This window comes from Sceloporus occidentalis, unplaced genomic scaffold (assembly GCF_023333645.1).
Source record: "Sceloporus occidentalis isolate IW3139 unplaced genomic scaffold, rSceOcc1.0.p SCAF_3, whole genome shotgun sequence".
NCBI lineage: Eukaryota > Metazoa > Chordata > Lepidosauria > Squamata > Phrynosomatidae > Sceloporus > Sceloporus occidentalis.
This window is the reverse complement of record NW_028316983.1, coordinates 19,856,500-19,928,588: the sequence shown is the minus strand read 5'-3', so window position 1 is coordinate 19,928,588 and position 72,089 is coordinate 19,856,500. Positions and strand designations below refer to the sequence as shown.

The window sequence follows — 72,089 nt, the reverse complement described above, 5'->3', positions numbered from 1 at the left end:
AAATATTACCTTGCAAATTGCCTTGAGGAGGCTTTGCTTCAAAAGGTGAAATTATATACAGGAATTGTTAATGAGCCTAGCATATTTAATAAGCCTAAACTCCTTAAAATATACAAGAGCCATAGACAAGTGCATGCCAAAGCCAGGTTCAAGTGACAGCACAGTGGAATTCTTGCTTATTTCTGTTAACAACTGAGACTCCACACCTCTCCACATATGGCAAACAGGTTTTAATTTTTTTCTCTGTTCAAAAACAGTTTACTATATGACTTGGGTTTCTCTCCAGGTGCGTCATCTATGTTTTGCATAAAATAAAGTCCAAAGTGTAGAGTTTTTCTCCATAGTTTTGAGGGGCCCCTGGTACCTCACTCAGTGGGTCTTGGCAGGTGTGCCAAGCTGAGGTGGCAGTTCTTCAAGCAGCACTAGACAGCTAGCTTAATCCTTTATTTAAATTCCCCATGGTGTTCCCACTGGTCAGACATTCTGGAAATATAAAGGGGGGCTTGATCTAGCTTCCTGGCATTCATAGATGGTATGTGTGAGGGTAAGGTCTAGTTCAGGCAGGCCCTGGCAACTGCCCAAGGATAATTGGTGTTCTCTCTTCCTTGAGTTCATGGAATCGGATCTTTTGATGTCAGGCCAACAAAACAAGAAACCCCAGTGAAACAGAGGGGAGCTCTTCAAGATATGAGGTCCCACTATATTTTAAGTGTAAGCCAGTGTGGCGTTCTGGTTTGCATGTTGGACTACAACTCTGGAGATCAGGGTTCGATTCCCAGCTTGGCCATTAAACCTATTTGGGTGACCTTGGGCAAGTCACATGCTCTCAGCTTCAGGAGAAGGCAATGGTAAATTTACTCTGAACAACTCTTGCCAGGATAGGTTTGCCTTATGGTTGCCATAAGTTGGAAATGACTTGAAGGCACACAACATGATCAGGCTTTATGTGGAATACTGTGCTCAGTTCAGAGCACATCATTTTAAGAAAGATATAGAGAAGTAGGAGCATGTTCAGAGAAGTGTGGAAAATAAAACATATGAGTAAAGGTTGAAAGAATTTCAGTTTGTTAAAGAGAAAGCTGAGAAATGACATTATTTTACTCTTTAAAACCTCAAGGGCTATCACAGAGAGGAGGGAGCAAGCCTGTTCTTTGCTTCCTCAGAAGACAGGACTAGCACTTACGATGTGAAGTTACAGCAGGGTAAGTTTTGATTGAACATTAGAAGGAACTTCTTGCCAGTAAGTGGTTTGGCAATGGAACCAATTGCCTAGAGTGGTGGTGGGGGTCTCCTTCTCTGGCCATCTTCAAAAAGAAGCTAGACAGCCAGATGCTGGGGATGCTTTAGCAGGTGATACTACATTGAGTAGGGGGTTGGAGTCAATGGCCGCTGAGGTCCCTTCCAAATTTATGTTTCTGTGATTCTAGAGCCAGCATGGCATAGTGGTTTTAGTGTTGGACTGTGATTCTGGGGAACAGAGTTCCATTCCCAGCTTGGCCATGAAACCAAGGCTGTGGGTGATCTTAGACAAGTCACATACTCTCACCCTCATGGGAAGGCAATGACAAGCCTCCTCTGAGCAAATCTGGCCAAGAAAATCCCATGATAGAGTCACCTTAGGGTCACTATAAGTCAGAAAGGACTTGAAGGCACACACAAAAAAACCCAAGAAGGTGGGAGAGACAGTTAGCAGCTAGCAGCATTTATCCATGTATTAAAAATGCTGAAGGAGGAAAAATAATCTGGAGGGGGGTGGAGTTGGAAACAAATATAAAAATATATTAAAAAGTAAACTGTAAATAACCTTATAATGAAAGCATTTTGAGAATGCTCTATGAAAAATGTTAAGAGACTCCCAAATAACGATGAAAAATAGGGACAGTCCAGACCTTTTCTGGATGACAACTTTCAGAATGCCCCAGCCAGCATGGCTACTGCTCCCAGATCCACTGCAGGTGTCCACCCTGAATTACTGGGTTCAAGGAAACAGCAGCAGCCTTTGTGAGGAAGGATGCACTCCATTATATACTCATCAGAGAACAGGTCCCATTGAACTCACTGAGTACACACATCTAGGAAAGGGTTGCCATAAGTGAGGACCTCCAAACCGGGACAAATGTAGGACAAATGTAGGGCAACATTTTCAAATGTAGGACACATTTTTTATAAAAATGGAGGACGTGCAAAAAATTGAGGTTTTTTTTTAAAAAAATGTTAATATAAATGCATGTTTTTAGGCATGATCAAAATGGAGGACATTTTGGCATTATTCTTAGACAGATGGCAGAAATGGACTTGCCCTCGGGTTCAACTTTACTTCTCAGAAGTGTGTACTTGGTCAAGGGACTGTGGTTTTTCTTCACTGTGCAAGAGTTTGTAAAAATCACAGCAAGTTACATTGGCCGTGCCTCAGAGGCTTGTTGATATCAATATCACCATCATCATCATCATCATCATCATCATCATCATCATCATCATCATCATCATCACCACTATAATCGGCCAAGAAAGGCAGACTTGTTAGCATTCAAAGCACCATAAATACACAAAAAATGCACTTGCATATATTTAATAATAAAAAATAATGAAAAAATAAATAAAAAACAAGGCAGGGGTGTATATATTTGATAATAAAAATTAATGTAATAAAATAAAAAACAAGCAATAATAAAAATTAATGAAATAAAACAAAAACAAGCAATAATAAAATTAATGAAATAAAATAAAAACAAGCAATAATAAAAATTAATGAAATAAAAAATAAAAAGCAATAATAAAAATTAAAAAAAATTAAATAAAATAAGTATTTTATATTTTTAAATATAATTTAAAAACCCCAAAATACCAAGGCAGACCTAATGGCCACTGACTCAGCTTTCCTCCTCCTCCTCCTCTGGCCCAATTCTGCCCTGGCCTTCAGGCACCCTTCCTCCGGCTCCTTCCTCCTTCTCCTCCTCCTCTTCCCCCTCCTCCTCCTTATGATGGCTGGCACACGCGCACGGAGGTAACTGGGGCAGGCGTGCACGCGCGCGAGGAGAAAAGCGGGGCAGGCGCGTGCGCTGCCACTGGCCCCTGCTGAGGCCTGGGCGGCGCGCAAGCCCTCACAGTGGGGGCGCGGTGGCAGCGGCGCTTCTGCCACTGAGGAAGAGGAGGAAGGCGGAGCCGGAGGAGGAGGTGGGTTGGCGCCGCAGCAGCCGCATTAGCGGCAGCGGCAATGGCCGGAGCAGGCCCCCAAACCGGGAACAAGGCACGGGTGGGTCCCAAACCGGACCGGGACCGGGAGGGGCCGCCCGAAACTGTGATTGGCACGGGGGCCGCCGGGTTATGGCAACCCTAATCTAGGATTGCAATGTTATTCTATTTAATTGCAATGCCATGCAATTAGTAATGTTATTCAGAATTTGGAAATCTACATTTCAGGACTACCTGTTCCCAGAATCCCTCAAGCAGCATGGCTACTGTCTGTGTTGTAGACTCCCAAAGTAACCTTTTCAACCTCTGCAATTAAACCCTTGTAATGTCTAGAAGATTAGAATTCTGTGATGTAAACTATTTTCTCCTTTCTTCTCAGGTATTCAACTTGCATGGGCCAATCACACTAGCACTAGTTTATCTTTCCCAGTCTCAGTCCAATCATCCATTGAGAAAATATTTAAATCCTTATTGTGTGTGTTCCTGGAGCATTCTGGGAAAAGAAGTGCCTTTCCCAGGCTTTGAGAGACTCACAGACAAATAAGATAGTTGAAAATGATGATGCCTTGGTGTTCATCTCTTTTATTTAAAAAAATCCCTTCTGCCTTTTGAACTGATGTTTCCCTCAAGCATCTAAAAAATCTAGAAATCCTCCTCTCCATCCCACCTTTCCTCCTTTAATTTTTTCCCTTTCCTTCCATAGGGGAAAAAAACAGCATGAACAGTGAAGCATCATGGTGAGAAATGGGAGACATTTGGCCTCTTGGTCAGCTAACCTCCTGTAATCATGTAATGTGGCCCTGAAACTGATTTAAAAACCTGATGGAGTCATGTGTTTGTTTGCAAACACAATTATGTTATCACCTGCCAGGAAAATGTAGTGAGAAGCAGGCTTCATTTTAAAAAAAAAATTTTTTTAGCAGCTGGCACTTGATATTTTATGACGCTGACAGCACATCACTGGTATCTTATTAGTGTGATTATATACGACAGTAGGAATTAAGTTTATTCTTTTGATGGATGTAAGTTTTGCCAGAGGTGCAAAATCACAATCTCCACTGCCACTCTACTATCTCGAGCCATCTGGCTATCACTGGAGCATGGGAAAGGACACAGAAGAAGAAAGACTTCCCAGAACTAGCCAGAGAGTTCTCCCCCCAGCAGCAATATATATTTAAAACCCTAAATCTCCCAGGAATGGGACTGATTTAGACTTACAATAAAATAAAATAATACAAATAGGCACACTAAGTGAGAGCCAGTGTTATGTAGTGGTTTGAGCACTGAGCGTACAACTCTGGAGACCAAGTTTGGAATCCCTGCTCAGCCATGGAAACCCACTGGGTGACCTTGAGCAAGTCATTCTCTCTCAGCCTCAGAGGAAGGCAAAGCCAACCCCTCTCTGAACAAATTTTGCAAAGAAAATTTCATGATAGAGTCATTTTAGGGTCATCATAAGTCGGAAATGACTTGAAGGCACACACCGCCACAACAAAGCATAAATGCATAAAAATTAAAAGCAGAATGTAAAGACATAAGTAAATGAAAAGGGGAAATATAATTATCTGACCAGTTAAATTCCTGTAGGGTAGCAAGCAAGATCCCAAGTTGGCCTCCCTATTAGGTCAAGAGTTCAGAGCTTGGGAGCTTAACTTCCAAGAAAGATTTCTCCTCAAAAGTCCTGGAAAGTATTTAGGGCATTTAGTCCCATTGAAGGCAACAGGTTGAAATCCACATAATCCAGTTTAACAATTAGATTATGGATTGGTTTGCAGCCATGAGGATATTCTATCCATAATCGAGGATATTCTATCCATAATCTAGCCGGCGGGTCCATTTTGAGGGTGATTGAGGGGCTCTCTTTTATTCCCAATGGCTTTCCTCTTGCTCATTCCCCAATTAATAGGCAACAGGAACAGTAAAAGTAAGGTACTTGTTCAAGACCCAAGGCATTTAAAGGACTGTGTCATTCAGTCTCATACCCTGGGGCAGAATCTGTCTCAGCTCAGTCAATATTTGTAGAGCCTTTTGTTAAACCAATCCAAAACTTAGTATCCACAACCTACCTCCACTTATTTTTAATCAATGGTGGAAGGGTTGGAGATTTTTTTCACATCCCCATTAAAATCCTTGAGGAAGTGGTTTGTGTGAATGATCTAGCAGATGAATTTATCTGAACACCTAGGATCAGCAATAAATTGAGGGATCTGTTCAGTCCGACATATGCATTCCTCATCTGACACCTGCAAGACAGAGCTATGAAATGCATGTGTGAATGGTGGTTGTAGGCCAAATTCCACCAGTCTTGTATATCACATCATGCACAAAGCCTGTGCATAAATTAAATTCAGACATTCACTGGTGGTGGGAGGACTTAGTTCTTGCCAGGATGTCTTTGTTTCTGTTTTTGGGCACAGTTATGCTTGGAGATGGTGTGATGTAGAGGTATGAGACTGGGACTTGGGAGACCCTGTTTTGGCTTCTCACTGAGCCACTGCAGCTCATTTGGGCAGAGAATGATCTCTAGGTCCTTCTGTTATCCAGGGTTGTAGGGAAGGAGAAAAATAGTGTATGTCACCTTGAACTCTTTCAAGGAAAGACAGCATGCAACTAATAAATAACAATAATCTTTATTTATATCCCACTTCCTTCCCTGCCCTCCCCGCCGCCCCCCCCCCCCCCCAAAATTGGGACACAAGACAGCTTACAGTTTGAAGCAAGTACAATACAGCTAAAAACATACCAAAGTCAACATTAAAATAGAATCAGGCATGATACTTCAACCAATTTAAACAAAGAACAAAAAGGGATTTTTTAAAAGGTAGCACAACAGCTGAATAAAAACACAATATGGTATACAACAAGAGATCTTGTAGCACCTTTGAGACTAAGTGAAAGAAAGAAGTTGGCACCATGAACTTTGTAGACCTAAGGCTAGGAAAGAAGCTCATGCTGCCAGCTTCTTTCTTTTTGTTAGTTTTAAAATTGCTACAAGATTTTTCTGCATACTGATTTTACAAACTAGCATGGCTATATCTTTCAATAGTACAATACAGTATCCTCTAAAGCCCTTTCTAAAAGCCTTTTATGATTCTAAAATGGTCCTCTATAAAAGCCTTTTGGAATTAAAAAAAAGTATTTTCTGACAGAAGGCTAAAGAGGAAGAGGCCAATTCTTGTTCCTTTGGGAATGAAGTTTCAGGTCCTGGGGGCAACCATGGAGAAGGCCCTGTCTCTGGACCTCATGCTGTGTTTGTGAAGGTGATGGGCCTGCCACAAAGGCCTCTCCTGGGCTGTTTGCCCATGGCAAGGGAGACAAGGCAAGGCCTGGGTGGTAAAATTGAAACATCTTATGTTTTCTTTATTACCACAACAGAAAAAATATTATAATATAACCCTTGTGTACTATGAAGGTGCTGGAGCCGCTGGGACCATGCCGGTGTGGAAGATGTCTAGCTTAGTAGCATTATGGCAGCAAAAGAAAACTCTCCATACCAAAAAAGTACTGAGTTCCAGGTAAAAAATTTTTTGGTGCAGCCATTGAGCTAAGTGCAAATAATTGGCCCCAATCCAGAGTGACAATGAATCATTTCTCCCACCAAACCAATCTTCAGTTCAGAGATCAATCACCTATTGTAGCAGAAGGGAGAGACACCACTCTGACTTGCCATCAAAACAAATAATGTGTCCTGTATGTAGAGAGATCTTGTAGCAGGTTTCAGACTAACTGAGAGAAAAAAGTAGCAGCATGAGCTTTTGTAGACTTAAGTGTAACAAACCCCATGCTGCCAACTTATTTCTTTCAGTTAGTCTCAAACCTGCTACAAGAGAGCTACATACTGATTTTACAGCCTAACATGGCTATATCTTTGAATCTGTCCTGCAGATCACTAATAGGGAACATGGGACATTTCAGATGTTGAGCAATAGCAACTCCCATCAGCCCTAGCCATAATAGTAATTGGTGAGATAGAATCATAGACTTGGAAGAGAGCACAAGGGCCATCCAGACCAACCCCATGCCATGCAGGAACTCTCAATCTAAGCATGCCCGACAGATGGCCATCCAGCCTCTGTTTAAAGACCTCCAAGGAGGGAGACTCCACTACACTCCGAGAGAGTGTGTTCCACTGTTGAACAGCCCTTACTGTCAGGAAGTTCTTCCTAATGTTGAGGTAGAATCTCTTTTCCTGTAGCTTGCATCCATTTTTCTGAGTCCTGATGATGGAAGTACAATCCATCAACTTCTGGTTATCCACTTTCCTGCTGTATAGATAGCACTGATGATAATCTATCCTGCAGTATTTCTGAACATTTTACACGAATTCAGAATCATAGAACTGGAAGAGACCACAAGGGCCATCCAGTAAGTCTCCCCTCCTCCACTGCATGCACAAACACACACTACCAAAGTCACAATAGTGTTGGGCAGATCTATAAAAGTGAATACTGTGTTCATGTGTTTATTATTTTAGGGAATTGTGACTCAGATCTTATTTGCAGAATTCAAGGAATCGTATTTCAGGTACAATAACATCCAAAATCCACAAAACAGCAATACCTTCATTGGACTGACTAAAATGTGCAAAATATATGCTATAAGCTTTTGAAACTCCACTGACTTCATCAGGCAAACATGTTAAAAATCAAAGAAGAGAAAAAGGGTGAGTGTAATGTAGGGGTTTGAGTGTTGCACTAGGACTCTGGAGACCAGGGTCCAATCCCCTGCTCAGCTATGGAAACTCACAAGGTGACCATGGAAAAGCCATGCTCATCCACACTTTCTCAGCCTCAGGGAAGGCAATAAGAAACCCTCTCTGAATAAATCTTGGCAAGAAAACCCATGACAGGAATCCCTTAGGGTCACCATAAACTGGAAATCACTTGAAGGCACACAGCCACAACATACCCATGTGTGGATTGGCCATTGTGTGGTTTAAAACAACAGGAATTGGAGCATGTTGTATTCCATAAATACACAGATAGTGGTATCTAAGCTATAAATTGAATAACATCAGTGGTAGGCCCATGGGGTTTCTTCAAACGGTTTTAGTGATGGTTTTAGTTCAGTTCACCAGGGCAGCAGACCTGCATTGGCTTTGTAGATATAACTAAGGCAGCAGTTTTTAAATCAATGTCCCCCACTGCAGCAGTCTGGTGGTGTCCTGAAAAGAATAAGCAAACCAGAAGAGTGGTCCTTAGTCTTAGTGTTCAAAGCTGAAAAAATAAGAAACCTTTTAATAGCTTTAGAAGGCAAAGGGATTTAATAGAACGAAAAAGGACAATTAATCCATGGTGGAGCAGATTGAAGTCCTATTTACATCATCAGGATAAGCCTGAATGGCACTAATATTGAAATCCACATTTCTGTTAAATATGGATAGGATCACACAGCCCAAATGCTTGATTTGGAGTGAATGGTGTCCTAAGAACCTAACAGAAAGTCAAACAAATTCTTGTAGAACTTTGACTTGCTATTCCCCCCACTTATTTTATTCTTTATTTTGCACCACTGCACTCTGAAGAAAGTGTTAGACAGTAATGTAATCCAAGACAAATGGCCATAGGCTCACCATCTTGTTTCATGTATTTCTTAAAGCATTTCTACTCCATCTTTCTTCAAACAAAGGAGGCAAACAATGGAAAACTAAAACATATAACAATACACACCCAAACACAAATAGGAAATTCCTCCATGAAACCCTGGGGGATCTGGTTTGAATTGGCCTGTCTTCTCCCCTTCCCCTTTACACAGAGATGGTTTCCCTGAAACAGTGTAAACAAAATGGAGTATTTACATGGCCTTTGAACATCAACTGTCTTCCTCTGTTTTATTTTTATAAATATCCTTGTAAATAACTCCAGAGCACTGTCGCTTGAATGAAAATGGTTTAGTGGTGTTGCACGGCAAATTAAAACTTTGAGGGAAGTGGAGAAAGAAGGGAGTGTTTGATTTTGATTTTCAAAAGAGAAAGAACATGGAAAATACTATTTGATTTAACAGATCAACTATTTTGTGTGTGTGGAATTCTAGAAAACAGAGGAAAGAAACCACAGAGTGCAGTCTAGCCCATTTGTCCCATTAAAAGCAAAGGCACTTAAAATTGCATGGTTAAATCCTATGTAGTTCTACAGTTCCTACAATAAAGTAGGCATGCCTTAGGGTGCAACCTTTGAAAATCAACACACCTGTGAACAAGAGGCTTACTTGACAGTAAATCTGTATAGGACCTAGTGGTAAAGCTACAATCCAGAGCAAGTCACACCAGGGAATGTAAGAACTATGGAACCTAGTAGAGTTACATTTGAGTAAAAATGCTCGTACCCAGAGGTGTAGCTAAGTTCCAGTGTGCCTTCAATTCACTTCTGACCCTAACTTCTTGGCAAGATTTCCGCAGAGGTTTGTCTCTGCCTTCCTCTGAGGCTGAGAGAGTGTGACCTGCCCAAGGTCACCCAGGGAGCTTTCATGGCCCAGTGGGGATTTAAACCCTAGTCTCCACAGTACAGTCCAAAGCTCAAACCACTATACCATGCTGGCTTTCTGGTGTAGGTATGGGGGACACCTTCCCCCCCATAGGAATTTGGCCTCCACAAATGAAATTTTTCTTCATTCCTCAAGTTTCTAGCCTTGCAGAGCGTGAGCCATTCAAAATCACTCACATCCAGAAGTGTCATATTTGTTGTGTTCACATTGCAATTTTATCTGGCCTTTTTCTTTGGATGCCTTAAATTGGATGCCTTAAATGCTAGGCTGCCACTGTTATGGCAATGGTAGAAATTTGGAGAATGAAGGAAAATTTAGTGGGTGGTGGTGGTGCAGAATTCAAACCCACTGAAATTAGTAGGGCATACATTATAAACTCTTCTAGAACATGGCCACATAGCCCAAAAACCCACAAAAATCTACATTTTTGGCTTTAACTTTTGTGGTTTTGGTTGTTTGTGGTTTTGATTAATATGTTGTCTAGAAATTGCTAGGTCCTTCATTGCAACTCTGCTAGAAGTTGACCATAGAGATGTGCTGGAGAACCTAGAGAAAACACTTCTCTAGGCGTGAAGTCGAAGGCTTTCATGACCGGCATCCATAGTTTTTTGTGGGTTTTTCAGGCTATGTGGCCATGTTCTAGAAGAGTTTCTTCCTGATGTTTCGCCAGCATCTGTGATGCCAGCCACAGATGCTGGAGAAACGTCAGGAAGAAACTCTTCTAGAACATGGCCACATAGCCTGAAAAACCCACAAAAAATTACTTCTCTAGGCATTTGTAGGTCCTCCAACATGATTCTGTTATCAGCTTCTGACAGATGTTGATGGTAGAGTTGCACTGGAGGACCTAGAGATTCCTAAAGAGGTGTTCTCTTACATGAAAAGAATAGTGATTTGTTATTGCAGTTTTTCCACATTCACAGGGGTCCTTCATCTCTAACCCCAGCGAATGCGGAGGAACCACTGTATAGCTTTTTGCAGTACCAAGGGCTTAATTAACCAGATAGTTGTACAATTCGTACAAAGGGAAGGAGATCAGTTTTATTCTAATACCTCTAATCCGTTTTAAAAATTTGAGAGAGATTGAGAGTTAGAAGCCTTAATCAGAGATGGAAGAAATTAATCAGGGGATTCCTGACTTTTTAACTCATTTTTTTTGCAGCCCAAATTTATGACAGTTTATGAGGATGTTAAATGCTACAGTGCGCTTTATTTTCTATTGAATGTTCCCTGTAGGAAATAAGCCTCTTTGTCAATCACCACACTCTGGGGCTGCATCCACACTGCAGAAATAATCCAGTCTGAGACCCCTTTAACTGCCACTAAAATGGCAATCCCCTTTTAGCACCCGTTTACAGTCTGACTCTGCAAGACTAAGGTCCAAAACATACTGCAGAAATAATCCAGTTTGAGTCCGCTTTAACTGCCTTGGCTCAGTGCTCAGAAATTCTGGGAACTGTAGTTTGGGAGAGATTTAGCCTTCTCTGTCAGAGAGCTCTGGTGCTACAACAAACTACAAATTCCAGAATTGCATAGCATTGAGCCTATGGCGGTTAAAGTGGTGTCAAACAGGAATATTTCTGTAGTTTGGATGCAGCTGCAAATATGCATCATCTATAAGTCCATTAAAAGCATCCCCCTGCGCTGTTGTGGGATTTTGGTGCACGTGGTTTTCTAGTATTATTCTCATCAATATTATCATTATTGGTTAGAGAAGAGGCATAAATCCTGTTATATGCTTTTAGTGTGTCCACTTGGAGATAAACTGATGATCTCCATTTTAAAAGGACCTGCCTTGTTTAGTATAAGCACTGCCCCTGCTGCCTTCACAGCCCTGAAGCAAGAAGTGAGTCTTGCAGGTAAAGGGAAAAGACTCACACCAAGAGGCCGAAATGGGGCAGGACAAGCTTTTCTTTCTCTTTTCCAGCAGATATGTCTGCCTTCCTGGGGGAAAGACCTTACCTGCAGGACTTCCTCTTGTTATAATCCTGCAAGGAAACAAAAATATACCCCAAAGGCACCAGATCTTAGAAGCTAAGTAGGGTCCACCATAGTTGGTACATGGATGGGAGACCACCAAGGAATAGCAGGTGTTGTAGGCTTTATTTCCGAGGAAGGCTCTGGCCTAATCCCCTCTGAGTATTTCTTGACTTAGGTCCAAAACAGTCTGCAGAAAGAAATCAGTTTGAGACGGGTTTTAACAGCCCTGGTTCAATGCTAGGGGATTCTGGGGGACTGTAGTTTTGTGAGGCATGTAGCCTTTGTCACAGAGCCCTGGCACCAGAATAAACTACAATGCCCAGAATTCCCTGGCACTGAGCCAGGGCAGTTAAAGCGGTCTCAAACTGGATTATTTCTGCAGTGTGTTTGGTACCTAAGAAAACCCTACAAACTTTCATGGGGCTGCCATAAATAATAATAATACTTTCCTGCTGAGAGAGGCAAGAATCTAATATTGGCTGCATCTGCACTGCTGAAAAAATCCGCTTTGACACTCCTTTAACTGCCACGGCTCAATGCTATGGAATTCTAAGAAGCGTAGTTGGTTGTGGGACAAGTTACCATTCCCAGAATTCCATAGCACTGAGCCATGGCAGTTAAAGCAGTGTCAAACCGGATTATTTCTGCAGTGTGGATGTAGCCGGTCGTCTGTCTCCTCAGGTAAAAGTTACTTTTTTGGATTACCATTCCCTGAATCCCTCAAACCCACTGCAGTCGGGAGGAAACCAAGTTTCCAGATTCTACTTTCCCTTACTATCACTGCTGGCGGATACTGTAGGATCTGTGATCCCCAAAAGTAACTATCTGGGATTTGTAATCTAAGCAAGTAACTTTCCCCAGTTCTGCTTTTTCCTAACCTGACTGCTAAGGAGGAAGCGCAGCCCCAAAAGTAACTATAGTAATCTATAAAGTAACTATGTAAACTATGTAAAGACTTGTAATCTAAGGGAACTTTCCCAAATTCTGCGCTTCGAAAGAACAAGTAATAAACGGGGTTGAGAGCTCTGTAATCTAAAAAGTAACTTCCCATAGTCTCCCGAATCAGTTTTCGCGAACTCTGATTTCGCCCTATTAGAATTAGGGGATGCTGGGAGTGTTAGTACAAAAAGTGACTCCCCAAGGCTTATAAGCCAAATGCCTTTTCCAGACTCTGCTTTTCCCTAGCATAATTTGGGGATGCTGGGAGCGTTAATACACAAATTGACTCTCTCAGACCTGGAAACTAATACTTGTCCCGGCTTCTGTTTCCCCCCCCCCCAAACGTAATTTGGGGATGCTAGGAAGGTTAATACACAGAGAGACTCTCGAAGGCTTGTAAGGTCAAGAAATACCCTTTCCAGACTCTGCTTATCCTTAGCATACTTTGTGGATGCTGGGAGCATTAATACACAAAGAAACTCTAGAGTTTGCCAGCTAAAGAAATAAGTTTTTCAGACTCTGCTTTTCCAAAGCATAATTCGGGGATGCTGGGAGTGTTAATGCACAAAGTGACTTTCTCTCAGGACTTGGAAGCTAGAGCAATACGTTTCCTGAATTCTGCTTTTTCCTAGTGACTCTCTTAGATAATTCCATAGCCTTGAGCCAGACAAAGAGTTAAAGCGGTGCTAAAGCGGCTTATTTCTCCAGTGTGGATGCAGCCTGGGAGTTGTCATCCGCCTGGTCCCCAACCTCGCTTGCCCCACCTCCCAGGACAAAAGCCCTTTATCTGTGACCCCTCCCCAAACGATTTAAAAATTGACAAATCAATGAGGTCCCCCCCTCTTTATTTTGGAGAGAGAGTAGAAAAACCCAGCAGCCCAGGTAGATAAGGATCATTGCCAGCCTGATTCGTCTAGGGATCTATATAGGAATCAGAGCCAGCCAGAAAAACGAGGAGAGCCGGAGGGAAGGAAGGACAGGAAAGAAGGGCAGCCAGAAGAGGCAAAGTCAGCCCCTCTTTCTCTGCGCAGCCGCTTTGGCTTCCCTTCTTCGCCCAGGTGGAGCACCTTTTTTAAGACTCCAGATCAAGAACCAGACTTTGGTCCGGAGTTCGAATCCTGACACTTTTTCTCCCGCTTGAAGCCCAGTCCTGCGGCTCATGGCCCTGCTGGGGAGGATCGACTGGCAAGTAAGTCTCTTTTTATGCTTTAAAAAGAAATCGGGGCAGAATAGTGGGGGTGGGGGTGGGGGTGGGGGGAGAAGAAGCAGGTAACGCTGGAAAAGGCAAAACTGACCACTTTCATTTCCGAAAGGTTGGTGGGTTTTTCTTGGAAAGGCAAAGACCGGGAGCCAGTTGGTGGAGTGTGAAGGGGTTTTCCCTCGGCGTCCTCAATGCGAAGGAGGACAACGGTCCACAAAATGGAGGACCTTCCCCCCAAAATGGAGGACGATCCGGACTAAATGCTTTAAAAAACCCCACTTATAGAAAGTTAAGGCTCTTTAAGAGATTGATTTTTAGCTGTAATTGGGTTTAATTCTTTTTAAAGGGGGGTAATGGGGGGTACTATAGATGTACATTTGTTGGATGGGTTTTAGATTATTTGTTAACAAAACACGGGATATAAAAACATTTAATTAGGATTATAATTATGTTTAAAATTCGCGTTTCTTCGTCCCTGCTCAAAATGGAGGAGGTTTGGGGCAAGAAGCTGGAGTGGAGGACACGTCCTGGAAAAGGAGGACGCCTGGCCACCCTGGAAGGTGGGGAGGGAGGGATGGCTTAAGCTGCCTTGCAAATGGATGGGGCTACTCGGGAGTAAACCTGCGAAATATGCTCCCAGGAGAGGGATTTTTGGGACCCCGAAGTACGTTTGTTGGAAATGTGTCTATGGAGGCTTCGGTGCCTTGCAAGGAAAGGGGCAGAGGGTTACTATAGCCCCCCACTTTAGGGCCCTGCGATCCCCGAGTCGGTTAAGCCAGATCTCAAACGATCCAGACCTTAGCATTCAAAGTAAGCGAGGAAAGTTCAAGTCGGCTGCAGACTTGACAGCTCAGCTCGGGCTCGACGGCAAGTCCCTCCGGTTCCAGTTCGTCCTGAGATCGGGGCTTCAGAGGGATTGGGAGGGGAGCAAGGAGCCAAGGGAAGGTACTTGGTGGAACTACAACTCCCAGGATCCCTCCTGGCCCTTGGAAAAGTCCTTTGGAGGCCTTTTTGTAATTCCATTGGAGTTTCGGCTTCGTAACTTTTTGCTGCCTCCACACTGGAGAAATAACCCGGTTTGGCCCCGCTTTAACACTTTTTCTGGCTCAAGGCTATGGAATTCTGGGAGTTGGAGTTTGTTGTGGGGCCCCGAGCGGAGCTCCGCTCGGGGCCCCACAACAAACTCCAACTCCCAGAATTCCATAGCCGTGAGCCAAACAACAAGTTAAAGCGGGGCCAAACCGGGTTATTTCTCCAGTGCGGATGCAGCAAATGTGAGAATCCCTTTGAGAAGAGTATGATTTACCTCTGTGTGACTAGAGGTTGCATTTTGGGTCAGGATGCTGTTAGAAAAGCATAGTGACAGGGTCCCCATAAAAAAGTTGGCAACCCTAAAAATGGGTGTGGAGATAATGTTTCCTATTCCCCCCGAAGGCAATAGTTCAGTGTTAGAGTCGCACAGAACTCTTTGCTTCTTCGTTGGGAAAGGTTCCTATCTGGGATCTCTTCGCAGGCCATGTTGCTTTTGCTGGAAACTTCCCTTTTCCTCGAAGGGAGGGAAGTAGGAAAGGAAAGCAGAGTAGCTGTATTGAACCCATCTCCACCTGCTGTTCCTTTCTTCTTCTCTTTCGACCCTCAACGCCTCAAAACACTTTTGAGGGAGTGTAATAATAATAATAATAATAATAATAATAATAATAATAATAATAATGGAAATAAATAGGATTATTTCCAAGGGTATTATTTAGGGAGAGGAGATCGCCAAGTACCATCTCAATCCCTCCAGTATTTCTAATCACTAAACCACCCACCGACTATTAGAAGCCACGAAATAACTTTTTAAAAGTGTGTGGCGAAAGCACAGTTTCCTTTGAATTTGGTTATTACAATAAGTAATATAAAATAAAATCCTTTTTAAAAAATAGCTGTTGCTGAGACTTTGAAAACCTGCTACGATTTGTATTTATATTTCATTTTATTTCGCAAAGATACAACTCTTCTCCTAGGCTCTGGACTCACTTAGGACTTCTCAATGGGGATTCCTTAGGAATCGACTGTTGTTGTTGTTGTTGTTGTTGTTGTTATTCCCTGCCCAATACAGGCCTTTGATTCCAGTATGTACTGGGAAGGATGGCCTTTACTGGCATCTGGTGGCGACTCTTCCCTGCATTGCAATTGGTAGAGGGAGATTTGCAAAAGGAAGCGGGGTTAGGTGGGATTGCCACATTCTTTCATTTATTCAGAACTGGGGATATTCTGCATTTAGAGATCCCCTTCTGTGTCCCCTTCTTCTCCCTCTCAGTCGTGAAACGTTGAACTCTCTTAAAAATGGAAAGAAGAGAGGATCTCTTGTTAGTCTGTTGCAGCATTTAAAAGAAAAGGCAGTCCTTGGAAGTGATTCCACTGATCTTTCTGGATCTCCTTGCTTTCTTTCCCATTCCCACAATTGTCTAAATAGGCTTCATAAACGGAGGCCTTAACAGTTCTCTGTCGTTGCCAGTTCATGCAACAAATATCAATCAGTGTTATCTTTTTGCCTTTAATCTCTTCTTTATCCCGGTCAACGATGAAGGATATTTAGAGCAGATTTGGAGATCGGCTGTTGGGCTGGAAAGGGACCTGCATAAGGCGGAAAAACAAACAAACCTCCAAGTCCCAGAATTCCATAGCCTTGTTCCATAGATCTTATTCCATAGATTTTTGCAACGTAGGGAAAAGGCACCCCCGGGGTCCAAGGGTTTGAAGACGGAGAAGATGCTGTGCGAATTTTTGTTGTTGTGTGCCTCCAGGTCGTTTCTGGTGTGCGGTGACCCTATCCCTAGGAGGGCCCTTTGCCTTCCTCAGAGGTTGAGAGAGTGTGACTTGGCCAAGGTCACCCAGTGGGTTTCCATGGCTGAGCCAGGACTTGAACCCTGGACTCTATAGAGTCTTATTCCCACGCTCAAACCACTTACTTACCCCAGTGATGTCCAAACTCTGGCCCTCCAGGAGTTTTGGACTTCATCTCCCAGAAGCCCCAGCCACCTTGGCCAATAGTCTGGGATTCTGGGAGCTGAAGTCCAAAACATCTGGAGGGCCAGAGTTTGGACATCACTGACTTACAGCATGGGAGCTCTTGTGTTAACTTAAAGGGAGGGGGTAATTTTTTACTTAAAGAAGTGCTTCTTCAGTTCTGTTTCAAAGAGTGGGTTTGAAAGCGACAGATGTAGGGCCCTACGTTTTTCACACGTTTTTAAAAATCCTGTCGAAAAGCATGTTCCAATTTCTGAGGCTCCCCTTTTCTTTTGGAAAGTTAAAGCGTTTCAGCAAAGTTTGGTTCTTTTTTAGCAGTCCTGTAGCAAACCGGTTTAGAAGGTCGTATTGACCATAAGCATACAGTTGTGGTTGAGGTTGTGGTGTGCCTATAAGCATTGGAAGAAGAATTTAGGCTGCATGCTACACACACACACACACACACACACACGTGCATGTATAAGAACTTGAAGGCGAATTTAGGCTCCATGTATATTATATAGATAGGCCTGAACCCTAATTTCTTCTCCAAATTCTTATATATGCATATATATATTTATATATGCATGCAGTCTAAATTCTTCTCGATTCTTATACAGTATATGCATATATATACACACACACACATGCAGCCTAATTTCTGCTCCAAATTCTTATATATATGCATATATATATATTTATATATGCATGCAGCCTAAATTCTTCCAGTTCTTATATATATATATATGCATGCAGTCTAAATTCTTCTTCAAATTCTTAAATACATCTGCAGATGTAGCCTAAGTTCTTCCATCTGGCAGAATTCAAAGACTAGACTAGAATCAGTATGTAGAGAGATCTTGTAGCACCTTTGAGACTAATTTAACTGAAAGGAAGAAATTGGCAGCATAAATCCCTTGAATTCGTTGGGCCTTACCTCCGAGTAGACCTAAGTAGGATTGCATGGCCAGGTTGCTATATTTACTTAGAAACAGAGACAAATGAAGATGCAGACAGGTAGGTTATAACCTGGATTTTATGGACTAAATCCCACAGAATAAAATTGATTTAAAGGGTTCCGAGGTACTTGGGACTAAGATTGGATGGAACCCTATAAAAAGCAGTTTTCTAAAGTCACTTAATTTTACTGGCAGATCAAATGGTGTGAGTTTACTCCTGCCTTTACGTCAACAAGGCTGAAACCACTCTTAAACTGTATGGAAGAAATTCCCACTCATATACGGGTTTTTAATGTGCAATTAACCAAGAATTAACCAGCGCATTGTATGAGTCTTTCCAGTCTCTCAGACGTTTATTTTATTCACCATTTATTGGGTTTTTAAAAATTTATGTTTTTGAAGGCATGTCATGAAATAACTTTTAGGCCCAGGAAAATGTCTTCCCCAATTGGCTATCACTTTTCAACTTCCCCAGCTTTCTTTAGAAATTTCACAGGAATGGAGGAATGGAGCTGAAGTCACTTTCTCCGAGTTGGGATTAAGTTAGTAAGAGTTACAAAGTCGGACAGATACCTAGAACATTAAAAAAACAACCCACTTTTCCCCAGTTTTAAGATGTCGACAAGGATGAGATCCTCTCTTAGAAATGATTTCCAAAAAATTGCTTTTACGCAGCAACAAAAACAACTGGTCCTGGAGACCTTCTTCCCATTGCAAAAAATGGTGCTGGTTCTTCTTGGGCAAGAATAGCTTAATGCGATCTCAAATGAGTGGCATTTTCAAAAGTGATGCAAAGAGGGAGGGGGGACCTTACCATCTGTCATTCAACCTGCAAGGTTGGTTGTGTTTTCTTCTTCTCCTTGAGATGGCTAGTCCCAATGACGCCAAGTGCTAGAAAAAGGGGGAGAGAAAGATGGAGGGAGGCAAGTTTCACCTTCTTTTTGAGGAGTAAATGCAGATTCCTTCCCTGTTTCAGGGCCCCTTGCAATGCTGGGATTCAGTACCTGCCTGCCAGATTGACAGATAGCAGAGCTCAGGAGAATCGGTCCTGTGATTACCTTTAAAAAAGATAATGATGATGGTGATAATAATAATAATAATAATAATAATAATAATAATAATAATAATATTTTCCCCCTCCTCCATTTACTTGCTTTGGAATCTTCCTCTGGGCTGCATCTGCACTGCAGAAATAACCCTGATTGGCATCACTTTTAACTGCTATGGAATTCTGGGAAGTGGAGTTTGGGAGATTGCAAAGATATCTTTACCTTTTACCATACACTGGGAATTCCCCTCCCCCCCCCATATTTTTAAGGTCCTGTTGCTTTCAGCTTTCTTGTTGACATGAACCCGTACCATTTGATCTACTACTACTAATAAAAAAGATACTTTAGGAAACTTGGTTGTTAGAGGCTTAACTCCATTTTAGGTCCAATCCACACTGCAGAAATAATCCAGTTTGACACCGCTTTAATTGCCCTGGCTCAATGCTAAGGGATTCTGGGAATTTGGTGAGACGTCCAGCTTTCTCTGTCAGAGAGCTCCGGTGCCATAATAAACTACAGTTCCCAGGATTCCCTAGCCAGGGCAATTAAAAGCGGTCTCTGGATGGGTTATTTCGCAGTGTCCCAATTACCTTGAAATCAATAGGATTTAAGTGGTTATTAAGTCTCTTCCTTTGGACGGGTCTCTTCGGTGGGATTTCGCCTATATTAAATTCAACCGATTTTAAACCAATAGCCCACCTTTCTGGATCGTGACTCTGGAAGCACTGAGCCATGGCAGTTGAAGTGGTGTCAAACCGGATTATTTCTGCAGCTTTGGTCAGTTTGAAAGTGGGAAGGACGAGGGAGAGCTACAGGTAACACTGTCAGGTATAAATAACCTTTGTTGCTTAAACAAAACCCCATTAGAGGCTTTTCTGTCATTTCCAAACAGAGGCATTCTCTGAAAAGCGATTTTCTCTCCTGTGGCCTTGGTTTCAATGGGAAGGGCAAGGGCGATCCTATGCATCCTTGCTTTTAGGAGAAGCTCCATTAAAATTAACGTTAGCGAACTCAAACGTCTGCATAGGGATGCAAGGGTTTCCTCTGTAAACCTCTCAAACCCTCTGGCTTGAAAAAGTTTGCCAAAGTAAGACTGCGGATAGAATTCAGTCTGATACCACTTTGAACTGCCATGGGCTCAGTGCTATGGAATTCTGGGAACAGTAGTTTTGTGAGACCCTTCTCTTTGAGTGCCACAACAAACATAAAGTTCCCAGAATTTCATATAACACTGAGCCATAGCAGTTAAAATGGTATCAACCTGGATTATTTCTGCAGTCTAAAACGGTCAATAGGCGGTCAAAGTGTACTCCGAGAAAAACGGGTGTAAATTGGCACCTCCCACTAGGAAACAGTCATCTAGGGTCCTCAAAACACACTGCTGAAATAATCCAGTTGCGAGACCGCTATAACTGCCCTGTTTTAGTGCTAGGCAATCTTGGGAATTGCAGTTTATTGTGGCACCAGAGCTCTCTGACAGAGGTGGCTAAATGTCTTCTACAGTTCCCAGAATTCCCTAGCCTTGAGCCAGGGCAGTTAAACCGGTCTCAAACTGGATTATTCCTGCTGTGTGTTTTGGACTTTGGAAAGTTTTGGGGGTCCGACTCTCTCCCCAGATTCCTTTTTGCAATCTGAAGTCCCATGGATTTCAAGTTTTATTAGAAGTGAGGGTATTGATTGTTATTAGAAGTCATTTTAGGAGAAGTCAGGATCTTGTCGTTGTAGTTGCAAGCCGTTTGCGTGGCGGAGGAGAAGCTTCAAGAGGGTTTAGTAAGGGCGGTGGGAGGCTCAGTTGTCCAATAATCGGAATGCCAAATGCGGGAGGAAGGCCGGGACGTACAATTCAAACAAACGAATTCAAGGTTTGCAAGCCGGTTTCCTAGTAGGAGTCTGGCTGGAATAGTAAGAAGGAGTGGGCTACTCGGAAGTAAAAGTGGCCTCCATCGCGGTGTGTCGATGTGCAGCCTCACTGCCTAGCTCCTTCGGTGTTTTCACGGCTAAGGAGGAAAGAAAAGAAGCAACTGGACAAAAGAGTATGGCAAACTGATCGAAAGGGACTCCCTTCAGTTTTAACGGAACGTAAAACGAGGACCCAGGGAGAGTGTGCAGGGAAATGCAAGTGTGGAAGCATGCCAGGGCGACCCGACATGTCCTACATTCCCACCTGCTGTCCAGGAGGAGTTTCGAAATGTCCTCCATTTTGAGCAGGACCAAGGAGTATGGATTTGTATAGTGGGCCCTTGGTACCTTCTGGGCTTTGGACCCCTGTGGATAACAAAATCCCTAAATGCTCAAGTCCCATTGCATACAATGATGTAGTAAACTAGAGTCCCTTATCCAAAATGGCTAAATCAAGGTCTGCTTTTTTTAGAATTTATATATATTTAATATTTTCAAACTTTGGATGCTTGAATCCATGGATAAGGAGGGCCAAGTCTATTTAAATCAGTGTAGCATTTCCTTTGTAAGGTCCTATATTTTTTTAATCTGAGGTCCTACATTTTATGGTGCTTAGTCCTCCTTTGCAGTGAGGACATCTGGCCACCCTGCATGGAGTTCATTGTTCTTCCATTAGAAACCAAATGGGGCTGGATAAGTGTAAACGGGTGCGACCTAGGCATTTCCACAGAGGGCCCTTTTATTGGCATCATTTTCATCCTGGTTTTAATTGCCAGTATTTAAATTTAAGCAAATCAGGATGACTCCCCTCCAATGGTAACTGTCCAAAGGGTGTGGACACCAAGGATGATTTTGTCCACTTTGCCGAAACAGTTTCCGCAATGTGATCAATAGCACAAAATTAGGGCCGCATCCGCACTGCAGGAATAATCTGGTTTGGGAGCACTTTTAACTGCCCTGGCTCCATGCTATGAGATTCTTGGGCACTGGAGTTAGTTGTGGCACCAGAGGTCCCAAAGCAGAGGTGCCACAACCAATTCCAGTGCCCAGAAGTCCACAGCATGGAGCCATGGCAGTTAAAGTGCTCCCAAACCAGATTATTTCTGCACTGTGGACACAGCCTAGGACTCTTGTGGTGCCCTGAAGAGGAACAGATTTGTGGCTTTGGTATGTGTGTATACAGGAGCTTTGTGAAAACCTGTGTACGCAACAGGGCTAAGCAGACATGTTTGCAAACAAGTTGTGGCAAATCCCATTTACTCCCAAGGGAGACCTTGGTGAGGTTTTCTCTTAGGCCAAGAGACCAGATTTTGGAGCCCAGAGCAGTGCGGTTGTTTTCTTAGCCAGTTTGCTAAGGTTCAAGGTGCTAGTCCTGTTTGACAATCCAAAAGGAAGGTCTCAGGAGCACAAAATGGCCCTGAACCTTTAAAGTGGCAGCTTCTGTTAACGGTAGCTCACTGTTGCCAAACTTGGGTCCTCCAGATGGTTTTGGACTTCAGCTCCCAGAACTCCTGAGGATTGACCAAGTTGGCAGGGTTTTTGGGAGCTGAAGTCCAAAACATTTGGAGGACTAGAAGTATGGGAATCACTACATAGAGACATTATGTAGACAACCAGATAAAAGTGGCATTTGTATTTTATTATAATTATTATAATTTACCCTATTGCCCTAAAAGGATCATTTCTGTGTTGGAAGCACAAAGATGGGAGACTGTGATTTCATGCATTTCCCCCCCATAGAAGTGAGCCCTGCTCGTTTCTGTGGGGCTTAATTTCTAGTAAGCAATTCAGGCCTATGGCTGAGGCAGCCTCACTTTAAACCTAGGATTAAAAGATGGGCTATTAGTAAAATGTGCAACATGCAAATAGATTTACACACCAGCAAACTATACCAGGTCCTTCCTCCTCTTCTTCACTTAAAAATTTACCAAATTATTTTTTCTAGTTTATCCCCCTCCCCTTTATTCTGGGGCCCATTAATACCTTCCCCTCTCCCTCTGTAATTTAAAAGCCCCCCCCCCCCAAATTAGCTGTATTGCTGTTTTGTGCCTTCAAGTTGTTTCTGATTTATGGTTAACCTATCCTGGGGCTTTCTTGGCAAGGTTTGTTCAGAGGAGGTTTGCCATGGCCTTCCCCTGAGGCTGAGGTTACCCAATGGGTTTCATGGCTGAGAGGGGATTTAAACCCAAGTCTCCCGAAGTCCCAGAGGTGCATCTCTACTGTGGAAATAATGCAGTTTGACACCACTTTAACTGCCATGGTTTCACAATGCAGAACCCAGGGATTTGTAGTTTTGCCTGAAAGCTTTGACAGAGAAGGCTAATGAACTTGTAAAACTATGAATCCCCCGATTCCATAGGATGTAGCTACAGCACTTAAACATGTCAAACTGCATTATTTCTACAGAGTAGATGTGGAATTCAAAACCACTAAGCTGCCTGTCTTTTGCTAGGCACAATTCCACCCTTTTCCTAATTCTGTTCTCTTGATTTCTCTCCTCTTTTTTTCTTGGGATCTTCTAGGCTTCTAACCCTGATCCTTTATGGTTGTTGCAAAGTCCACAAAACAGTGATACTTTATAGGACCAATCAAAATGCACAAAATACCATGTTGGCAGCTTTCAAAATTCCACTTCTTCATTAGGCAAAGGTGTTAAAAATCACAGAGGAGAAAAAGCAAATTATAGCAATGTTAATACCAAGCCTGTATTTAGTCAAGATGCTATTCTCAGTCCAGGTGGAACTGGAGGGGGACATTCAGACAGACAGGCCTTTTCTCCTACTGGGCATTTGAGCACTCCAGGAAATAAAAGTTAACTTCCATTAAATTGGTGATTTTTAATGAGAGGCAGCATGGTGTAGTGGGTTGCAAATTGGACTTGGACTTTGCAGCCGGGTGACCAGAGGTCCTCCTTTTCCAAGACATAGTCTATATTTTAACCTTTTGTCCAGGAAGAATTTCAAGAACACTCTCCATTTTGAACATGACTAAGAAGCATGAATTTTGCATTTATATGAGTGTTTTTACCTTTTTATTTAGTAATGTCTGACTTTTTCCTTTGAGTGCCATCTAGTCTAGTGCTTTAACTATGACTCTGGAGGCCAGGGTTTGAATCCTGTCTTGGCCATGAAACCCACTGGGTGACTTTGGGTGAGTCAAATTGGCAAGAAGGCACACAACCACTACTAGTTTACTCTTGAATGTCCTATATTTCCTTGTCCTCCTTTGGACATGGGATCACCCTGCCCTGGAGACTAGGTTTCGAATCCAAGCTTGACCATGGAAAACCCATGGTGGAGGTGACTTGGTAAATCACTCAGAGGAAGGCCATGGCAAGCCCCTTCTGAAGAAACTGGCCAAGAAAACCCCATGATTATAGGGTCACCCTATGCTGGAAATGACTTGAAGGCTCATAACAAAAAGTTGTGGAGATTGAGGGACTGTAGCTCCTCCTTCTGGCTCACTAGGGTTGGTGTCACCTTCCCATTGACCCATACCACTCCATACAGTCTCTGTTTCCCCATGGACCCATACCACTCCTTAGTCATGTTTTTCCTACTAATGTTACTCATAAATTATAATGCCTCTTTTGAAGAAACTGGCCAAGAAAAACGCATCAAAAGTATCAATGGTTTTTTGTGGGTTTTTCGGGCTATGTGGCCATGTTCTAGAAGTTTCTTCCTGACGTTTCACCAGCATCTGGCTGGCATCTTCAGAAAGTGCTTGCCTGGAAAGGACTGGGGTATATATAGTATATCAATGTTTGGTGGATTTTTGACGTTATTGGATTTGCTATACAGCCAACAGGGTTATCCCTGGCGATGAGAGGTTGGTCTTAGGGTTGCGACATGAAGGCCCACAACAAGAAGTATTTGTGGAGCTTGAGGGACAATTTTTTAAAAATTAATTATTCTTTTTAAATTTTAAGACATCACATTTTAACCCAAGCTTCACTATGCGTATGTAAGTACATTTAGGGTGTGCGTACAATATTGTAATAATGTGAAGGTATCATTTTTCCTTTTGCTGGTTGGTTAGGTCACAACTATTAGCAGGACAGTAAGTGGTAGATGGGAATTAGGCCTGACTGTAACATTCATGCAAAAAAAGCATTAGTAAGGATTCTGTATGGTGTGAAATGGGAAGAGGAGGAGGAGGAGGAGGTCAATGGGGGTATGTGTGACACCGTGACTTACTGCCAGGTGACAAAGGGAAACACGACTGGAAGGCCCACAACAAGAATCTTGGAGTTGGAAGATACCCTCAAGGGCCATCCAGTCCAACCCCATTCTGCCCTGCAGGAACTCACAATCAAAGCATCACTGACAGATGGCCATCCAGCCTCTGCTTAAAGACCCCCAAGGAGGGAGGCTCCACCACACTCTGAGGCAACATACTGCACTGTCGAACAGCCCTTACTGTCAGGAGGTTCCTCCTAATGTTGAGGTGGAATCTCTTTTCCTGTAGCTTGCATCCATTGTTCTGGGTCCTATTCTCTGGAGCCGCAGAAAACAAGCTTGCTCCCTCCTCAATATGACATCCCTTCAAGTATTTAAAGAGGGCTATCATATCACCTCTTAACCTTCTCTTCTCCAGGCTAAACATCCCCAGCTCCCTGAGTCTTTCCTCATAGGGCTTCATGGTTTCCAGACCCTTCACCATTTCTGAAGAAGCTGTGTGTGTGTGTGTGTGTGGGGGGGGGACTGAGAGAGCCTGTGAAGCCCTTCCTCCTCCGCCTGGAGCTGTGGCTCTCCTTCCAGGCTCCCCAAAGAATCCAAGGCGCAAAGGCGGGAGGGGGCGGTCGCGGGGCTGGTGCTTGGCTCTGATTGGCTTAACTAATTTGGTTCTTTTTTTTAACCTCAGGGAGGGGGAGCCCCACGAGGGCGCAAAGGCCCCGCCTTTGGGGGCGGGGCTAGGCTAATGAGCTTTCCATTAAGGCTGGCTGGGGAAAGGCGAGAGGAGCGCAGTGACTTTATCTCCCGGGGAGCGAAGGTCCTTCCCCGACCTCCTCCGCCTTTATGCCTCTCCTGTAACAAGCAGCCTATTTGGGGGGAAGGTTGAGGAGACTGAGAGAGAGAGAGAGAGAGAGAGAAAGAGCCACTTTCCCCCCAACGCTGGGCTTGGATTTACCACACTCCCCCGGGTCCCTCACACTCTTCTCCCCTTTGGGGCTTAATTTCGTTTAAACAAAACCATCATATTTTTTGTGGGGGGAGACTGGACGCCATGTTGTGGAAGCTAGCCGACAACGTCAAGTACGAAGAGGACTGCGAGGTGAGGACGGGGCTTTGGGAGGGGAGAAAAAGGGGTGGGTTTTCAGCCTGTCGCAGAAGCATACTTGGGGGGCTGCGTCCACATTGGAGAAATAATCCACTTTGGTCCCACTTTGCCCTGGCTCTGGCTCAAGGCTATGGAATTCTGGGAATTGGAGTTTGTTGTGGGGCCCGGAGCGGACCGCTCCGGGCCCCACAACAAATTCCAATTCCCAGAATTCCATAGCCTTGAGCCAAGGCAAAGTGGGACCAAACCGGGTTATTTCTCCAATGTGGAAGCGGTATATACTTTAAAGCAAGCGAATACTTGCCTTAAAAAGCGATAAAGAATGTTTAATTTTTAACTTTGTATTTTGCACTATGTATTTAACATTGCATTATGAGGGTTAATTCTGGGGGAAGTGAATAGAGTCGCTAAGATTGTTTTTATTATGGTTTGTATGTATTTTTAATTCGGTTCTAATCCCGCCTCGATCCGCAGGGAGAGGCGGGAAATATAAATAGTAATAATAATAATAATAATAATAATAATACCTCCTTTAAAAAACCCATGCTTTTCTGCGGTACACTTTTCAAGGGTATACTTTTAAGCCAGCGAATACTTGCTTTAAAAAGCAATATGTTTTTTAAAATGGTATAAAAGCGGTATCAAAGGGTGCTTGCTGTGAAGTCCGTGCCCTTAAAATCTGTGATGCTTCAAGCTAAAAAAATAAGGTGCCAGTCGTCATCGAGGGTCAGACTTCAGGGAAGTAATTGCTGGAACGAAGTAGTTCGTTTCGAAAAGCCTAGGCTTGTCGCTTCTCAGGATGATGATGATGATGGAAGTTAGGTCCGAAACACGCTGCAGAAATAATCCAGTTCGAGAGCCGCTTGAACTGCCCTGGGTAAGGAATCCTGGGAGAATTGTCGTTTATTGTGGCACCAGAGCTGTCTGACAGAGAAGGCTCAATCTCTCACAAAAGTACAGTTCCCAGGATTCCCTAGCGCTGAGCCAGAGCAGTTAAAGCGGTCTCAAACTAGATTATTTCTGCGGGGTGCCATTTGAGTTTCATCCAAACTGAGTTGCAGTGCGTGTGTGTTTTGGGTGCCTTCAAGTCGTTTCTGACTTGTATGGACTCTTTATTATAATGGGTTTTTTTTTGGGCAAGATTTGTTCCAAGGAGGGTTTGCCATTGCCTCCCTCTCAGGCTGAGAGTATGTGACTTGCCCAAGGTGGGTTTTGTGGCCGAACCGGGATCATTTTTAAAACATCTCAGCAGTTCCTTTGCCTTCAGGGTTTTAGCATTAGCCGTTCCCTTTTGGAATGGCTCAAACTGGGATGAGATGGAAGGTCTTTTTGTTCTTTTTCAAACCTGCCTTTGAAGGACGGAGAGTCAGAGCATCTGCCCAGCCTTACATTCCCTATTTATCCTAGCCTTCATACGAAAGGGTCGCCCCTCCGCTCCTTTTGGAAGCGCTTCTCTGGCTGCTTTTCTCTCTGTTGAGAGGTGAATTTGAGGATACTTCTGACATTTCGCAGTTAAGGGCTCTTTGACCAAGACACATGCTTTGCATTTAATGCCTGCATCTTTTCAGAAAGTCTGTTGTGGGTCGGAGCCAAGCTTCTTCAAGCACGACAAAAAATGGTTTCTTGAGGCATGAAAGGTGTCTGGATCCGAGGATGCTGCCTTCAGGTGCTTTTGGTTGTTAGCAAGCCCCCGTTGAGACTCCAGAAACTCTTTCCATTACAACAACCTTACTCCCGCGCTGCAGAAATGATCCGGTTTGACGCCGCTTTCCCTGCCATGGCTCCATAGGTGCTGCAACAAACTCCACTCCCCAGAATTCCGTAGCATGGAACCATGGCAGTGAAAGCGGTGTCAAGACGGATTATTTCTGAAGTGCGGATGCAGCCTTTAAAATCTGCTTGCGAATCAGCATCGTGATTATGAAACTGGCGGCGCATTTAGCATTTAGCGCGGAGGAATAGCTTTAAGAAGCGGCAGGATCCATTACAAGGAAGAAAATCCCAGACTGTGGAAAGGGACCCGGCTGAAAAAAGTGAAACTAAGAAACAAACAAACAAAGACTCTCGCTAAAAAAGAACGGCATCCTCGCATTTTCATTTCCTGAGGCTGTCAAAGTTGTTGTGTGCTTTGAAGTCATTTCCGACTTAAGGCGAACCTATCAAGGGGTTTTCTAGGCAAGTGTTCAGAGGCACGTTTTTTCACTGTTGTCTCATTGCCTTTCTCTGAGGCTGAGAGAGTGTGACTTGGTCGCCCAGATTTCCATGACCCTGGTCTCCAGAGTCCTACTCCAGCGCTCCACCACACTGTCTCCCAGCCTCTTAAAATCCTGTTGCAGGTAGAGTAGACCCATAGAAATCAACCGCTGTGGAGTCAACACCAAGGTAAATTATCCCACTGGTTCAATAGGTCTCCTCTAATATCACCACTAGGTTTTAGGCCCCCGCTGGCTGCAGCATTAACATCTGGCTCTCCAACTTTGATCCTCCAGATGTTTTGGACTTCAGCTCCCAGCAGCCCCAGCCAGCTTGGATGGAGTTCGGGGATTCTGGGAGCAGAGGTCCAAAACATTTGTTGGATCAAAGTTTGGACTGTAGAAGGTAGGGTTCGCTTAGTATTGACTGGCCCCTTATAGGACTGCATTAAACCAGTGATTCCCAAACCTCCTTCTTCTTGGAACCCAGCCTGTTTGTCCAAGAGTCAGGAATTCTGGGAGCTGAAGTCCAAAAACACCTGGAGAACCCAAGTTTGAGAACCAGGACATGAACCTCATAATCTTAAAAACTTGGGAGAGAGCGAGATTTTCCTCCTTAATGTTTAGTCTTGACCTCTCTTTTCAGAGAGAGAGAGAGATCTGGTGCCAGGTTTGGGATCCAGGAGGGAGAGGAAACATTGGATCCTCTTCTCTGGGAGGCTCTTCCTTAAATTCTTTTTTCCCTCCCGGAGGGAGACTGAGGCAAACCTCTGCACACTCCTTTCTTCTTTCTCCCCCATCTCAAATCCGCCCACAACTTAATGTGTGTGTATGTGTGGATGGTGGGGAAGGGGGAGGAGGATGCTGGGCTCCTCCGTGTAGTAAGTGATCCGTCCTGTTGGACCGGTTCTGCCAGCGAGGAAGGGAGCGCATCGCTTGCCTCTTGCCATGCGGGGAAGCGACCAGGTAGGCAAGGGTTTGGTTTTATTGATTGTTTTTTTTTTCGGGGGGGGGGGGGAAGAAAACTGGTAGGAAGTAGTAGGTCATCCTTTGGGGCAGGGACCGATGACCTTTGGGGGTCCCCAGAGCAACTCTGCCAATTCCCTTTCCCCCAGTTTTGATGGAAATCTGCAGGGAAGAAAGAGACAAATCCATCCCGGTGCCTCGACCCAACCCAAGGTTTCCAAAGGCTGTTCTGCTACAACTGGGGATAGGAGAAATAACCCGGTTTGGCACCACTTTAACTGCCTCCCTGGCTCAAGGCTATAGAATTCTGGGAGTTGGAGTTTGTTGTGGGCCTCCTAACGTCCTTCCAACATTTTTTTTTGTCTTGAACTTTACTCTGCGCATTCCTGAAATAGTGCCAGTGTCATTTACTCCCAAATAGGCACACTCTCTCAGCCTCAGTGGAAACCAATGGCAAGCCTCCTCTGAAGAAACTTGCCAAGAAAACCCCAAGAGAGATTCACCATAAGTCAGAGTCGAGACGATTTGAAGGCACGATGGGGTTGACCTTCTGGAAAATGCATGGCTAAACTATTTTGGGAGGTTTTTTGGCTTGATTCACAATGCGATCCACAAGCCTCTTAACCCTGGAGGCTGATGGGTGGCTAAAGAGGCAATTGAGCAGCTGCTGGCCTGTAACCTCAGTATCTCCCTCGCCTTGGTTGGCTTATTTGAATTAACCATATAATAATTGTGCAGCGTTGTTGTGTGTATTCCAGCCGTTTCCGAGGTTTTGCCATTGCCACCCCTCTTGAGGCTGAGAGAGTGCGACTTGCTTACTCAGTGTATTCAAATCCTCATCTTCACAATCCTAGTCCAGCTTTCAAAACCAGTATCACCCATTGGCTCTAAGTGTCAGGTTTCCTCGTAATTAAGTCCCATTGCTGGCTTCCAGGTTTGGAAAAGTTGGAGAGGCCACCCTGGCACCGCTAAATCCTAGCCCTCCCTCCTCTGAAGTAAGTCCCATTTACACCTGCAATTCAAAAATCCATAATACTTTTATTGTCTTAACCAAAAGGCACAAAATACAGAGGTGCAAGCTTTCGAAGCTCCACTGGCTTCTTCATCAAGTGAGCTTTCAACCTGTATATTTTGTGCATTTCTGTTGGCCAAGAAAAGCAGCACTCTTTTGTATTTTGGATGGTATTGTTACATGGCCAGCAGGGCTACCCCTGGATAGGTTTGCTTGTTGCCTTCAAGTCATTTTCTACCAATGGTGACCCTGTTTCAGGGTAGTCTGGGGCTGAGAGAGTGTGATTTGCCGAAACTCAGTAGAGACAGGAATCAACCCTTGGTTTCCAGAGTTGTCCAACACTCAAAACCACTAAGTCATGCTTTCTTTTCAAGGATCCTTAAATTGCTAACTAAATGGGTATAGGCTTGAGACTGTGGGCATGTTCCGTTCCTTCCAATTAGTCCAATCTTAAATGAATATTTGGGGGGGGGGGGGGAATCCAATTGTGTGTGTGTGTGTGTGTGTGTGAAAGTAGGGTTTCAGTACTCTCAGGAGCTTTTCCTGGAAAGCAAGCCCTGTCAAATGCAGCGGGGCTTATTTGTTGGTAAGAAAGATGTCACCCAGGAAATGCCTATAAAACTACTTTAAGAAGGAAAACTGCCGCATAGGGAAAGTATTTTCCCCCTCTGCTATGGAAATTCCTACCCTCCTCTTCCAAAACTCAAAATCTTTGCAAATGGTGTTAGTGGATTTTCTATGTTACCTTATATTGGGGGTTTTCTTGGCAAGATTTGGTCAGAGGGGGTTTGCCATTGCCTTCCCCTGAGGCTGAGAGAGTGTGACCGCTCTGGGCCCACATCAAACCAACTCCCAGAATTCCATAGCCTTGAGACAGAAAGAGTTAAAGGTGTTCCAACCTCTCCATCCCCCTCAATTAGCCACGCGATGGAGAAATCAAGTAATCCTTTCAAAGCGGAAAGGCATCCTTCCAAAACATACCAAACACCAATCCTTAAAAACATCAGTGTTTTTTTTTTAATTTGCTTTGCAGGGGGGGGGGAATGATGTATGTTTTTTAGGGGGGAAGAAAAAGATGTTAATAATAATAATCCCCCCCTCTTTTCTTAACAAGCCCCCTGGGCAGCAAAGTCGATTAACTTTTTCAATGGCCAGGAGGAGGAGGAGGAGGAGAGGGCTTGAAAACCTAAACCAGAGACAGGAGTGTGGAAACCTCTCTCAAAGTGAGATTTGAATTTGAACTGGAAGTGAAGTGAATTGAGGGTGGGACAAAAAATAAGACTCTAAAATTTAGTCTCCTGGCCCCTTCCTTAAAAATAAACAATAATTTATTTTCAACAAAAGGAGCACTATTTATTCTCATTCTGAATCTCCATAGGAAGAAAAAGAAGAAACATGTTTAGTGTTCTCAATTTTATAAGGAATTGGAAGTTTTCCCTCTTTGCACAGTGCGGAGCAAATTGCAATTTTAAAAATGTAATCTTGTTCCCTTCAAATTAAAAATGAACAGCGCTGCAGCTCTGAACATGTTCTGTTGAGAAGTAACTGGGATTTGACTAAATAAGATTTATTTCCAAGGAAGTGTACTTTGATCTTGGTAGTGTGTGTCTGAAGCCCAGACTTGTGTATACCTGTCCTTGAACTTGGTGATACCTACTTCTGAGTAAACAGAGTTGTAATGCTTGTCAAGTGTAGTGACTGGCTATAGTAGCTGCAAAAAGGCTTCAATACATGCAATTTGGTTTAGGATCAAAGACTCTGAGCTTGACAGCGGAGATTATCGTTTTGATGGAATTGTTTATGTTTGTGAATGAGGCATTTTGCAACTATGTGTGATTTAAATTGCTTCCCCAAAGTATTGGGACAAGTATTGCCAATAGGCTCCTTGGTTTTAATTTGATCAGAAGTCTATATATATATATATATATATATATATATTGAAGAGCAAAGGTCCAAAAAAAAAAAAAACCCCACTTCAGAAATAATCCAGTTTGGTGTTAGGAGATCCTGGGAACTGTAGTTTATTTTGACACCAGAGCTGTCTGACAGAAGGCTAAATGTCTCAGAAAACTGGTTCTCCGAATTCTCTAGCACTGAGCCAAGACAGTTAAAGTGGTCTCAATCTGGATTATTTTTGCAGTGTGTTTTGGAGCAAGGTTGCAATTTTAGTGTAAAATTTCATTGATGTCTGACACTTTTCAGTATACCCCCCCCCCAATCATCTTGACAGTTTTAGGCTATAGTATTCAAATAACTAACCCCCAAAACAGATGCATTGCTTTCAAACTGAAGAGTGCAAGGATTACTTGGGAAATGACTCTTAAAAAAACTGTTTTGTAAATTTTGAATGGTTTCAAATTAATTTAATTTTGTTTGTTAGAGCTACTTCAGTTTGCATCTTGTGAGGCTTGAAATGCCTGCATGTTTGGGAAATTCTTAAAGGAAAGTCTCATTGACTTGCTCAAGAATGTTTTCTTGGATGATGACTCCCAGAATCCCCCAATCCACATAGTCTGTTGGCTGTGAGGAAACCCTGGGAACTGATGATCCAAGAATGTACTCTGGACATGCTTGACAATTCCACTGTCTCTCTGTTTTGAAAGGTAAACAGGGCGTATAAGTGATGCAGTTCAAGTGAGACATTAAATACAGATTATGGCTGTAAATCTGGGGTATAAATGAGGTGTAATGTCAATATTATAGACGCTTGGAAGGGACCACAAAGGAGATCTTGTCCAACCCTCAGCCAGGGAGGAACACACAACTAAAGTCCTGAAAGAGCCATCCAAATTCTGTTTAAAGATGTCCAAAGAAGGCAGAGGAAAAAACCTCCCCTCTTTCTCACATTGTCCAGGTATCTTTTTCAGGTTTATAGTGATTGCATATACCAGGAATGGCTAACCACTGGAAGGTTAGGGCTGCCCTGGAGGGCTGAGAAAAAGACCTCTCCTGGGGGAGAAGAAAATGACAGTAAAGAAAATGACTATGGATTACACTTCCTCCCAGCCCCTGTCTGCTCCCCCATCTCACTCCTACTCCCCTCTCCTTAAATCCATTCTCAAGGATCACTCACACTGATGTATGCATCTTTCTTTCCACAGGACCGGCATGATGGCAGCAGCAATGGGAACCCCAGACTGCCCCACCTCTCAGCCGTCAGCCAGCACCTGTATAGTCCGGCTCCCCCTCTTTCCCACTCAGGGGCTTCGGATTTTCAGCCTCCTTACTTCCCTCCCCCTTACCAGCCTCTGCCTTACTCTCAGTCCAGTGATCCATACTCGCACCTTGGGGATCCGTTTTCCATCAATCCTCTCCACCAGCCTCCACCACCGCCTCCCAGCCAGCAACAAACCAGCTGGCCCAACCGCCAGACTAACCAAGATCCTTCCAATCTATCTCACCATGCCCGTTCAGGCTTGGTCCCTCATCTCCCGGCTCTGGAAAGTGGCTCTGCTGGGGTGAGGAGAGAAACCTACAGGCGATCAGAGCTTCTCCTGCCCCATGGCCATGGTCTTGATGCCTCCAGCATAGCAGAAAACCTTGGACTACATGAAATGGCTCATCAGATGGAAGAGGTGCAGGTAAAAAAATTGTGGGAACAGGGTTGACAAGGGTGGGAAGAAACCCCATATAAGCCAGATGAGGTCTTGGAAGAGTTGCTCCTTTGGACCTAACAAACTATCTGCTCATTGAGGATCATAAAATTCAGTGTGAAAAACTTAATTAGGGCAGATGTTTCCTATTTGTCATACTTTTAGTTAGCGCATGCGTGTAAGATACACACACACACACCTCACCACAAGAAATCTTGGCTGTCACAGTGACCTTGTAGGTAGGTGACAGAGTGGGAATGGGCTAAGGACAAGCAGGGTTTTGAACCAAAAACTCCCAACATCCTAGCTGACATTGTTACCACTCCCTTCTTCAAACCTGTTATCTCCCAGAAGTTTTGGACCACAGCCCCCATTTGCTGACTGAGGATGATGGGAGATAGAATGTTGCCCTTGCTTCATTAAGATACTCATGTAACACTGAGGCATATGGCAGCCTCAATGGACTGAATGCCTAAGGAGACAGCCATGTGCTTCATTTATTCTGTTCCATATTTAGCATTCATTCAGTGTCTTAGCAAAGGAAACTCCACTGTTACCGTGACTTCCACTGTTCAGTGTACCCAGACTGGTTGTGTGTCGGTAGATCTATTTCTTAGTGAAAGGAACTTTCCATACCTTTTAGTAAAACAACATATTATCTCCATATTGCTGACTGGAGAAGATTCCTAGTGAATTCATACATGTCTTTTTCACTGAGTAACTTGAATCGAGTTCAATGAGGCTTGCATCCAGAGTTGTATAAAGGATTTTGGCCTTAGATGCTACTCCAGACCAAATCTTCTAAGCAGTTTAGGGAAGTTACCTTTTGGCTAACAGTCCCTAAGATTCACCCATTTAGTCAGTGGCCATGCAAAAAAGTAACTTTTCCAAACTTAAGACACTTGCAACAAAGGTCCCATTTTTAAAACTAAAATCATACCCAGCATCAACCTTCCCCAGAATGAAGGCATTGGGCTACAATACTCATTAGCCACAGCAAACACAGCCACTGGAGATAATGGGAGCTATAGTCCAAAATATCAGGAAGACACCTGGCTAGGACAGGCAATTCTACATCTTTAGAGCTGAGTGAGAAAGCTCATTTAAACAGGCTGCTTTCTAAATCTTCAGATTACTGCTTTTTAAAAAAACAAACAAAAACAAATCATATAGAATGTTTCAAACTAGATTAAATGGGAACCACAGTGATTAATGGGAAAATGGACCCTTCTATAAAGCCTAAGAGATCAGATGCTTTCCCCTATTTTTCTTCTCCAAGCTGAATGATCCCAATAACAGGTTTGTTTGCTTAGACCCTGTTGCTGTGACATTTAAACTCTTGGGTACATCTTAGCACTAACAGCCTTGGGTGAAGTTCAACTGATGCTCAAAGTGTATTCAGTCCCTTCAGTGGGGCTTACATGACACTTAGGTTCATGTGCTATAACCCTAGGCCTAAACTCATTTGCTAGTGCCAACTAGAATCAACCCATTAAATTAATTACAGAACTGTAGTTCAATATTTATGTAAATTCCATGAGTTCAATAATGGAGAGCAACAATTGATAAGTCCTAAATGTGCAAAAACATTCCACCTAACTCGATGGACTTTTAATTTTAAGGAAATATAAAACAGGATACACACATGATGAATCAAAAAGAAACCCTACTGGTTTCACTAGGGCATATTTCCACAGTAAGCAGGCATAGGAAGGCAGCCCTACCATGTGAGTACAAATAGTGCAGCACTAATTACTGCTGAATCAGGACCACTGCATGGAAGTCCTGCAGAAATAAAAGGCTGTTCCTTGCAATTAATATGTTAAAGGGTTTGGGTTTACAAGGTAGCCTTGCTTGTCAAGATTCACCAGGGGAAAGCTCATGTGCATGTGTCTTTGTGTGTGTGGTGGGGAGGTGGGGGTATACATCTTGTTCTACAATTGTCTTCTAAACATTTCACATTCTCTCTCCAGAATGTGGAAGATCAACATTTATTAATGCATGACCAGACAGTCATTAGAAAAGGTCAGTAAGTCTGCATTCTGCTGTTTGTTATTCTCTTGTTGTAAAAAAATGGGAGAGGGGGGAAAGAAAGGGATGGCATTTAACTAATAAGGATGGCTTAGTGATGGTTGTTATTTTGGAATAAGATTTCTTTTCATGTATTTTTTTAAAAAAAAATATCTCAAGGAAGCTTCTTTAAAAACCAAAACCAAAAAGGCTCTTTTACCCCTCCTCAAATTCCTTGCATGAGCTAGTATGTATGCCTGAGGCTATATTCCACAACCCATTCGCTCCAATGTAAGTTGGTTGTGGATTTGACCTGTATGTGTGTTTGAGTGGTGAAAATTCAGTGGTTTTAAAAGGCCTGTCTTATTCAGTCCATGCAATTGGGTCCAATAAAATGGATTTAAAATAGGTTATTAAAACTCTTCAGAAACTTAGTTTGAGCTGTAGTTTCCCATAAAAAAGCAGGAAGGATATTCTTCTAATGTAAATATGTAACCTAGAAATAAGTGGATTTGGTATCTTTCAGAGAACTGCTGCCCAGTCCCTATTTAATATAATTATTTTGTTTGGGAGCTCTTAAGTAGCTGCCCAGACCTTGGAAAAATTACTGTTTCAGATTATAATTCCCAGAATCTCCCCAGCTAAGAAAGTCTAATATTACAAAAAAAGTGTGAAAACTAAAATCCAACTGTTCATATGAAGCACGAACTTCCATTGTTGTTGCAATTGCTTTTGTCAGTTCTTTGTTCATTTTTCAAGTGGCCTTTTATTTGGAAGCTAATTCCATACAGTTCATTTCCAAAACATTTGACAGTGTTAAGGTATTATGGTTGCAGGTCTTGAAATCCTTTATGAATCTAATTAGGGGAAGAGTGATAATAGGTTAAAGCAGGATGAATGAATACTAAATAAAAGACAGATACCTGCTTTTATTTATGACAAAAGCATATTTTATTCACTTTCTTTTTTATTGATTTGTCCTTAACATAGGTGAATTCATGAGACAGTTTCATTGTTTCAAACACCAGAGATCTCCTCTCTGCCACTGCAAAGTTTACTTGTAATCTGTTCCTTTCAGTATTGGAAAGAGGCAGTCCACTTCTGTTATTGGGTTTCTTCCTCTTTATTAGATGTGCTCATTTGCACTGGTATAAAAGTAAAAATGTCACCCAGCTTCAAGAGCAGGGAGGAATGAGTTAAGTTTACTGCCAGACACTTCTAAATGAATGAGCAAATGGTTTGGTTAGGATTTATCTCCACTGAAAAGCTTTCATTGGTGGTATTTATAAGGCTGGGGTGAGGAATGGAGATACATTCCCTGACTCATTTTCACTTTCCTTGGTGAAATTGTTTTTAAACATTTTTTTAAAAAAATCAAAGATCGTTTTGTCTGAAACTTGAGAGTAACAAGTGAAAAAAGGAAAAAGTGTTTCACTGTAAATAGTGCTGATCTTAAGCATTACTTTTTCTTTTCTGTTTCATCTGCTTAATTGGTTATTGGGTTTGGTGGTTTGACCCATCTTTTCACATTATGATGCCCTCCAGATCTGTTGATATACAATTCCAGTTTTGCCCACCATGGAGATGGGGCACCAGGTTGGGCAGAGCTAGTTGAAATGGTTGCTTTTCAACCCTTTCGGGGGGGGGGGGTGTACAGAGCAGTGGAGCAGCTGTGTTCCCTGATTTGCCAATATTGTACTTCTGTCTCTTCAGAAGAGAGATTTCTATTGGACTACTTCCCATACAAATACAAGATACCCTTTTGTTCTTTAGCAACTAGATGAGAAGAAGAGGCATAATTTTCTCAGTCATATGAACTTCGTAGTTTTCTAGCAATAATGAACCTGAATGTTTCTGTTAATATTGATGGTTATAAAACTTCAAAGACAGAATTCAAATTCTACTTTTAGTACATTAAGATGACTGATATGTATGAGTGTTTGATTTTGACTAGATTGTGCTCTCCTATTTCTGTTTAACTGTAACTTCAAATATGAGAACAAGTTGCATCATTGCAGTTGCAAGGGAGTTAAACAGTTGTTCTTTTATGTTTTAAATAAGATTGTTTAATAATATAAAAAAATAATGTGAAAGGAAGTCATATTCAGATTTAAGGGAATTGCTACCAATGTCATTGTGTAGCAGGTCGCTGATTGCCTTTTTCAGAGAGGGCTTCAAAAACTCTGACAAATAATTTATGTGGAACGTCTCAACTAAATAGTTTTGACAATTTGGGTTGTACATCAGCCTTTCCACAGGGAGTATCTTAATGGGTTAATACAATTTATTGGATTTCTTGTTTCTCATAGAGTCAAATCTATTAAATTTTTCAAAGATGTAGACCTCCCTTAAAAAGGGAGGAGAAAACACACCATCCTCTCCTTTTGTTTTTGTATATCTTGGTTCTCTAGGTCCTATTTCATTAACGAAAAACAATGCATTAGGTCTCCCTTGCCAGAAGGATGGACTCATCGGGGTAGTGATCAACCCCAACGAGGTATTCTGCTCCGTTCCTGGCCGGCTTTCTCTCCTCAGTTCCACGTCTAAATACAAAGTGACAGTAGCAGAGGTTCAAAGGAGGCTCTCTCCCCCAGAATGTCTCAATGCTTCTTTGCTGGGAGGAGTTCTCAGAAGGTAAGAGCCTGTGATATCTACCCCCTCTTTCTTTGTCCCCCCCTTGTCCCTGCCAAAATCATTCCTCAAAGTGGAGTTTCTTGTGTCCCTCAAGCCAAACTACATATAAATACTTTCCTTGTCTCTCAACAGTTTCATCAACGCTGTAAAAAGAAATCACTGCATCCTAATAACATTTATTCCTATGCTTAAATTCACACTTTCTGCTTCTTCTCCTCTTTGGCACTCTTTTGCATTTCTAGAACTGAAAAGTGTTATAACAGGTCTGGAAACGACTTCTCTCTTCCCTTGTGAATATGATTCTTTCCCTCCTAATCCACAAACACAAAACCTTGTGCTGCAAATTTACCATATATATTTTCAGCTTTCCTTATTCACCTGTGTTATTTCTTGAAATGTTTATGTGGTATTCACAAAAATAAGTTGTCCAGTGATACAAGGTTATCCAGTCAGGGGCTTCATTTAAAGATATTTCAAAGGTTGCCAGTTGCATGTCCCAAAAAGTCATATGCACTAGCTTGCTTCTGTACCTGCAAGATACAAAACATGGCATGTGAAAATGCTCAGACAGGAGAAGAGATTCTGAGCAGGGTGTTTTAAAAGCATTTGTGGTTAATAAAGTGGCCAGGGAAATCTTTTAAAGGAAAAACAACCTTAGAAGAGAGAGGAAAGAGAGTTGCATAACACATACATACCCAAATTATGTATTTTGGAAACAATTGTTATAATTCTAAACAGATGTAATGCATTTCCACATAGAAGGGAAGACTGTGACTTGTACCTTCTCAGTCTGCTGTCTAGATGCTAACTGTTGGTGGGCAACTTCAAGGAGAATGCTCTCCTTTCTGATGGGTCTTTTATCTTTACATCCAGACATGGTCTGGGTGTCTTTCAAATGAAGGGCAGTTTCAAAAGAGAGCAGAGGACTGTTCTTTATGAAATAGGACACATAACTACTGAGCTTTTTTTTAAAAAAAACCTCCCTGGAAAGCAGAGCTGTCAGTGTGTTTGAAGAATAATCAGAAACATGTGGTCCAAAATAGTTGTCCCCACAAATATCCTGAAAGGGGACTCTTGACTTTGATGGATTACACTTGTGAGCTAGAGTTGTTGTTTTGGTTAATATCTCCATCTCTCTCTATCTCTATCTCTGTGCATGCATGTGTGTGTATGCCTCCTTGAAGCAAATGCTAAACACAGTGCTTGTAAAAGATTTTAATTGTCATTATGGCTGTCATCATATTTGTCACAGTTTTTGATGGTGTAAAACAAAACAAACATGTGCCCCTTCCCCCTTCTCTCTTTTCCCTTCTTTTTTGATCTTGCTTTTTGATGTTTATGTGATGGAGCATTAAAAAGTAGGTCACAGCTTGTTGTGTTGCTGGCTGTCTCTCCCCCCGCCCCATTTTCCCCCCAACAGAAGTATATTGAATGTCAGTAACTTGTGTTTTCCAGTTGCTTCGAAATGTGACCTCTTCCGAAATGCAGCTTCAATAAAACACGCTCCATCTCCTTTCTCTTTTCCAGAGCCAAATCTAAAAATGGTGGTCGATCATTAAGGGAGAAGTTGGACAAAATTGGCTTGAACCTTCCTGCTGGCAGAAGGAAAGCTGCAAATGTGACCTTACTGACATCATTGGTGGAAGGTCAGTGCAATTCTTTTTTTTAAAAGAGCCTTTCTGAAGGAGAAATAAGGTAACATTTATGGATTAATGAGGTTGTCCTCTAAAATGAGAGGGCTGAAAGTGGGTTTGGGTTTTAGGGGAAGTTCACTCAGTGATTTGCAGTAAATGGACAAGGATTTCTGACCCCCGTTTCAGCTGCAGCAGTAACACGATGGTTGCTTCCTGCTTTTGACTTATGTTGCTGAACTGATGAAAATTGGGAGCAACCAGGAGCAGTTTTTGTATATGATAAGGTCGTTTTAATTTTGGTACTGAGAACAAATTCCTGGCCACAGAATTGGGCTTCAGTTGGTGGATCAATAAAAATGAAACTAGTACTACAAGACTGATGTGTGCTCATGCTTGCTCTGAAAATGCAAGAATTCAGATGGTCCTTTTTTAGATCTGAGGCCCACTTCTTTCCCAATGGGCAATAGAATAAAAAAATCTGGAATTCAAGGGACATCTATTCCAAGCCCCTACCAGTGCATGAATCCGCTGTTGAAACACCCTTGAGAAGTGGAGCTGCGGTATCCAACAGTGAAGGAGAGTACACCATCTTTTGAAACAGTTGTTTCTACTCAAACCTCTAATGGGGTTGTAGAAGAGGGAATTCAACCAGCTGAAAAGCAACACCTACTAAATTTCCCTTTTCTACACAGTCTTTAAATGTACAAGAGACCTCCGTTTTTCACTCTGTGGCACCTATTCAAGAAGTTCTTCCTCGTGTTTAATCAGAATTTCCTTTCCTCTAATTTGAATCCATTAGTTTGGTTTCCCCCTATCCCCTGCAGCAGCAGAAAGCAGCATCTTTTTTTTTTCTTGCTGCTCCTGCTCCTAATTTGTTTAAGCCACATAGAATGGCTCTTTGGTATCCATTAAGCTTTGGTTCCAGGACCCCCCCATTATATACAGTGGCATAGCAAAATAGTGTCCTTTATATAAAAATGGGAAAATTGCTTTTTAGAAATTAGATATTTTTAACAATATTGATAGTGGAATCTGTATATACGGAGTGTGGACTGTGTGTGTGTGTGTGTGTGTGTGTGTGTGTGTGTGTGTATATATATATATATATGGTGATAGTATTATGATTGTACCTCAGTAGTTGTTCTCAAATAACAATATAGAATGGGGAGTTGGGAGGGGGGACGAAAATAAAAAAGTAAAAGGTATTTGTAATCTTACAAGCATGAAAGAGCCTCGAGGCTGTTGGATGCTACTGAAGATGTGGATTCAATGTGTATGGAGAACGAGTTACATACATATAAGATTCCACCTAAACATTAGGAAGTGCTTCTTTTATAGTAAGAGCTGTTTGATAGTGGAGTAAAGTGCCTTGTAGGATGGTGGTTTTTCTATCTTTAATGGACAGATATCTTTCAGGTGGGCTTAGTTGTGTATTCCTATGCGGCAGGGCCCTTTGGTCCCTTCCAGATCTTTTAAGATCCTGTGTTTTTATGAGAAACCCAGTCTTGGGATTGGAAATTTGATGACAAACTTGCTTGCATATTTATAACTTGGTTGTTTATCCAGGAAAAGCCACTGTTTTTTTCCCCTTATGTAATCAGCAATACACTTCTTTGGCAGCCTTTTTTCAAAATGTCTGACAGCTAAGTGTACTTCTCCCCATTCTCCTCCCCTGTTTAGAAATTGAGCCCCTTTTTGCTAGTGAAATAAGTTTTTTCCTTTTTTTCTTTTTAAATCATGGAAAAGGATTGTGCCACAAACACACATTCTACACAAGTCACTGATCTTGTGAATGTAGCAGGGGAACAGAAAACCAAGCATTCTTTCAGACCGGCTTACAGGAACTGTTCTCTATTTCTTGGAATTGTGTACCCAGACAGATAGTTAGGAAATTCTAACATGGTGTCTGGTTATTCGGATAGCTCTGAGATCGAAAGATCTACATTTTACTGAGCAGCTGAATCCAATGACTGATTGTACCTCGGTAGAATGCCCTAAACCAATTTTAGTACAGTGGAATTTTCCAGAATTAACATTTTGTTCCAGAGTAGAGAAAAGTGCTGGATTAGCTATATTATGTGGACCTTGAATCTGTGCAGCAGCTTCCTAAAGGACGTTAAGTATAAGTGTGATGAAAGTTCCTGCAAGCTGGTACATAATGCATGTTTTTCAGAAACTGGGATTGGCTGTAGTCTCTGAGTGAGTTCATGCCAACTTCCCCAAAATGGCTGTGTTGAATGGGCATGATAACTGTTGTTATAAGCTCAAAGACGTGTGGATACATCAGTTCTCTGTCACACTGAGTGTCATGTGTACCTTTCTAATGCTGTTCATCTTGAGGTGTGAGCAAAATGCTGCTGACTGTTGGTGGATATCCTTTAGCATTGGCTAGCCTGTTAGGGCTGATGGGAGTTGCAGTTCAAGACCTGCAGAGCCCCTTGTCAACTCCTGGCCTATCACAGCTCAAAATAGAATACACTGCACTAAAGCAATAAAAAAGCAGTAAAATATATGCAATCAATGTATTCTCTAAAAGTAAAAGAACAACAGTCCTGCTTGTTTGTTGTTTTAATGCAAAGCCATGTAGGATCAAGTTTCTTACTACTTTCTAATAGTCTTCATATCAGAAAATGGTTTCTAGTATAAGTCCCTGAAAAGCTATCATGTGTTAGATGGGAGTAGAGTGGCTCTCTTGGTCCTGACTTGTACCAAGAGGTGGTACCAAGAAGTGGTAGTTACAGCTCTCCTTTGTTGTTTCTAAGGCCTTAGAAACCATAGAGGTTTTTAAGGAGAGGTTGGATTTTGTAGTTGTATTCTATATTGTCAGTCCTATTGGTCAAGGGATTGAACTAAAAGGCACCACAGGCCCTTTTAAATTTGCCATCTAGAGTATTGTTTGGCTTTGTGATAAAAGTTAAGCAGAGTGTAGCAGAAAACCCAAAGACTAGCAAAGATTCCTTTGCGTGGCCCTCTAGATGTTGTTGAGCTACAGTGTTCAGCAGCTGCAACCAGCATAGCCAATGGTAGTTGCTGTTCAACAAAATCTGGAGGCCATGTAAAATTCCCTGTCTTACAACACTTAGTGAGTGTAGAGGTCATTTTTTAAAAAAATAGAATGCATGTTTATAACTTCCTTTAAGGCAGAGTAGCAGGATTTGCTGGAGTTGTGACACAAGTTTTTGCACACACACACACACATACACGCACGCACACACATATTATTATTATTATTAAACTTTGGCGTACACTCTAAAAAGTAATAACAATTGGATAGAGGAATAGATAAAATTACAATATAGGAAAGAAAAAAACAAGTACATCAGATATAATAGCAAATCACATCAAACATTATGAGACAGCCAGATGACAATCACAAATTCCCTGAGAACGCTTCCCTAAACAATATGGTTTTCAGCTCAGCCTTAAAACTGGTTAGGGAAGTGATGAGCCGTGCATGCAGGGGAAGAAGGTTCCAGGAATGAGGGGCAGCAAGAGAGAAGGGACGGATCCGGGACGGGGCAGAGAAAATCCTGGGTTGAGAGAGGAGATTTTGGCTACCAGAGCGGAGAGTGCGAGTAGGGATGTAGAGAGAGAGAAGCTCAGTTAAATAAAGAGGGGCCAGCCCATGCAGGGCTTTAAAGGTGAGTAACAAAAGTTTCTACCTGATGTGGAAAGGAAGAGGGAGCCAGTGAAGGGAAGACAACAGAGGGGAGACATGATCATAATGGCGAGCGAGTGAAATAATGCGTGCAGCTGAATGCTGAACAGAAATTAATGGGTGGAGGTGAGAGAGGAAGCCCTGCCAGGAGGAGGTTACAGTAGTCTAGTCGTGAGACCACTAGGGCATGGACCAGTGTTTTTGCAGTAGAAGCTGAGAGATATGGACGGATTTTGGCAATATTATAAAGAAAAAATCTACAGACCTTGGCTGTAGTCTGGATCTGGGGGATAAATGACAAAGAGGAGTCAAAAATGAAACTAAGACTGCGGGCTTCCTGGACCTGCTGGATAGAGATGTTATTGACAGAAATAGAAAAGGAGTAGTGAAGGGTGGGCTTAGGAGGGAAAACAAGAAGCTCAGTCTTGGACATATTGAGCTTCAGACACCGATGGTACATCCAGTGGGAGACAGCTGTTAAACAGGATGACACTTGTTGTTCTAGCTCAGGTGAAAGATTAGGGGTGGAAAGGTACAGCTGGGTATCATCGGCGTATAAATGGTAGGAGAAACCAAAAGAACTAGTAAGTTTGCCAAGGGAGAGTGTGTATAAAGAGAACAAAAGGGGACCCAAAACAGAGCCCTGAGGAACTCGCAGATAAGGGGACAGAGGACGAGGTCTGACCACCCGAGACCACTGTAAAAGATCTATCTGACAGGTAAGATGTGAACAAGGCCCGAGAAACCAAGGTCAGAGAGTACATCTATTAGGAGATAGTGGTCCACGGTGTCGAAGGCCGCAGACAGATCGAGAAGGATGAGGATAGAGTAAAGGCCATTCGCCTTGGCCCGCAAAAGATCATTCGAGATCTTAGTGAGGGCCATCTCTGTGGAGTGCTGTGGGCGAAAACCAGACTGGAAGGGATCCAGAATGGAGTTGGTTTCAAGAAACTCAAGACAGCGTGAATAGACAACTCGTTCCAACACCTTAGAAAGAAAAGGAAGAAGGGAGATTGGACGAAGGGTCGAGAGAGGGTTTTTTCAGAATAGGGGAAACTAAGGCATGTTTGAAGACCGAGGGGAAGGAACCCGAAGAGAAAGAGAGATTAAAGATATAGAAGAGGGAGGGTAACAGAGAAGGAGCTATAGAGATTAGAAGACGAGAAGGGATTGGATCAAGAGAACAGGTGGTAGGTTTGGATGAGTTCAGCAGCGAAGAGAGTTCTTCCAAAGAAACAGGAGGAAACACAGAGTTTATTATAGGAGGGGCGAGGAGATTAATGGTGGGAGCCAAATCAGGGAGAGTTAACTCAGAACGAATAGTGGTGATCTTTGTAATGAAATAATTAGTGAAGTCGGAGGGAGAAAATAATGGAGAGACGGAGGGAGGAGAGGGTTTTAACAGTGTGTTGAAACAGAAGAACAAACACTGCGGGTGCCTCTCATTTTGGGGTTGTTCAGAACATAATCAAATTGAATGTTACAGAATTTGGATAGGGAGAACCTCCAGAAAAGTCCAAAAAATCAGTCAGAAGTTTAGCCATTGAATCTGTAATGCGGGATGAGTCAGCTTGAAATTCAGTGATATCCAGTTATACAGAACCAATGGGCTTTCCATCTCTTTAGATAAAAAGTTGACTAGCACATTTTTGTATGGAATTCTGAGCTCACAGTTCAGAATGAATGTATATTTGATGCTCAGTGCATGAATGCCAGGCAAATGACTGAACTACCCCTGCTGAATGTCAGCATTGTTTTGGTGGTGATATTTGTAGGCGATGTTTCATTCTTGTGTGGAAGACACCATTGGGTGCCACAATCTAAGACTATCTTTGAGGGTGGTGGATTCTCTTCCTTTGGCAATCTTTACATAGAGAGACTGGGTGGCCATTCCTCGGGAGTGCTTTAATTATGTATTTCTGCATGGCAGTGAGTTGAACTAGTTGGACTTTCCTGCCGGAAACAAAAGTGGTGACTGTTACTGCACTTAATGTATTGCCTCCCAATACATTGGTCCCTTCCAATTCTATGATTCTAATCCAGTGGCAAATTCACACACATGAAGCAGTCCTCCTTTCCATGGATAATTGTTTAGAATCTGCTAGTCAGTCAGACTCTAGTGGGCTAACACACTTACATCCTACAGCTTTTGCTTGACTGGATTGTCTGGAATGCAGAACCATTAAAGGAAATGGCTGCTGTGCTAGTTATTTTGATGGGAGTGTCATCAAGCCCTGGATGAGTGTGTTTTGGTTTGAGCTGCATCAGCAGTATGGGAGGGAGTGCCCTGGGCACCATGAGCAATCGATGGAGTTTTCAGTTGCTGTGTGGCTTGTAAAACCCCTAGCTGTGCAGAAGGTGGGTTCATTCAGGCTGGTTATGTGTGAACAAATGTTTCTGCAATGACAGCTTGCAAAAACAACAACTGAGAACAGATGCCAGATATAAGATATTACGACAAGAATTTAGCCCAGACATAGAAAGTGGCCTTCTGCTGATTCAGATATTGTCCCATCTAGCTGAGCATTATCAATAATGACTGGCAGGGATTTTCCAGAGTTTAAGGCAGGTCTCTTACCTATCCATACCTGGATGTCCTTTGTTTCCAATCCAGCCCTGTTTTGCTTCCAAATCAGATGAGGGCAGGTATGTTGAGGCTAATAGGATGATCTAAACAAGCATTGCGAGATTCTGTCTCACATCCTCTATGGAGAGAGGGAACATTTTTATATTTTTAGCATCACTATTGGAATTGGTTTAGGTTGGAATGTGATGCTGTAGTTCTGTTAGCCTGGAAATTTGTGGTTCGGAAATTTGTGGTTCACTGTTATGAAACTCCAGCTAGTTTGACCAATGAGATATTACAATGGTGATAATAGTAGTTCAGCATCTAGGGGGATGAAGGCCTCCTGGCAATCTAGTACTGAGGTCTGTCCCATCCACTGAAGACCACTGGACTCATTTGGTCCTTACTCCAAGGAGACTTCTGGACTAGATAAGAAGCTAGTAAGGTAGCTTTTCCTACCTCTGAGGAGATACTTTTCCAATTCATGTTACCTGTTGACTTGAGGCTGAAGAGTAATAAACTTTGTCCAGACAACATTTCATTAGGTTCTGTTCATAAAAAAGATTTCATAAAAAGATTTTGCTTGGGTATCTTCTGTTTCCACCTTCAAAATCAGATATTTCCAAAACTATAAGCTAGTGAGAGCTAGTGCAGTGGGTTAATGCATGCGGGCATTTGGGAGATCCATATTCCAAGTCTAGCTATAAGGCACAATGTTTATGAGCTTGGGCTAGCCACTGTCTTCCACTTTCTGTACATGACCTACATTACAAGGTTGTTGTAAGGATAAAGTGGGAGTAGCTGGGTCTATAGCATATTAACTCAAGCTCACTAGAGCAAGCAGGATAAAAATGTGCCTAATAACATAGTAAAAATCTCTGGTGGAAAAGACTTGAGTTTATTTATAGACATTATTAATGAGAGTAGGGGTGTAAATTAATTATAATTATCAATAATTACAGATATTACTGAGTAATGTCAATAATGAAAGTGGTGGATATTGTGTGTACTTTTTTGCTGCAAGTAATGATCTTTGGGGGAAATGTAATAAAAAAAACTCTTTCTGCTTCTTTCTCCCTTTCTTTATGCCAGGTGAAGCTGTACACCTTGCCCGGGATTTTGGCTATGTATGTGAAACTGAATTTCCTGCTAAGGCTGTGGCAGAATACTTAACACGTCCACATATGGGTCGTAATGATTTGACTTCCAGGAAGAGCATGTTGCTTGCTGCAAAGTAAGTCACCCTCTTGGCATTTCTAGAGAAAACCTTAGGGACAGAAGTAGAGATCTGGAAATACTAGCAATTTTCTGGTCAGGATTTCTGGCTCCCAATTATTCAGCAGCCAGAAAGAATCTCTATGAATTTTACTGCTGAAATAAAGTTAGTTTGGTACAGCTAAAAATGGATTTTTAAGCAACAGTACTGAGAGTGCCAATACTAAAACAAAACAAAACAATTTTCTGATGAATTTCATGTATGTCTTCATTAATTGGGTTCAGCTGGTTGTTCTCTTGGCTGGAATGAAAAAACAAAGGTCCTGTAAGACTGATGTCTATCTAGACCTACCCTAGAAGAAAAGTTGAAGGATGGAGGGGGTTGCTTAGCAGAATGGCCAGGTATCCTTCTGCACAGGCCCCTGTATGGAGTCTGACCAGTGGATGAAAGGTCTTGAGTCCATCAATTATTAGCTGCAGTAAAATGATACAGGTTACATAGTGAAAGTCTTTTAAACTGCAGTCAGATGTCTTGTGCTCCTCTTTTTTATATTGTATTCATTATTTCTAAATGTATATTAACATATACAGATCTGTGCCTTTCCTCTCCCCCCCCCCCCCCCATGCAATAGCTGAGACTTGTCTCTTTGATTTGATGGTTTTCCCTACTGTGTCTTCAAATACCCACAATTGCTCTGAGGAATTGTAGAAAATTACGATGTAGCTGACACCAGCTTTGCTTTTTTTAAAGATTGTTGGAGAAGTAAGATTTAACTGTAGGCTTCTGGTTCACAGCTAATTCTCTTAACCTCAAGCTGACATAACTTTTGGATGTGAAAAAGATTTCTTATGTAGTACTGATGAGATTCCATGAAAACTTTTTTTCTTTTTTAAATTCCATTTTAAAAAGAAATGTGTTGGGTATGCATATTTTCCATTGGCAATAAGCTATTCATTTTAATTATGAGTTTCTGATGGTCAGAGGTGACTGAACAGTCCTGGGGCAGAATCTTGAAGAGCTATTGTCAATCAGTACATCCTAGAGAAAGGCACTCTTCACATCTTTTGGATTACTGCTTCCCTTAGTATGTTTTTTATTGTCTAAGTCAGGGTTCCTGCTGGCCAAAGTGAGGAGGGGCATGGCCAGAGTATTTGGTGGAGACAGTGGCAGGATAGCCCTTGCTCCCTAACAATAGAGATGGACCTGGACACATATCAATGGCTCTTTCTAATCTTGCCCAGATTGTGCTCTATACTTTTGATTTAGTGTTGGTGAGGTTGAAGGCTATTAAAAGACAATGGTTGATATGAATTTGCTGTTTTTGTTACATGATGATGCTATGGTCCAAACCATATTCCAGAAATAATCCAATATGAGTCCTCTTCAACTGCCTTGGATCAATACTAGGAAATTCTGGGAATTGTAGTTTTGTGAGACTTTGAGCCTTCTCTGTCAGAGAGCTTTAGTGTCACAATAAACTACAATTCCTAGGATTCTCTAACACTGAGCCAGGGCAGTTAAAGTGATCTCAAACTGGATTATTCTGCAGCGTGAATTGGATTTATGTATTGGGAGGTAGGTGCCTTAGGCACTAGGATGGTAAGTTTAGAGCAGTGCTGGGAAAGAAGTGGACATCTAGATGTTGTTGGATTGCTATTCCCAGCAGCCTTAGCCAGCATAACCATTGATTAGGAATGTTGCTAGCTGAAGTCCAATGTCTGCAAGATCATAATACCTTTCCCTGATTTTTGAGATTACTGAGGTTTCTGTAGCTGCTTTGGAGAGTAGCCTCTTTGTTTTGTTTTTGTTTTTTGTTTTTTAAAACATCAAGATATTTTGAACCCCAACTGAACTTAGGGGTGAAGCACACACTTGATAAAGAGTGGCCTCCAGCCATGATTGTGCCAGAACTGCGGCAACCACAGCAATCCCAAACTGGCTGCTGACAGGAGCTAGATCATTTCCGCTCCTTTTTGACCAGATCATGGTGTCAGAGCAGTTTCCAGCCACTTTGGGGGCATGCATCATTTGAATGCCATGTCCCTATAGTGGCTGGAAGCCACTTCATTTGGGCCTTAGTTCCAGATGCATCTCTTGTTAGCTTTTTAAATTTTATTTTGAGGATTGCAGTTTTCTGGAACAGAATCTTTCCTGTTTTAGCATTTGGGGCTGGAGTTTTTAAAGTGGTGCTTAAAAGTGTCAGCAGGAGGAAACAAAGCACCCTTTTGTTGTACTCATGTCTCAGTAACTATCTTCAGCATGAAAAGGCATCATGTGTCTTTTGTGGTACAGATCAAATCCTAGCAGTGTTTCCTATGGAGTTTTTCAATTATGAAATATCCAAAACATCTAAGAATACATTGCCACTAGAGCTTGGGAAAGTTATTCCTTTGGATTCTGACTCTTTAATATGTGCAAACCTGTGTCTCCTGTAGGTGTCATGTGTCCTACTTAACAGATGTTAATCTTTTTTTTAATGGGTTCTCTCTACTTGAAGGTTTAAGTTTAAAGATAAAGAAACTATAGGGTGGGGGAGGGGGGATAGTGGAGATCTTTGGCTATCTGAAGTTAGCACTTGCATGACAGACAAAGCAGACACAAAGGTCTTTCCCACTAAAGTGAGATGCACAGTACCTTTATTTCAATTATTGTAAATATTTCTAAATTTGAATTCATACATATGCATTAGAATACAGTATTCATATGCTTTCACCATCACACATGTGTAAATGGCCACCCTAGTCACCAGAGACAGGGTTATAGATTAATTCACTGCCCCAGTTCTGCTGTTTCTATAATCTTGCCAGCCACAAATGTGGATGTTCCTGTATATCTAACTACCTGATTAACAAAGCAGATGCAGGCAGAAAATCATACTGGAGGAAAAACATAAGGCTTAATTCATCTTTGGTTCTGTACTTAGGAATAATAGTAGGTTCGGATAGTTAAGATAATGTGTACCATGTGGTGTGTGCACCATGTGGTTGTACAACAGTTTTTAGTTCCCAAAGAATCTTTGTTTTAATTAAAATTAGGTTGCTGCTCCTTAAGATGACACAGGTATGATTGAAATGCAACTAGCCTAGCCTCTGTTTTGTCTTTTGTTTTGAATTTAGTTGCCTGATAGCTTGTGGGCCCTAATTTCAGGTGCTGTGTGTTTATGTACGTAAGTGCCTTTAAGTTGCCTGTCAACTTATGGCAACCCTTTGAATTTCTTTGGGTTTTCTTAGGAAAGGAATACTCAGAGGTAGTTTCACCAATTCTTCTAAAATATAGCCTACAGCATCTGGTGTTCACTGGCAATCTCCCATTCAAGTACTACCCAGGACTGATCTTGCTTAGCTTCCAAAATCAGAGAAGATCTGGTGCCTGAGTATTTAGGCTTAATCTGAGGTGCTAGTTAGTTTATCATTTTCAAAACATGGACATCTGAATATCTTCTGGAAGCCCCTTTTTTTAAAAATATATTTTCATTTTTTGGGAGATGCGGGTGAAACTTGCAATGGTAATGTTTAACTACAGTTAGCTTGAGAGTGATCAGTATAAATGCCTGGCTACTTCCCCCCACCCCCCAAAATTGCCAGAGGTTAAAACGGATGTGGGAAGAACTTTGTATGCTAGCTTTGATCCTTAAGTGTGCAATTTGGGGTTCTTTAGGCATGTTTCACTGATGCCTCAAGGATTTTGCAGTTGACAAGGAGGCTTGCACACAGCAGCACGTTTTATGCATTGGAAATTCAGTTGGTCTTCCACTGTAGAAACTCTGGCAGAGAGGGCAAAAAGGTGGCAACCTGGGAGTGGATCTGGACTGGGCTTTGGACCTTTGGGAGTCAAAACCCTCCTATTCCACCTGCACATCCACTGAATATTATTAGGAGAGAACTATGCTAGCCCTGGAGTTGGCATAGTCTCCCTCCCCTTAGGAAAAGAGAGATGCCATCCACTGTGTGTTCTGCCAATGTATTTATTGGGGAGGGGAGGGTGGGAAGGCAGGATAGAAATGCAAAGGCTCTGAGATAAAGTCCCATGGGGTAGAAAATGTGAGCTTCCCATTAACTGTTGCTTAATGATGATGCTCCTACTTTCTTTGGAGAAGTCTCATTCAACTCTCACAGAATCTCCCATTAGGCCTTGGAAGTCCTATCTGAATCTCTGGAGAGCTAGTGCTATTTAGGGTGGGCAGTCCTATGCTTGATGAATCAATGGGTTGATTTGGTATAAGTCTACCCCACATGATTGTTCTGAAGATAAAATGGGCTGGATTGGAAATTACATCTACCACTGTGAGCTTGGGGGGAGGGGAGCAGAATAAAAATGAAGTCAATAAACTCATCTGACACTTTTAATTATCTTAGAATCATAGAATTTAAAGTGGCCTCATGGGCCATTGAGACCAATCCCCTGGTCAGTGCAGGGTCTTCAGCTAAAGCAGCCCCAGTGGGTAGCTGTCTCTTCTGTCTTTTTTGGAGATATCCAGAGAAGGAGACACACTACCCCCTAGGCAATTGGTTTCATTGCCATACAGCTCTTACATTCAAGAAGTTCCTTCTGAGGCTCAATTGAAATCTACCTTCCTGTAACTTCAGACCATTACATCAGGGTCCTATCCCCCTGGGGCAGCAGAAAACAAATCTGCTCCCCTACTCTCTGTGACAGTCCTTGAGATATCATCTTTGCTGCCCTTCTCTGGACCTATACCAATTTGTCTATAATCTCTCTTAAAATGAAACAACCAGAACTGAATGGAGTATTCCAGATGAGACCTGACCAGTGCAGAATATAGTAGAACAATTACTTCCCTTGACTTGGAAACTATGCTTCTGCTAATGTGCTTCTGTCTACTATACTCCCCAACCCCCATGGGATTGTACCATTTTTTATTTAGCTAGGCATTGAGCAAACCCTCCTTTTCCTATTTGGCTAGGTGGAATGACTGATTTTTGGGAGTAGGGGTATGTGGAAATTGCATACCATTCCTATTCTAGGCTGCTCCTCCAGAGCTGGTTGAGACCTCAGTTCTTTAAAATGTTTGCATTTCTTAGCAGAGGGGAAGAGTTAATTCCTTCCACTGTCAACAACTCTTTCTGATTTCTGTTCTCTGGCTCAGGCCTTGGAAGTTACTATTCACCTATAACAAGTTACTTGCAATTATTGTTATTGTTGCTACTGCTAAAGTGTTACTGTTACATTGTCATCAAATTTGCAGTGCAATGTTTGAGTTCTTTATAGTTACACTTTATAGCTTTCTCGAATCTCCTATTCTGTTGTGGCTGTTCAGTTGACAACTGGAAAGGAAGAGAGTCCTTTTGTGCCAAGCAAAGTTTAGGGTTCTGCAAAAGTAACCTTTTCTAGTTATTTTTGTGCAATGCTGAAGTACAGAGTTTCCTTTTTAAAAATTTGTGACTATTGTGGTAAATAGTAACAATGATAATTCCAGGGTTCTTCCCAAATGAATCCTATACAGTCATTTTTGTATGTTTGTGCTCTTTTTCAACTTTAATGTGATTGCCAAAGGTTTTTTTTTCTAATTAAATTTTTAATTGAATTTTTATAATAAAACACAAAAGTCTGTAGAACAATGACAAAAATAACAATAACAATTAACTACAAGGGGCAAGGGTATGTGTCTGATGAACAGTTATTCTGAAGCAGAATAAAAAATTAGTTGTTAGCAAGAACCAGAGAGTCTGATTTGTCAGGTGTGGAGTGTCCATCCAAAGATCCATCTGGGAAGTAGGATGTTTTCAGACACTGCATGGGCTCCTATTTGGTCTTCACCCCCATACAAATCCCATTCAGCATCTGTGAGGGAAAATACTTTGAAAACCATCCATAGGTGGTATCTCACACCTGTAATGCTGTTTAAAATAGTTAAAACACTCTTCAGATTGCTGGAGGGGTTGTAAATCTAAAGGGTCTTATATGCATATGTAGACTGTATGTCCTAAAGTGAGAAAATTCTGGGATGCAGCTTTATCAAATTTCATGTATCACTGATGAAGCTAATTTTTTTTAACATGTCTTGTTTGTGTTTTTGTCTTTTGCAGGCAGATCTGTAAAGAATTCACTGAACTTCTCACTCAGGATCGAACCCCTCTTGGTAATGCGAGGCCAAGCCCTATTTTAGACCCTGGCATCCAGGGCTGTTTAACTCACTTCAGTCTGATCACACATGGCTTTGGAAGTGCGGCGATCTGTGCTGCCATGACATCCCTCCAGAACTACTTGAATGAAGCAATAAAAATAGCAGACAAAACGTATATGAATGCAGGGGACCAGAGCCCTGTGGAAACCAATAAAAGCATTGACAAGATGGACAAACACCGGAAATGAGACCAAGGAAATAGAAGAAGTAGAAGAAGAAGAAAAAGAACAAAAGACTTTATAAAACTGATTTCGCACATAGACTTGCAATCGTCTTGCCTGGAGGGCATGTAGATATCTGTTACAACTTACTTTGGGGTGTGTTTATTATTATTTTGTTTTTAAAAGCATCATTTTGTGAATCCTCCATGAGATACACATGTCTCTCTTCCTCTTTTTTAAAGCTGCCATTATCCATTCAGTTGAGGGACTAGGTACCAGAAGGTAACTTGGGTACAAGCTTTTTAAATAATTGTGTTTAAACAGTCAAAAGTGGTGCTATTTCTCTTTTAAAACTGTTGAAGTCTGTGACGTGCTATTTCTAGACACTTGGTCAAGAACCATTTTCCCCCCTTGTATGTTTTTGGTAGCTTGCTGGTTGGATTGAGGCACAGCACTGATCCAGATCCTGGGATGGTTATTTTTGGTCTAAAACTACCAAAGTCCTCAGCTGGCTGGGAGACTCAGGAGTGTTAGTCCAAAAGCAACCTTTCTAGGCTTGGCGTTAAATTGTGATTAAGTGCTGGACAAAGTAAAGTGTCTCTCTTCATACTGTTGTTGGACTGCAACTTCCACTGGCCCTAGCCAGCATGTTGGTGGTTGTAGTTAAGCAACTTTGGGAGGACTGCACTTTGTCTATTCCTGTGTTAGTGATAGGCGTGTGCAGTACCCCTTCTTCATTAGTTGCAAGAAGAAGATTGGAAACCTCTCCTTTCTCTTTTAACACACATGGCTTTATTGTTGTACCTGAAAATAATAAAATATGGTCTGATTTAAACTGGTTTATCGATAGAAAACAAGATCTTTAAGCCACAGTTTGCTCCTGGTTTTTCCCCAGTGCATAATAGGTTTCTTGGCAGCCACCATTCCCCTGTTTGCACAAACTATTGCAGTCCTTGCTACTGAAAATGTTCTTGTCGCCTCCTTACTTTTCCTTACTTTAGCAACAGGAGAAAAGCTGCTGTGTCTAGGGTCTCACAGAATTCTGGGCTGCAATATGCCATCATTGTAATTGCCACTGAATACTGCCAACAATTGCAATGGCAGGAGAACTTCGTGCTTCACAAATGCACCATCAGTACTACAGATTTGCCCACCCCTGGTTCACACTACACATAGTTTACACAAGCCACAGTTTTGTTTTACTATGATTAATAAACATTCTTTAAACAGGGAGTAGATGTTTCCAGTCTCCTGCTTGTGGCTGTGTGGAGGATGAGATGGAAGGAGAGAATGCATAGGATACACTAGGCTCATTTACTTAATGCTAAAACACTGGCTTAGCATTGTGACTGAACTAGGCCATAGGGTGCACATGTGCAGTGTGAGAGAACTTAGATTGTGCTCCATAGAAGGCATGAATTGCAGGCTCAGCTTGAGAGATGCTTTCAGCCAAGAAACAAAGAGGAGTTAAAGGGCAGTCGTAGAGCTTCCAAATCAGGAGACCATCAATAATGATCTCACACAAGGATAGACAAAAAACAAAATAGCCCTCACAGCCACTGAATTGGAGGCCCAAAGAGGAGTTTCCACTTCTTGTCACTTCTTCTAATGATTGAATTTTGTGAGACTCTGTCATGCAGTCTCAGAGCTTTATGCCACTGCTCACATTTGCAGGATACAATTATAAAATCATGATTCCACCTTAACTTCCACTGTTCCTTCCTAGAGAATCCTGAGACTGGATGTCTGGTGAGGCACTGAAGCTCACTCTGTTTGAGAAGTCTAAATTCTTTAAACTACCAACTAGGACTCCATAGGATGGAACTATGGCAGTTAAAGTGTAGAGTAATAGTAATATGTCCATTCCGCACCATATACCCCCTGCAGTAGCTGCTGAATTTCATCAATAGCTTTAGTTGTAGTTGGAGTTTATATATGACAGACTGCATCTCCCAAAAGAATAGGATGGTGGTAGTAGTCAATATGGCCTCCAAAGACCATGAGGTTGCCCCATTCCAGCTTGAATAGAATTAATTTGGGGGAAGTGTCTGAATTCTGCTAAATATTTCAATAAAGCTTAACTTTTATCTTGGGAAATGGGCAGCAGAACAAAATTTATGCAGTATTGTTGTGTGCGTTCAAGTCATTTCTGCTATCGCAGTTTTCTTGGCAAGTTTCCTCAGAGGGGGGTTTGCTGTTGCCAACCTCTGAGGCTAAAAAAGTGCGGCTTGCCCAAGGTCACCCACTGGGTTTATATGGCCGAACTGAGATTCGAACCCTGGTCTGCAGGGTTGTAATCTAATACTCAAACCACTATGCCACCTTGCTATTTGAATTCCTGACAAGAGGCCCAAAGTGACAACCTGGTTGGAAAAGAGATGGTTGTGTTCATTCCCCAACCTGGTGTCTCACACTACAGTGACAATCACATTCTACTAAGAAGGACAGAAGTTGTAGTTTGACACATCTTGAGCACAGGTAGTTGGGGAAGTGCAAAATAATGTATTGGGTGATAATTTTAATGCTTGGTGTCACTTCTTGGTTTTTAGGGAATGACTGATATGTGGTTATATAGTCAAAGAAATACTTAGAAATACATATTCTAATGTGAGTGAGCAAGCAGTGAAAGCATATTGTAGCAGACCTTTATACATACACAAGGAAAAAGGATTCAAACTTTATAAAACCTTTTTTTCATTCTCTGTAAAAAAAGGTCAGGACATTGCAGCTTTATAACACATCAGGATCAGGTCTTGTGCTTTTAAACTAAGAAAACTTGAAAGAATAGGCACATAATGTTTAATTATTTTTGTTTTTGCCTACATTGGCCAAAAATTATATATAAAAATAAATAAATAAATATATATATATATCCAGGGAGGTTTTATGTGTATACAGGAAAACTGTGTGTTGAATGTATATATTTATTTATGTGTAATTTAATAGGATTTGTAAATAACTGTGAACATTTTAATACTTTTTTAAATAAATGGGCTTTAGATTTAATGGTCCTTCCTCTGCATCCCAGAAAAAAAGGGTAAAGGGTTAGCTCAGTACACTGTTAGATCTGTACAGATCTGTTTTATGCTGGGTATTTAAAAGACTTTTTATTAAAAAAATAAAAATAAAAATAAAATCCTTCCATTTTTTTGCCACTGAAGATTTATATCTGATCTGAGGGGTGTGTTAACAAAGCAATAACTTTGTGTATTTGGTAGCAACCATTTGAAATGAGTGTGAGGGACAGTGTGTATGGGACTGGGGTGGGGGATAATAGCGATCATAAAACAATATCCCTCTTGGTTTTGTAAATGTTCCTCATTAATCCACTGCCATTGTATAGGATGCTCCATATAATAAAAAGTATTCTGGATAGAAGTATTGAATGTTGTATAACTGGAAAACATGTTTCCTTGCTTTTTATGTGGGTTGGGCAGCAAATGCCACAGACATGGACATAGTAATTGAATACACAGAATCTTATTTTTCTTTTCTTTTCTTCATAGTACAGTACATCAGATTAAAGGAACAGACATGGGAAGCTGAGTGCCAGCAAACCTAATGGTTTCAATTATATTAGTAATTGTCTCTCCATCTTCATGGCTTTTTTCTCCCACCACCCTTTCCCCTGCATCAAAATGTGATGTGCTTGAGCAAACAAGGAGCTCTTTTCTTTTTTCTTTTAAAAAAAGAATAAACATTCTGTCTAATCACATAAGTGTAAAGTGAATCTGGGAATATCAAAGACATACCCTCCAACAGTCCCCGTTTGGCAAGAACAATCCCAAATTGTCCTTTGTTTACTCACTTCTTCAGCTGCTTTTAAAAGTCCCAGTTTCTCTCTCCCATTTTCCTCCTTTTTCCTCCATTTACAGTTGCCTCTTCACATCCACAAAGTCCACTATCAACGGTTTAAAAGTCCTCCTAAAGAGAAATTTCCAAAAAGCAAACCTTGATCTAGCCATTTTATGTAAGGGACACCATTTTACTACACCATATAATGAGAATTGAACATTTATTGATTTTGGTATCCATGAGGGCCCTGGAATCAAACATCATTGGATACCAAGGACCCACTGCACTTTTCTTGGTGCAAACCGAGTTCAAAGTGAAAGTAGTTTGTTTAAGGCACTGGATCCTGTCTGATCTTAGAAGCTAAGTAGGGTCACTCCTGGTTAGCACCTGGATGGGAGACCAGTGCTTCAAGAAGAAGATAGAAGTGGCTAACATTGAGTATTCCTTGCCTAAGAAAAACCTATGAAATCCATGGGGTCCCTATAAGCCAACAAATGACTTCAAGGCACATAGAATCATAGAATCATAGAGTTGGAAGAGACCACAAGGGCCATCCAGTTTAACCCCCTGCCATGCATAATCTAAATGATTAAATGGTTAATCTAAATGAATAAAAATCTCCAGGACTAGATGAACTACATCTGGTATTAAAAGAACTGGCAAATGTAATATCGGAGCCATTGGCAATAATCTTTGAGAACTCCTGGAGAACAGGAGAAGTGCCAGCAGACTGGAGGAGGGCAAACTTTGTCCCCATCTTCAAAAAGGGGAAAAAAGAGGATCCCAACTATTATTGTCCAGTTAGTCTGACATCGATACCAGGAAAGATTCTAGAGCACATAATTAAACAAAGAGTCTGAATATCTAGGAGGCAATTCCATAATCACAAAAAGTCAACATGGGTTTCAGAGAAACAAGTCATGCCAGACAAATCTTATCTCTTCCTTTGATAAAATTACCAGCTTGGTAGATGAAAGGAATGCTGTACATATAGTATATCTTGATTTCAGTAAGGCCTTTGACAGGGTTCCCCATGACATTCTTGCAAAGAAGCTTGTAAAATGTGGGCTAGACAAAGTAATTGTTACATAGATTTGTAATTGGTTGACTGGCCGAACACAAAGAGTGTTTGGATGGCCATCTGTCGGGGATGCTTTGATTTGGATTTTCGGCATGGCAAGAGGTTGGACTGGATGGCCCTTGCGGTCTCTTCCAAATCTATGATTCTATGATTCAATCAAAGCATCCCCGACAGATGGCCATCCAGCCTCTATTTGAAGACATCTAAGGAAGGAGACTCCACTACACTCTGAGGGAGTGTGTTCCACTGTCGAACAGCCCTCATTGTCAGGAAGTTCCTCCTGATGTTAAAGTGGAATCTCTTTTCCTCGAGCTTGGATCCATTGCTCCAGGTCCTAGTCTCTGGAGCAGCAGAAAACAAGCTAGCTCCCTCCTCAATATGACATCCCTTCAAGTATTTAAACAGGGCTATCATATCACCTCTTAACCTTCTCTTCTCCTGACTAAACATCCCCAGCTCCCTGAGTCTCTCCTCATAAGGTTTCATGGTTTCCAGACCCTCCACCATTTTAGTCGCCCTCCTTTGGACACGCTCCAGTTTCTCAACATCCTTTTTAAATTGTGGTGCCCAGAACTGGACACAATATTCCAGGTGGGACCTGACCAAAGCAGAATAGAGTGGCACTATTACTTCCCTTGATCTAGACACTATACTTTTATTGATGCAGCCTAAAATCACATTGACCTTGCTAGCTGCTGCGTCACACTGTTGACTCATTTGCAATTTGTGGTCTACTTGGACTCCCAGATCCCTTTCACATGTAGTCTCATTCAGCCAGGTGTCACCCATCCTATATCTGTGCATTTCATATAATAAATGGGAGGGATCAGTTCAGGGCTAGTGGGTGCACATGTCATGTATATTCCCTTTCCAACATGTTGAATCTGAATGACCAACATCACAATAGGAAGCAGGAAAAGATACTCTTAATCCTGCTAGAACTGTCACTTAAAAGGGATGGGGTTGAGTCATATTGTTTTTTATGTGTACTTTAGACTTTATGTAGCTGATAGTGCTGTTTTGCTCGTGGAACTTCAAGAAGTTCTCTAGGACTTCAAGAAGTAACTGACTTCAAGAAGTAACTTTCCATTTTAGTTCAGAGTTTTGGCTCAGTGGTAAATCGTCTGGTCTGCATGGAAAAGTTAGCAGGTTCACTGTCCATTATTATCAGTTTAAAAGAGAGCAGACATCTGGGTAGAAAACCCCTTGTGTGGTGGGATAACAGGACAATGAAACACTTGGGAAAACATTTGGGAGTATATGCCCACAAAATGGGGCAGTGGTTTGTCTTACAACTGCTTAGTGTATGCTGTTCTAAGAGTGTTCTTAAAAACCCATAAATCTTTGCCACAAAAGTACACATTCTGCAAGCTCTTCAAATTTTTGGACTTCAGATTTGCATATATTTGCATAAATATAGTGTACATCATGGGGACAGGCATAAGCCAAGGCATAATGCTGATGCCCTGCATCTGCACTATAATTAATTTTTACCAGACATTACTCATAAGTTTCCAAGCCTACTGTAGTTGTAAGTCCTAGAAACATGACCTAAGAATCATGCTTAAAAATAAAACCCAGTAACATTTCCTATGCTTGCCCCGCACAAATGGAGAGTACAGAAAAGCACCAAATATCTGCCCCATAGATCAGTGCTACTCAGAGTGGTGACCCATACTTACCATGCCCTAATAGGTTTCTAGGAAAGAACCAAAACAGAATAATTTTAGCCAGTGTGCACAAATATGGTACCAGTTCCTGGGCTGCAACTCGCACTTAGCTGCCTTTTCCACATTGCCAGTGTGTTGAAGGATAATGGGAGTTGTGGTCCAATATCTGAAGGACCACAAGTTGCTCCCCAAGAACAACAGTGACACAGTGAGTCCTGGAACTGGCCATAGCAGTGTTCTCCTTGTATGGTCACATAGGATCTTGTCCTATGGTAGTGAGCATACAAATATAAAAAGTGAACTGATGGGGTTTTTGCCCCCTCTTCTTTTTAACCAAGGCAGTAATGTAGTCTTTTTGATTCGTTGGATTAACTGATTAAATGTTTTCCTGATGAATAAAGCATCTATCCACCCTGATTAACCGGGTACCTCTCCTTTAAAAAAATGTTCATTATCTTCAATAGACTGGTAGTCAAAAAGTACAAAGATGTCATCTCCCAATAGAATTTTTTCCTTTATTGCAGAGAAAGGAATAATTATACAAAGCTTATGTATGCCATTGTGGGTCCCATGCTGGAAGAAAAGCAGCATTTAGGTCTAAAACACACTGCAGAAACAATCCAGTTTGGGATCACTTTAACTGCCCTGGCTCAGTGCTAGGGAATCATGGGAATTGTAGTTTGTTGTGGTACAGACAGAGAAGGCTAAATGTCTCACAAAACTACAATTCCCAGAATTCCCTAGCATTTAGCCAGGGCAGTTAAAGCAATCTCAGACTGGATTGTTTCTGCAGTGTCTTTTGGACCATAAATTAAATAAATGAATGAATAATTAACTGTGTATACTATTCCCTATTCAGAATTGCTGTGTACATTTCTGTACATTTAATAAATTGACCCTAACATGATTTACTAAGGTAGATGTTTTTAATCATTTGGTGCTCTTCTTGTTGTTGTTGTTAAATATATTGCCTTTCCTTCAAGATTGGGCCTCAAAGTGGTTTACAAATTAACAAAAAACCAACATTGTAATAGAATTAAACTCCTAACCATATGAAAGCAATTTAAAACATATTCTTTGAAAAGATAAAAAGAGTGAAAACTGTACAATTTAAAGTAGTACATTGAAAAGCTTTCAATTCTCAAAAGCCTAACTGAATTTTAAAAAGCCTTAACTTGCTGGTGGAAGCACAGTTAAGGATGGGATGATTTTAGCCTCCATAAGGAGTGAGTTCCAAAGTAGGGGAAGCCAATAAGAAGGCCCTGTCTTCTGTTCCAATCAACCATACCTGTGAAGGTGGTGGGACTGAAAGAAGAGCCTCTCTTGAGTATCTTGGAATTCTGGCAGACTCATACGGGAAAATACAGTCTGTCAGCAAATATTTGCCCCATAGATCAGTGCTACAAATGTTTGCCCCATAGATCTGTAGCTTGGTTTTAAGCTTCCTAGGGTTTCACAGTACAACACTTTGGAGATTTTCACACGAGGGCTATTTACACTTTAATAACACTATTTTAATGTTATGTAGCAAGAACGACATAATAGCAAAATTGCAACATTAACTTTCACACGGTGTCGCAATAACAGGGCATTAACGATTCACAAATGGTAAAACAGTGCTTTTACATTCCACATGTTGAAAGAAGGGGTTGTGATTGCAGAGAAGAAAATGGGTAATCTCTTGCCACTAAGGAACTCTCCAGTGACTCACAAGTGTGACACAGGAAGTGATTCTGCCCAATGGCACACTAGAAAACTGGGAGATTCAATTTATTTCTGGAAGGTTTAATTATGGATTCTCAATGGCGTTATTGAAACATGATTGCCTTTTACATGTTTGTGATAGTGAAAATTAAGCGCTATTGCCAAGCCATTAACACTTTTTTTTGTCATTAATGAGAAGTTGCACTAGCACAACTCTTCAGTGGGGGACAAGTATGTATGTGTATGATGTCGTGTGAAAATCTTCCTGCAATCATGCAAACATGACAAGAGCATAGTGCTTTTCTCCTGTTTCTTATCCCAATGTGATAATCTCCTTTGAAATGTGCCCAAAATCAAACTAGCAGCCAGTGGAGCCGTGGAAGCAGAGGGGACTGTATGATCCCTGTAACCAACTCCAGTTTAATATTTTCATAGCAAGTCAGTAACAGGGAAGGGGCTGACAAAAATTAAGTTCCAATGTTTATGTGTACACAGATGAAAAGGATACAATTCTATACACTTTTATGGGGGAGAGGGTATGTCCCACTGCAATCTTTTAAACTAACATCTCAGCAGAAAGGCATGAAAGGGGAAACTTTTGACTCTCCAGAAATTTTGGATCTCACCTTACAGATGAACATGGACAATGTGGGAGTTGTAGTTCAAAACAGCTGGAGGGCCCAGAATTCCTCACCTGTGTTGTAAGCCATTTTAATCTTGTTTGATGATTAGACCTTACTTAATCACAGTAAGAAATGATGGTCTTTTCCCATAAGGTAACAGGATCATGTAAAACTGTTTTTGTCCTGTCTCCTTGAGACAGAAGGAGAGAGTCTTTGCTCATGCTACATTTCCTTCAAATTAAGTCAAAAGAAAATGTAAGCATGCACTTTATTAACAGACCAAATCAAGAAAAATGTAGTAATAGCCCTCTGGCAAGGGAAATAAGCATGTTCCTATTTATTTCTGCTGTCTGCATGCACCAAGCCATGCCAGCTGAATTTCTTGTGGGCTTTAACTAGTGCTTCATATAGATTCCTGAATTCAGGAATTTGCTTCTGCTGCCTTAACATGCATGGCTGCGCTTCTGGTAGATTAGATCACAACAATGTTTAGCTCTGTACTTAAGAGATTTCATCTTTGTTCTCTTTCTTGATTAAAAAGAAAAATGAAGGGGGACAAAAAGAAAATTGGAAGGAGTAGAATTTTGTTAGGTTAAAATATCAAGATTACAATTGCAATCTGCAACAAAATTTTGCAGCGAGGAGCATGTTCTGAGCCTAGGGATAAAAAATGCAACCACAGAATCATAGAATCATAGAGTTGGAAGAGACCTCAAGGGCCATCCATTCCAACCCCCTGCCATGCAGGAAATCCAAATCAAAGCAATCCCGACAGATGGCCATCCAGCCTCTTTTTAAAGATCTCTAAGGAAGGAGACTTCACTACACTCTGGGGGAGTTTCTTCCACTGTCAAACAGTCCTTACTGTCAGGAAGTTCCTCCTAATGTTGAGGTGCAATCTCTTTTCCTGTAGCTTGCATCCATTGCTCCGGGTCCTGGTCTCTGGAGCAGCAGAAAACAAGCTAGCTCCCTCCTCAATAAGGCATCCCTTCAAGTATTTAAACAGAGTTATCATAACCTTAACCTTCTCTTCTCCAGGCTAAACACCCCCAGCTCCCTCAGTTGCTCCTCATAGGGCATAGTTTCCAGACCCTTCACCATTCTGGTTGCTGTCCTTTGGACACGCTCCAGTTTTTCCACAACCTTTTTAAATCGTGGTGCCCAGAGCTGGACACAATATTCTAGGTGGGGCCTGACCAAAGCAGAATAGAGTGGCACTATTACTTCACTTGATCTAGACACTATACTTCTTTTGATGCAGCCTTAAATTGCATTGGGCTTGTTAGCTGCTGCATCACACTGTTGAGTCATGTTCAATTTGTGGTCTACTTGAACTCCTAGATCCCTTTCACATGTAGTCTCATTCAGCCAGATGTCCCCCATCCTATATCTGTGCATTTCATTTTTCCACCCTAAGTGTTGTACCTTACATTTCTCCATGTTGAATTTCATTTTCTTAGCTTTGGCCCAACTTTGTAGTCTATTCAGGTCATTTTGATCCTGTCCTCTGGGGTATTAGCTATTCCTCCTAATTTGGTGTCATCTGCAAATTTGATAAGTATTCCCCCAAGTCTGTTATCCAAGACATTGATAAAGATGTTGAATAGCACTGGGCCCAGGACAGAGCCCTGTGGGACCCCACTGGTCACTTCTCTCCAGGATGAAAAGGAGCCATTATTGAGCACCCTTTGCATTTGGCCAGTCAACCAATTACTATTCCATGTAACAGTTGCCTTGTCTAGCCCACATTTTACAAGCTTCTTTGCAAGAATGTCATGGGGAACCCAGTCTAAAGCCTTACTGAAATCAAGATATACTATATCCACAGCATTCCCTTCATCTATCAAGATGGTAATTTTATATTAAAAAAAAGAGATTAGATTTGTCTGGCATGACTTGTTTCTCTGAAACCCGAGTTGACTTTTTGTGATTATGGAATTGTCTTCTAGATATTCACAGACTTTCTGTTTAATGATCTGCGCTAGAATCTTTCCTGGTATCGATGTCAGACTAACTGGATGATAATTGTTGGGGTTCTCTTTTTTTCTCTTTTTGAAGATGGGGACAACGTTTGCCCTCCTCCACTCTGCTGGGATTTCTCTTGTTCTCCAGGAGTTTTCAAAGATCATTGCCAATGGCTCTGATATTACATTTGCCAGTTCTTTTAATACCCTTGGATGTAGTTCATCAGGTCCTGGAGATTTATATTCATTTAAATTAACCAGATATTCCTGCACTCTTTACTTATTCTGTACTGAAATTCCCCTAATCTGTCCTCTGCTCCATTATCCTCAGGGTTGAGCACCCATTTCCTTTTCTGAGAAGACTGAGGCAAAGAAGGTGTTGAGGAATTCTGCCTTTTCTCTGTCCCCTGTTAGCATTTTGCCATCTTCTCCACACAGTGGCCCAACCATTTCCTTCTTCTTCCTTTTGCTGCAGACATATCCATAAAAGCCCTTTTTGTTGTTCTTAACCTCTCTAACAAGCCTGAGTTCATTCTGTGCTTTAGCTTTTCTGACCTTATCCTTACACATGCCTGCTATTTGTTTGAATTCCTCTTTGGTCATTTCCCCATTTTCCCATTTCTTATACATGTTCCATTTAAAACTTAGCTCAGTTGAAAGTTTCTTAGTCATCCATTCTGGTTTCTTGAGACATCTTCCATTTTTCTTCTTCATTGGAGCTGTTTGTGCCTTCAATAACTCTCTTTTGAGAAACTCCCAATCATCTTGAACTCCCTCCTCTTTTAGTATTCCTGACCATGGGATCACTCTCAGTATTTCTCTAAGTTTACTGAAACCAGCTCTCCTAAAGTCTAGAATGTGTGTCTGACTATGCCTGGCTTCTCCTTTTCATTGTATAACAAACTCCAGGAGAACATGGTCACTTCCACCTAAGGATCCCACCACTTGCACTCCATTAACTAGATCATCCCTGTTGGTTAGGATCAGATCTAAAATAGCTGACCTCCTTGTTGCCTCTTCCACCTTTTGGACAATGAAATTGTCTCCAAGACAAGTGAGGAATATGCTAGTCCTTGAGGATTTGGCTGAGTTTGACTTCCAGCAAATATCAGGATAGTTGAAGTCACCCATCACTACTACATCTCTCTTTTCTGAGTGTATGGTCATCTGTTCTAGAAAGACATCATCCAGTTCCTCCATCTGACTTGGAGGTCTGTAGTAGACTCCACAATAACATCCCTGTTGTTTCTGTCCCCTTTAATTTTTATCCAGATGCTCTCCACCAGGTTCCAGGATTGATGTCCTGGATCTCTTCAGTGGTGTAAATGTCCCTGACACAGAAATCTATTCCTCCTCCTTTCCTGTTTGGCCTGTTTCTCTTAAAAAGGTTATACCCCTCTATTTCAACATTCCAATCATGAGACTCATCCCACCAGGTTTCAGTGATGCCTATTATATCATATTTGCTTTGTTGTACTAGGAGTTTGAGTTCATCTTGCTTATTCCCCATGCTCTGTGCATTACTGTAGAGACATCCTAGACCATGGGTCCCCTTTACTTGCTGTCTGTGCAAGTTTTTTTGCCTCCCACTGTTGGGTCCTTGCACTATTTGTCTTGTTTCCTCTATGTTAGTTTGACTATTTTCTCCAGCCCTTTTGCCTTCCAGAATACTGTCTCCCTCCCACACATAATTCAGTTTAAAGCTCTCCTGATCAAATTTTTGAGACTATTGGCAAAAACCAGGCCACTGCGGTTCCTTCCATTTCCCCCTGCTACTTCTAAAGTTAGCCAGGTTAACTGTGTTGTTTGACTTATTCCCATGCCCTTTAACTTTCCCAAGTTGACAGGGACAGACCAGTTTAATCCATTTCTATCCCACTCTTTCAGCTGCTTTTAAAATGTTTTGGTTTTTCTCTCCTTGTCTTCCCCCCAGTTTCTCCCTTTGTCTTCAGCTTCCTGCAATTGCTGCAAGCTGAGTCCAAAAGGCAGAAATAGTTTGCACCCAGTTCTGCAGCCAATTCTAGCTTGTGTTTTCTTCTTCATTAATAACTGTGGCCATCTTGAGCACACTCTGATGTTGCTTGGTCACATGTGTCTTAGTTTTTGGGATGAAATGTTTGAGTGTATGCCTTTGGGGGAAGGGATTTGCTCCTCAGTAAATATGTGCAAGGGATGAAATAGCTCAAACCCTGGAGTAGTACCTACTTTGTCTCCTGAAATGTGGTAGGTTCTAACGCAAACCCCATGATGTGATGAAGAGGATGAAGTTGTTTTACACCACCTTCCAAAATCATTCAGAACTCTCAGTCTATTGTTGGAGGGTCATGGATGGGCAGAAATGTTGAAGGGTTTGTTAATACATATTCATTTTTTCATATACATATACCTTTCCCCCTTAGCAGCCACCTAAGAAGGCCACACACATTTTACTTAGCCAAAACACATTGGTTAATCTGTGGAATAAAGCCTTCTATTAATATATCTTGAGATGCAGTCTCAGGAGTTTATCAGGCAAGGGGAATTGGAAGTACAATCTGATGGCAATCTGAACGCAATCATGGGGTTTAACGTTATTGCGTGATAACCCACTACACACAAATTCGGGCAATGGGAAATCAGTCCGAACGCAATCATGTGGTTTCACGTTATTGTGTGATAGACTGCCACATGCAAATTTGGGCAATGGCATGCTATTTTCGGGCAATGGGGAGCCAGTTCGCATGCAATGCATATTCATGTAATTGCATGAAATTAGCGACTTTAAGTGAATGTGTTCTGGCCCCACTTTCTTTTCATTCGAATTTAAGAGAAATTCCTCTCATTTGATAAACTCCTCAGTCTCTTTACACTAGGTTTCACTGGAGTTTTCAGATTCTATTTGCTATTTTCTCCTTAGTCATTTTGTTGCAACAAACAAAATGGCATCTTCAAATGAAAGTGAGCTTGGCATTTTTTGTTAGTCTGGACAAGAGGACCTGAACCAACAGAATCAAATGACAAAAAATCTGGTTCTGACTAAAGCCTAGAAAGAATCTCCTCATGGTAAGAGCTGTTTGAAAGTGGAACAGGCTACCTTAGAAGATATTGGACTGTCCTTTGTTGAAAGTTAATAATAATAATAATAATAATAATAATAATAATAATAATTTACTTCCTCTCCTTGAAGCAGGGTATGGTATGTTAAAATACAAAATTATAAAACAATTAAAATACACTTGTAAGAGTACATGAATGAATTAAAAAGTCATGATTTAAAATGGACTGGGTAGGCCTGCCGGAAGAGATGTGTCCCCAATGCTATTTTAAATGCTGTCAACATATTCATCTGTTCTATTTCCTCTGGCAGGTCATTCCACAGTCTACAGACAGCAGATGAAAAGGTCCTCTGGGAAACTGTTGCCAATCTAGTCCTGCCCAGTTTAAGCAAACATTTCTCAGAGGACCTGAGTTTACAGGGTGGATTGTACAGGAGAAGGCGATGCTGTAGGTAACCTGGACTCAAATCATGTAGGGCTTTAAAGGTAATAACCAACACTGTACTTTGCCTGGAAAATGATTAGTGATTTTAAGAATGGTATGATGTGATCGCTCCTGGATGTACTCATAATCTGTCTGGTTGCCACATTCTGAATAAGTTGGAACTTCTGGACTTGGCAGAAAGGTAGCCCCATGTAGACCACATTGCAGAACTTACCAGCACATGCAATGCCATCATTAGGAGTCTAGGAAGATATACAGCTGGTATATCAGCTAAAGCTGATAACAGGCACTCTTGACTGTTATATCTATCTGAGCTGACATTTGGATAGATGGATCCAGGAGCACACCCAAACTGAACACAAAGTATTTTAGGGGGAGTGTGATCCCATCCAGAACTGGTTGACACATCTCCAGCCCCAGATTAGAAACCTTGATAGGAAACACCTCTGTCTTGTCTTGATTCACTTTCAATTTCTTGGATGAGGTTTGATGATCCCTTCTTAGGGATGCTTTAGTTGTAAATTCTTTCAATGGCAAAGGGTTGGAAGAGAAACCTTCTAAATCTACAACTCTGTGATTCTGTGATCACTCCTCTGTCCACATACACAAACTGACAAATTGGGCACCTGATCCTGACTTCAGTAGTGGCAATGGCATAACCTCCTTCACCATACCTAAGGCAGCAGACTAGTTTAGGTGCTAGCAAGACAGCTTATGTGGCATACACAAGAACTCTGCTTTCTGGAACAACTGGAGGGTTCATGAGCGAAAGCCAAGTAGCTGCCATTGCCATTCTATAGGATTTGCTGCCTGTGATAGTTGCCGCACTCTGCCCAATAACAGGGGTGGCTTTGCTGCAAGTATGCAAAAGAAACAAGATCTAGCTTGCCTTGACCAGTTAGGCCTCTCTCTTACAAAGTGGCTATTTGTGCCTATGAAGCTGGATCCCATGTGCTTGTGTTGTGTAAGATTTTGGCAACAAGTGTCCCTTTTTTATTGTTGTGCCATCACCATTGATGGTCAGTCTCTGTAGTCAGGATTCTCAGAAGAATTGTCCCCTCCTTTCCTTTTCTTTCTAGTGATTTCTCTGGTCCCCATCCCTTGTAGACCACACGACAGTACACACATTCCTTACATGATGTGTCTGATGATGAACACACGGCCAACCCATAAACTTAAATCCAAACCACATCACTCTAGACATGCTGTACCAATCTGGTAGACAGCTTGTCTAGTTTGTTTACAAATAAACCAGAATGTTCTCTGGAGAAGCATGAAAAGCAAACATCACTTCCCTGCCTTGTCATCCCCCCAAAAGGGTGGAACCTTTTTTTGGTAAACTTCAAAAGCCATATTTTTACAATTTTGGATGTCTTGCAGTAGAGTGATAGGAGCTTCATGGTGGTGGTGGGATTTAGAAGCTCTTATTTTTTATGTGTATATAGTGAAAAATCTCCTTTTTTGTCTTGCTAGAAGTATTTGGATATACAATTTTGTTCATTACAGTGTTTTGGATGTTGGATTTGGACTCTGGGAGATGGGAGTTAAAATCCCCCAACTAGCCATTGAAACCCACTGAGTGATCTTGGGCAAATCACATATTGTCTCCCTAGGAGATAGGCAACAACAATTAAAAAGATTAAGCATATGAAAAGGAAATATTAATGTTGGAGTTTAAAGACTCGCAAAAGCTGCATTGCATTAGGAAGAGCTATGGTATATGCATGAAATTTGTTGTGGTGGTGCTGGTGGTGCCTTCAAGCTGTTTCCAATTTATGGCAACCCTAAGGCAACCCTATCATAGGGTTTTCTTGGAAGGTTTTTTTTTTTCCAGAGGTGGGTTGCTATGACCATCCTCTGAGGCTGAGAGTGTGTGACTCGTCCAGGGTCACCCAGTGGGTTGCCAAGGCTGAGGTGGGACTCAAACCTTGACCTCCAGATTTTTAGTCTAATGCTCAAACCACTAAACCATGCTGGCTGCATGAAATACTAACACTCAAAAGATTGAAGAAGTTATTTCAGTGGAATTCTTCAATATGAGAATCAGTGTGGTATTGTGGTGTGAGTGCAGGGCTGGGACTCTGGAGTTCAAATTGGCCCTTAGCCATTGAAACTTACTGGATGGCCTTGGACAAGTCATAAGAACATAAATATAAAAACATCAACATAACATCAACATAAAAAGAAGGCAATTGCAAACCTCTTCAAAATAATATTTTTAGGAAGCCGTGTGTGTGTGTGTGTGTGTGTGTGTGTGTACCCACAAGTCGCCTGAATTCCATCAGGTTTTCTTAGGAAAGGAATACTCAATAGGTGTTTTTGACAGTACCTTCCTCTGAAACACAGCACCCTATGAGAGGGTTGTCATAAGTCAGAGTTGAAGACACATGATAACCACAACCACAAATTTTATATACAGAATGCTATCCCAATACATATATGGGTGAATGGTGCTTTTAAGTTAGGGAGAGAGGTGAGAAAAGTTTTTTTTTACTGCACATTCCCAGATTTCCTCATGACTATGCTCACTTTTGTGACCAGTGCTTCGTAAGAGACACCCACCCTCCTTTGAGTAGCTAGCAAGAAAAGCAACACACTTAGCAGCACCCACTGCCAACACTATGCCAGGATTCGAATCCCAGCTTGGCCATGGAAACCCACTGAGTGAGTTTGGGCTAGTCACATTCTCTTAGCCTCAGATGATGGCAATGGCAAATCCCTTCTAAAGAAACTTGCCAAGAAAACCCTATGGAGTTTATTGTATGAAGGAGACTGGGAGTTTATCCTGTGACTATCCTGGAAAAATCGCATAATTACATGTAACAATTTCACACAATGTAGCCCAAAACCCACCATTAAAGTGTCACAAAGAAGCATTAATGCATTAATGCATGTCTTTTTACTTTCGGGATTTCAGTGACAATGTATTTTCGATATCACTTTATTTGCACAATTGCGTGTGATAATCATTCACACAATTACTCACAATTTCCGCTTCATTTGTGGGATGCTTTAAATGTTCTTTAATCACTCTTTAATGTTGAAATCAGCCCCAGTGTGATAAACTCTTATGACAGGCAGGGATGTAGCCAGGATTTGGGTAGGGGGGGGGGGGGTCCAGACTAAGTGCTACCATTATAATGAAGCTTGGGCACAGTGGTGCATCAGCACACCCCATTCATTGTATCTAACGGAAGGGGGGATCCGGACCCCATGGACCCCCCTCTTGGTTACGTCCCTGTGACAGGCATGCTTTAGGATTGCCATAATCCATAAATCTGAAACAACTTGGAGGCACACAACAACAACAACATCAAAAACAACAACAACTGTCAACACCCCCAGTGGAAAAGAAATTTCACTAGAAATCAGCTTCATCTCCTGAGACCTGAAGAAGAGCAAAGGCTTTCTATCACTTACAACACATTTGTTAATCAGCTCATCACATCACTGGTCAAAGTTAAGATAACTTTGGTAGAATTCAAAGTCTGGAAAGATAATTCAATTAGTCTCAAAGGTGCTACAAGATCTCTCTACATATTGGAAAGATAATTGTGATGCACTTCCTTCATTTTAGTTCCTCTGAGTTCCTACTCCTCTCAATACCCTCTCTTTGGTTAACTGCAACATTGCACAAACAACTGTAACTGTACAACTACACGTACAATGTTGAGTGCCCACCCATGTGCTGTGTGCACCATGCATAATGCTCATGCACATCCATGCACAATAGTATGGTTGAATTGATTGTTGAAGCTTTTCAAACTTTTGTATCGCATACTGTTATTGGTCCCGAATTCAGCTTCTTCAAATTTGAACTGAATATATTGGAAAAAAATGTTCAACTACTTACATAGGGGAACTTATGTTTGCATAAGACACCAATACAATTCTGTCCATAGAAATAGTCATAGTTTGGGATAGATTGATATGTTCATTTGGGATGCTGAACAAGGTCCACATCAGTCCACATATGGGCAGATCTGAGTTGATGATTGACCTGTTTCTGTTG

General features: G+C 41.8%; 1 protein-coding gene across 2 annotated transcripts; it reads left to right on the top strand.

Moving 5' to 3' along the window:
* The first annotated feature begins 25,669 nt into the window (after positions 1-25,669).
* On the top strand, positions 25,670-55,129 carry TFAP2C (transcription factor AP-2 gamma). 2 transcript variants are annotated; one of them, XM_089513775.1, is made up of 7 exons: positions 25,670-25,967; positions 33,245-33,724; positions 35,710-35,761; positions 38,191-38,380; positions 39,908-40,026; positions 47,331-47,472; positions 53,502-55,129. In XM_089513775.1, exons 1-7 carry the CDS (start codon positions 25,920-25,922, stop codon positions 53,785-53,787), a joined length of 1,317 nt encoding a protein of 438 aa, XP_089369901.1. In that variant the 5' UTR covers positions 25,670-25,919; the 3' UTR covers positions 53,788-55,129. The 2 variants fall into 2 exon arrangements, with proteins under 2 accessions (XP_089369901.1, XP_089369900.1); XM_089513774.1 differs by having other exon boundaries at positions 38,158-38,380.
* Positions 55,130-72,089: the final 16,960 nt, after the last annotated feature.

What these genes read in the sequence shown, in the direction of transcription:
- TFAP2C (XM_089513774.1), top strand. Translation starts at nt 25,920, where the DNA reads ATGTTGTGGAAGCTAGCCGACAACGTCAAGTACGAAGAGGACTGCGAG. An exon ending in CTGGGAGGAGTTCTCAGAAG is followed by an intron (nt 38,381 to 39,907) that starts GTAAGAGCCTGT and finishes TCTCTTTTCCAG; the next exon opens with AGCCAAATCTAAAAATGGTG. An exon ending in ACTGACATCATTGGTGGAAG is followed by an intron (nt 40,027 to 47,330) that starts GTCAGTGCAATT and finishes TCTTTATGCCAG; the next exon opens with GTGAAGCTGTACACCTTGCC.